This window comes from Equus caballus, chromosome 4 (genome assembly GCF_041296265.1).
Source record: "Equus caballus isolate H_3958 breed thoroughbred chromosome 4, TB-T2T, whole genome shotgun sequence".
Taxonomy (NCBI): domain Eukaryota; kingdom Metazoa; phylum Chordata; class Mammalia; order Perissodactyla; family Equidae; genus Equus; species Equus caballus.
The window spans coordinates 61,130,951-61,197,012 of NC_091687.1; the positions used below are offsets into that span (position 1 = coordinate 61,130,951).

The following is a 66,062-nucleotide window of genomic DNA, read 5'->3' on the forward strand; positions in this document are numbered from 1 at the left end:
TTCATGGGTTTGGATCCTGGGCACAGAGCTACACACTGCTCATGAAGCCACACTGGGGCAGCATCCCACATACAAAATAGGTGAAGATTGGCACAGATGTTGGCTCAGGGCCAATCTTCTTCACCAAAAGAAAGAAAGAAGGAAAGAATATTCATTTCAAAAGCATGCAGTCTCTGCACATGGTAACTGTTTTGTCAGCGTATGAAGAAAAGCAGAGATGTCAGACGAGCTTCCTCTCTGATGGAACATTCACCAGTCTGTGGCTGTTGGACCTTCTCTATCATGGTCTGCCTTCAACCAGTCCTCTTTCACTGTTGGAATAAGGGCAAATGAGCAAAACTCCAACGTGAAATACTTCAGATAGTAACCCGAAATACTCTTCCAACTCTGTGAGTTATTTAGCTTTAATCTGTCTTGAAAACCACAATAGATTTCTGTCTCCTTGGGATGATAGAAAGCAAGAGGATATTCTAAATGACACTTTCAGGCTTATACATCTCTTTCAAAAAACATCTCACAGTTATCTCCACTTCATCCCATCTCCGTCTCCAGCTGCCCCATGAGCGCTTGCGTAGAGTAGGGCCTGAGATGCTTTCGATGATAAATTAGTTGTCAATACTCAGACAAGTCACTTTTTCAAAAGCCTTCTGGAGTAGAAGCATATTCTACTTTCTCTCAAAGACTCTAGAACTACCTATGCATTGGCGTGCACAGAAGAATATTTTTATTCACAAATTCAAAATATATTAATCTGTTGAAAGGAGAATAGATTCTTAAATGGCATTTCAAATAATCCTCGCCTTTGAGATCATCTGTGCTCACAGTCCAGTATTTGTACAAGATGAAATGATTTACAGAATCGAGCCTGGAAAAATTGGAGGGCAACTTCAAAAAGCAAGACCATGTTGCCGAGCTGATCGTTCATCCTGCCAGGGAAACTTCTGTAGTCTCCAAACTGTTAGGAGACACGGCTCTCTCTGTCTAGGCCAGAGGAGTCATCGGACAGGCGGGAGGTATGCTGGCCACACAGCCAGCATGGAGAGCTGCAGCTTTTGGCAGGGCACTTCCACCCCAAAAGCAGACAGAGTCCTGGAAGGACGCTCACGTAAACAGAGCAGGGAGACAGCTTCGACTCAGCAGCATGGCTTGTCCTTTCCCAGATCAAAGCCCTGCGCCAGAGAGACAGCCCCACAGCACAGAGTGTCCTTTCTGGAACATCCAGCTCCGGGGGAGACTTGAGCTGGAGCCACAACCTTGCCACCTGTAGCCAATGGCTTGACATGCGAAGGCTCTCACAGGCTGGGGAGCCTGCAGCTGCTCAAACAACAGATCAACGAAAGATCAGACAACATGGGGAAGAGAATTTTCCACCTTGAGCGATAGAAAGCTCAGATCAGCTAGTCTGAGAAAACATCGCATCCAGCTAATCCTAACTCTATGGAGTGTAGAAAGGGGATGGCAATCGGTACAGGGTCATGGTTAAGAGCACAAGCTCTGAAGCCAAGCTGTTTGCCTTTGATGCTCTACTCTGCCATTTCTTAGCTGTGTGAGCTCAGGCAGGCTACTGGACTTCTCTGTGCCTTGGTTCCCTCACCTGCAAAATGGACCTAATAGTACCTACTCCATAGGATTTAATGATGACTGGCCCATAAGAAAGCTCTAGAAAGGTTGTGGGTACTATTTGAAGTCACACAGTCCTAGGTCTGAATGGCTTCTGCTACTTGGTGTTTTTGTGAACTTGGAGAAATGACAATTTTGGGGCAACTTCCCCTTCTGTAAGATGGATTTTAATATGGTCCTGGCAGTGTTGCCATGGGGATTCATTTTCTATGGCACACAGTAGGCATTCAGTAAACACCGCCTCTGATTATTATCATTTTTCCTGGTTTCCAAAGGAGAAAGCCCACAGGACTGACTAGACTGGAAGAAACACAACCAGTAAAACTTCGGATGCTCTTAAAGCCCCAAAGCTTCATCTACATGCAAAAGAGATACATCCCTGGGGATGACTGGGTCCTGGGGGCTTTAAATACACAACCAGTTTTATTCTGAGAGAGAAAAGGGAAACTGGAAGAGTTCCCAAATTCAACATCTGCAAGCGGAGAGGATGACGAAATGCATTAGTCCTGAGGAGTAACTTTCTCCCATCTTCTCGGAAAACATCTGGGGCATTACCCTCCCCTCCACTCATTCCCCCACCTCCCACCCAAAGCTGACTCTTGGCTGACAGTTTATCAGAGATAAATGGAAACACCTGGGAGCCAGATAAGGCCAACTGAGTGTGACCAGCGGAGGAGCCCTCGGGGACGCATGCCACTCAATATTTCTTTTTCTTCACCAGGCAGGGTGGGAGCATGATCTAGCTTGTGACGGATGGCAAGGCTCCCTTTCACGTTCATTCTTTCCTTCATTCATTCCAAACAACCTCAAGAGGTCGGCTGGCCCAGCTTCCTGCCTGAGGTAGGTCAACACCGAAACCACCAGGTAAGTTAGATGGTTATTGATCCTGCTTTTAACCATTTCTGCAAAAAAGATAGTGGGGAGCTAACCCTATATTTTATTCAAATCTTTAATCACCTTTTCTTTTGTCAAACCAAACCCTCTCCGGCTAAAATTACTTATTGCTAGAGAAATGTGAGACCCAACATAATCCTTTGTACCCTGTGGTTGTTCAAAAAAATATTTGTGTGGCCATTTCCACTTTAATAACCTCCCCAAACCCAAAAACTTTAAATCTGCTTTTCTTCCCATGTCCCTACCTCATCCTAGACTAAACACTGCCTGGCTCCTTTAACCTTTCTTCAAAGGTCCTTTGCCTTCCTTTTAATTAGCTTATTCCTTTTCCCTCAACCCATTCCAGGTTCCACACATCATTTAGAGACCAAAACTTGACACAGAGCTCTAGTACTTGACACAGAGCTCTAGTACTTGACACAGAGCTCTAGTACTTGACAACAGATCTAGCTGCTATTCAAGTGAGATTATTCCAGTGTGTGCTTCAGCACAGCCACTATCTGCATGTATGATCCCCAAGCCAGTTACATGACATTTCTGGGCCTCAATTTCCTCAGCTGTAAAGCTTTTTCAATTATAGAGAAGAAGGACTGAGAACATGACATTAGGGAGACATACCAGCAGCTAATGGAGGCTTTCTAAAAGAATTTAATTCAGAAAGACACATAGGAATTAACTAGGTAAAAGAGAAGAGAAAAGAGCCATCCCACCAGAGGCAATTGTATGTGCAAAGGTCCTGAGGCCTGTATTCCTATGGACCAGTCTGACAGATCCCAGAGGACAAAGGGAAGAGGATTGTGAAATGAGGCTGATGAAGGAAGAAGGGGCTGGGTAACATAGGGCCTTGTAAGCCACTGTAAGGGTGTTAGTCTTTATCCTGAAGGCACTGGGAAGGTGATACAGTTATAAACAGATTCACATATTTTTAAAGAACACTGGCTGCAGAATGGATTGGACACAGAATAGACTTGGGGAGAATGGAAGGCTCTGGAGGTAATCCAGGAGTGGGATTTTCAGAACTTGGACTACAATGGCAGCTGTGCAGATCAAGAGACATGGATAGATTAGGAAATGAGAATCAACAACCCTTACTGAGCCAACGGATATGGCAATGAGGGAGAAGGAGGTGTCAAGGATGGCTGCCAAATGTCTGGCCTGCTCATCTTTGGATGGCAATGCTATTTATTGAGAGGCGGAATGCTGGGGGAGGAACAGGTTCGAGGGAGAGGTCTGAGTTCAGTTTTTGGACATGCACAGTGTGACGTGCTGTGAGATGGCCAAGCTGAGATGTTGAAGACGCCATTAGATTTATGATTGGGAGCTCAGAGAAGCATCTAGGCTGGAGATATAAATTTAAGAGTCATCAGCGTAGAAATAATAATTAAAACCATAAGCAGGGACGAGATCACAGAGGGAGGGTGTGGAATGTGAAGGAGAAGAAGGCAGTGGATCAAGCCTTGAAATTTTCCAATATTTAACCATCGGTGAGAGAAAGAGGAGCCACGAAAAAGCCTGAGGAGAATCCCCAGACGTAGGAAAAAATCAGGAGAGTGTTAGCTCACGGAATCCAAAGGAAGGGGGTATTTTGAGAAGAAAGGACTGTCAACAGCAAGGCTGTTACTTTATCCTTAATGACCTTAATCCAGGTGATATTCCTACTGGACTTTCAGGTTTGTGTGCAGTCCTGGGGTTTTCCACCTTCGAATTTTGTCATTTTTCCTATCACACTATGGCTTATTGTCGGATATTATGACCAAACTTTTAATCCAGTGTGTTTAGTATAGAAACACTGGGTTACATATCATTTATCCAGAAACTTCTGCTATCCGGAATGCAATCAAGAATTAGGAAAAAAGAAGAAACCTGAAAAACTCGATGATTATTACTAAAGTCTGGTTGCTAATATTGTGTATTTACTAATAGGATCCCTTGTTTAGCTTTCACTGAGAACCTTTATTTCATGAGTTCTGAAAGAGTTGATCTTTGGTTTCTCAATCCACCGTAAAGTGGGAAGGCACACAAAGATTGTTACTGTGCCATCCTCGGTCCTTAGAAAGTAGATGAAAATCTACGAAAAGCTGGCAAGAGACCAAAAATGTTATAGCAGTCTGAGTCCATTTATTGAGGCATAAATACACCCTACTCCTTAGTAATCCTTGAGGAAAACATCACAGTGTAACAATACACAATACTCTGGCAATAATGGAGTAATCAAATAACTTGTAAATAAATGCTTGCTACACTAGAAACTGAGCCAGCTCTGGCAGCCTAGTGCTTAAAGTTGGGTGCTCTCACTGATGCGGTGACCAGGGTTTGTCTCCCCAACACAGAACCACACCACCCATCTGTCAGTTGCCATGCTGTGGCAGCGGCTCACACAGAAGAACCGGAAGGACTTACCAGTAGGGTATACAACCATGCACTGGGGCTTTGGGGAGGAAAAAAAAGGAGGAAGATTAGCAACAGATGTTAGCTCAGGGTGACTCTTTTTCTGCAAAATAAATAAATAAATAAAAATAAAATAGGAAAAAAATAGCCTATCATGTGGTTTTTCATATTCTTCTGTCCCTCGTATTTTCTATAAACTGGTAGTTAGAGCTGGAGGCTCAGTGGGACTCCAGTTGGATTCTTCAGTAAGAATTCATCACAGGAGGTGACATGAAGGTCAGGTTATTCTGGGATGTTAGGATTGGTGGATGGTGTCATGTACCGTCAGCCGTATCTTTCGTTAAAAGTTCCTATTGGCCTTTCACTTAATGGTTTTGCAGCCGTTGATTATCATTGCCTGGATTTATTATTTCATGAGGAGCTGAAAAACCCAGATGGCAAACTTTACGGCACAAATAACTTAGCTTTTTCAACACACAAATTGGAAGGAGAAAAGTGGAGGGGGAACCAAGAGATCACAAGAGGCCCAACAACCCAACGCAGGGGGAAGGCTGTGTCCTGCTTATTAGTAAACAGACGTTTCCGGGTCAACTGGGGAAGTTTTAACACTGGCTGGAAATGTGATCCTGTTAAGGAATTGTTATTGTTAGGTGTGATGATGGCATTGTAACGATATATTTTAAAAAGTCCTTATCGAGATAGTACTGAAGTATTTACAGATGAAATGATATGATGTGTGGTATTTGCTTGAAAAGAATCCAGGGGATGGGGCTGTGGGCCATGGAGATGCGGGGAAGTGAGCCTGTGGGGAGATGAAATGAGATCAGCCCCGAGAAGTTAAGGCTGGATGGTGGGAACAGGAAGGTTCATGTGCCATGCTCTCTACTTTCTATAAATGCTTGAAATGTTCTTTTAAAAAGCTTAAAAACAGGAAAAAAAAAAAAAGATTTCTTTTTCACCTTGTTACTTTGGAAGAAAATGTTTCTAAATGGCCGCCTTCAGCAGGGTGGATAAAACTGATTGTTTGGAAAGTGCGATGGTGAATACAAAGGTTAAAAGGAAGAAGAGGCCACGGTGTCACAGGATGTGACTATTGCTACCCCAGATATCAAAACACCAAATTGAAGGCCGAGTCAGGGAAGAACCACTCCACACTGTGATATGCTGGCGCTTCAATGCCTCCGTCAGAAACTGATTGCTGATTAAAGACCCTCCTAGACTTCAGTTCAGGCAGCAAAAGCCTGCGACCCTCAGAGGTCTGACTCAGAGCCCTGGCTGGAGGGGAGGGCTGTGTGCCTCAGTGTCCCCATACTTGAAGCTCAATTCTCTCTCCCTTCTCCCTCCTTTGCTGCATGTTCCTCTGTGCCACAGAAGTCAGCCAGTTGTGGGCTAACTCAGTGGTAGCAATGAGTACTGGGGGAGGCGAGTGGCAGGGCGTGGGAAGCCCAGGAAATACCCAGCAGCCACTTGAAGCCTTCGCCCTTCTTACCTGTATTTTCACTTACGCCGTTCGCTGAGTTCAAGAAGCCCATCACCCACCGAAATCCTACCCATCTTTTAAGAGGCATCGTAAATGCCACCAAATTCACAGATCCTTTCCCAGGCTGCTCATCAGAGCTGTGGGACCCTTCCTCTGATTCTCCCAGTTCTTTGCTTGTAGACCTTTTATAATATGTTTAAGTATCTAGAGCCCCAACTAGGTGTTTCACCCCTCAAGGGCTGGAATGTGTCTCCTTCACCAGTGTCTCCATCACCCAGGCCACGCTCTGTCCCCAGCCTTCCTCTCCTGTGTAGAGTGGCCTCAACATAGACAAGCTCACCCATGACCTTGCAACCATCTTCCACCACTTGTCTGTAACTTCTCATGCCCTCTACCTCCTTCCTGCCACCTCTCCTTTTCCACACTGCCTCTCTCTTCCCCTGAATTAAGAAGTGAGAGCACCAGGGAAAAGAAGGGTCAGTTTTATGCCAGGGTCTCAAGCTGTATCTGAGGATTTCCTGTGCCAGGCCCTTTGGCTGGCAACTCCTGAACTGGATGAGAAATCTCAGCCCCATCCAGGAGTCCTCGAGCTCCCATCACCTCATGTGCCCACCACAGCTTTCTGGATCAACAAACACCCCTTTCAGTCAATAGGAGCTTTGTGAGCTAAACAACAGATGCCACAGGGCTAAAAGGCAAATAAATATGGTTATTCAACGTTCTATTGCACTGTGTATAATTCAGGAAATTCAATTAAGGTTTCCCCAGCAACAGTCACACAACTTCAGGCCTGGCGCACAGGCCTTGTTTTCTGGTGCACAAGGGGTTGACCCTCATGCCTTCTCATGTCAGAGACAATGCAATCTGGCCGACTTACAATTGCCATTGGAAACCTGACTGGGTCCTCCTAAATCCCATGCTTCCAGATTTAAAGCTGTTTTTCAGCAATTGGTACAAAGACTTGGAGAAAAAAGTACTAAGATAACCTCAGACATGTATAGGTAAGGACTGATTAAGCAACATGGGCATAAATCCAGAATCTGGATACATCTGGGGCACAGAATGGCAGAGCAGGACTTTCTTAGACTGTGAATTGTCAGGAGGAGACCTCCAACTGCCTGGAGCAGGGATTATTTAACCTGGGGTCTATGATGTCCCTAAAGAGAGACCAGTGTCATAGCGGTTGGGAGCGGGGATTCTGGTGCCAGACTTTGTAGGTTCAAATCCTGGCTCTTCTTTCTAAGTAGCTCTATGACCTCAGGCAAGGTACTTACCTTTTCTGTGCCTCAGTTTCTTCATCCTTACAGTGGGGATGATGATATCGGTAGACTATAGGGTTATTTGGTTAGTTTGGCTTTGGAGCAGAGAGATTATTGGGCCTCTGGGCAGGATTTACTAATGACAGCACTTAGCTATTTTTCATGACCCCGCTTGTAATTCTGTGCCTGAGCCAAGATCAGAATCGGTACATGTTACATATGTACTGTATTGAGTTGGTTCTTTTTCATTTTCTTCGCAAACCGTATTTCTCTTTCCACTCCTCACTCCTCCGTGAACTGTAATTAAGCCCTCACCCATCTAGAGAGCAAGGCAAGGGTTAGATTTTGTTTTTGAAAAGACTCGCAAGCTTGCACGGCAGCAGGTTTTTCCACATTTTGACAGTTTCAGTTCAGCTCAGAGATGCTGATTTATAAGACTCTGAGCTCATTGGCTTTATCCTCTGTTCTCCTCCAGTCATTTCTCAATCGAGACGCACTGGCTGGAAACATCTGAGAAAGAAATTTACTGAAAGATGCACAGACAGCCTATTCACATTTCATGATTTTCAGGAGCCTTCCCCAGAGGACCCAGTGGTAGCCTAACTTATGCACAACCCCTGGCCAGTGTCCCTGCCCCTCGTCACACCACTCACTGGTGCAGACAACACCCGGGGCCCCTCCAAACTCGGCTTCTTTGACTTTAATGCTAAGTGATGGAGCTAATATAGCACATGCTGGTGCTGTTCTCAAACCTTGCCCAGCCTCACCTGTGACAGCAGGATTAGACAGGGAAATATGGACGGAACGCACCCAATACATTTAATGATTTAATTGTCTGAACACTTAAAAATTCAGGATTGATGCCACTTTAAGTGTGGTTGCTTCTTTCTCATTAACAGGAATGCATTTAAAACAATTCCTTTGAATAAAGACCCAATGGAGGCTCGGACGAATGTCTTTGCGTCCTCCTCTTTCTCCTCTCCCCCAGCCAGCCTCTCTCCCCCGACCAATTTGGTCTCAACATACAAACCTTTAATCTGAAACTGGTGTTTCCCACTAAGCTCTCCATTTGTGTTTGAAGTAATTTGCAATGGCCACTTTCTGCATCTTGTTCTCAGACGTGTCTTGGTCACTTAGTGCAATGTCACAGCCGTGTGTAGTTATTGTAACTCCAGCTGTGAGCTGTTAATAATAAACTTACCCACAGGACAATTGTGCCATATGGTTGATGGTCAATCAAGGCTAAAATATGCATGAGGGAAAAAATGCTCCTGTCAACAGTGAGGGGGTGTGGGTCATTGGTTAGGAAGCTGGCTGGTAAGAACCGAGTTTGGGTTAAGTGTGTATCGCAGGCCTCCTTGCCTCGCTCCCAACTCACGACATTTGTCCTGAGACACAAAGACGTGATAACTAAAATGACACAGCTGGAATCAGAAGACAAGCAGACAAAACACGGTGAAACGTATAATATGGGTTAGGGAATAGGGATTTGTTGAAAAGAAACATAGCTCAGATTCTTTACTAGGAAAAGGAGAGAGATGTGCATTTTGGTCATGGGAAATGAGCTGTGTGCTACAAGACAAATTTTATTTAATGGGAGTTTTGAGGCAATTAAAAACAAACTGATTTGAGGCAAATGAGGGAAGGGCGAGCAGTAATCCACTTGGGTGATTCCAGTTAACTTCCCCCACAGGATCAGAGGGCTTTGGGATGATTTTGGTTTGGTTTTGAATTTTGGACTTTTTGGTGGAAAGGGAGTGGAGGGTGAGGTGGGGAGGCTCTGGGTAAATAGCTGAACCTTGACCTTTGTCCCGAGTCACAGCCGCCCCCATAGAGAAGCAAATGGCAGTGCCAACAAAACGCCTACTTGCCAGTTTCGCTGGAAATGACCAAGAACTAGTGCAGAAGTGTGACCCATAAGTAAAAAGCCAAGCCAATTGTTTCATTCATCTGTGCTTTTTGACTGTTGGCTGGTTCATTTAAATGAAAGTTCTTGATACAACATCTGTCGTGGTCTCTTGATAATACCCCAGGGACCAGACCCTGCACAGTGTCCAATCTCTACACCCAAGCAGTTCTCAGCCAACACTTTCTAACTGAAAACCCAGGTTGAATCAGTTCATGCAGACTTTCCTTTGAATTTAAATACACCTCACCATCTTGGAGGAAAGAGCCTCTTTATTTTTTTCCCCTACGTTCTTTTGTCTTTTTTTTCTCCTGGTCAAGAAGTGAAATGATTCCACTCCTGCTGAGGTTCCTTTTCCATGGAAAGGAAGAAGTGTTTTGCCCCACTAAAAATAGAAGACCTTTTAATGGCTGTTCAAAGGGTGATCGTGCAATAATGGCCTGATTAAAAGCCCAGAGACCTATTTACTTGCTGTGGAGCCTGACTTGATTACTTGATAATTAGAAGTGCCCTGGTAATAATTGGACTGACACACCTGAGAGCTGTCTTCCCTGAGGAAGTGCCCCCCGTGGGGGAAGCATTAGTTGTAATGACAAACTATTGGCTCCTCCTTCCTCCATGGAATCTAGGGAAGACTGTCCTGCCAGGGGCCACACACACACACACACACACACACACACACACACACACACGCACATGCTTCTCCTCTATCCCCATTTGCTGAATTTCCTGTCATTCTGAGGCTGTTTCACTAACTCAGCAGTTCTCGACTGGGGTCGATTTTGCCCCCAACAGACATTTGGCAATGTCTGGAGATGTTTTTGGTTGTCATGACTCGAGGAGGGAGGGGTTGACTCTGGCATCTAGCGGGTGGACGTCAGTGATGTTGCTAAACATCCAGCAATACACAGAACACCCACACCTGCCCACCCACTCACCCACCCACTCCCAAACAATTATCTGACCCAAAATGTCAAGATTGCCAAGGTCGAGAAATACTGCACTAACTTGATCAATTTCATTTGAGGTGACATGGTGCATCTGTGGGTTTAGGTTCAGAATGAAAACAAGACAAAGAGCTACCAAATTCCTCTTTCATCGTCTCCTCTTCACTCCACCAAAAAGCTGTGCCTGAGCTTTGAATAATCCCAATTCTGCCAGGCCAGTTTTCTCTGTGCTGTTATAAAGCAGGGGTCAGCAAACCTAAGGCAGCTGCCACCTGTTTTTGTATAGTCAATGAGCTACGACCGGTTTTTACGTTTTTTAAATGGTTGATAAAAAAAAATAAGATTTTGTGATGTGAAGGTTATATGAAATTTACATTTCAATGCAATACAACTATGCCCATTTGTTTACATATTGTCCATGGATGCTTTTGCAATATGGCAGCAGAATAGTTGTGGCAGACTGTGTGGCCCCCAAAGCCTAAAATATTTACTATCTGGCCCATTACAGAAAAGGTTTGCTCACCCATAGTATAAAACTTGGGACCAATTATGTGCCCTGCACAGCAGACTTGATGATTCCTGGAGGTGCCGGGTCCCACAAGTCAGTGGAATATGTGCACAAATAATATTGTGTTATTTCCACATACGGTACTTTCAGATATCATCAGGTTGGTAAGGGATCACTTAAACACAAGTTGTTTTTCTAATCCTCCCACTGATTATAACTTTCTCATTCCCAATGAACTTTCATTATTGTGGGTTCACAGCTGGACTTTCATCTCAGTCCCTTCCCCAGCTTCAGCCTGAATCGGGGCTAAGAAACTAGCAGGAGAGGGCAGGAGGGTCTGGATCATCCTCAAACAGGATCCTTAGCCATGAGTAATGGAGCAGAAAGCATCAGAGCATGCCAACCACAAATTCTCAGACATCCCCCCTCGCCTGAGACTGTATCCTCTTACTCTTTCAGAAATGTCTGGGTACCCAACAAGAGTGTCCTTACAGGGGCTGGCCCCATGGCCAAGTGGTTAAGTTTGAGCGCTCTGCTTTGGCGGTCCAGGGTTTTGCAGGTTCAGATCCTGGGTGCGGACCTAGCACCACTCATCAAGCCATGCTGAAGTGGCATCCTACATAGCACAACCAGAAGGACCTACAACTAGACTATACAACTATGTACTGGGTGGCTTTGGAGAGAAGAAGAAGAAAAAAAAGAGCATAATCCTGGGCCAGACTGGTGGCATAGAAGTTGGATTCCCGTGCTCTGGGTAGCCCAGGTTCACCACCAGATCCCAGGCACAGACTTTGCACTGCTTATCAAGCCATACTGTGACAGGTGACCCACATATAAAATGGAGGAAGATGGGCACAGATGTTGGCTGGGGGCAAATCTTCCTCAGCAAAAAATGGAGGATTGGCAGTGGATGTTAGCTCAGGGCTAATCTTCCTCAAAAAAAAAAAAAAAAGAAAGAAAAAAGAGTGTCTTCCTGCAGCCCCAGCAAAAATGGGTGTATGGGGTGCTTACACATACTCATGCAGACACAGAGAGGTTAACTGTGACAGGATTCCACAAATACAGGGGTTGTTGCTGTTTAAACTCACCAACTTGATGTTAAAAGGAATGCAATTCAGAAACTCTGCCACTGGTCCTATGCGTGCCAAGAGGGTTAAGCACTAGCCCCCCGCACATATATTCTAGTTTGGAGACATGACATGGACACACACAGGAGACTATGGGAATTCAGAAGAAAGAGAAATCCTTTCTGGATTTGGAGATAATGATGAGAATGATAAAGAGAAGGAGGAGAAGGAGGGCATCATCATTTATTGAGGCGCCAGGAACCATTCTGAGCGCTTTACATAGATCCTCACAGCAACCTGAAATGTTGATGGCATTCAACCCATTTTATAGATGGGAAAACTGAACTCCAAGAAGTTAAGTAACTTGCCTAAGGGCACAGAGCCAGTAAAGTAGAGGAAATAGGATTTAACCACATCTGTCTGCTTTTTTCTCCGTGTTGAGGGAGTACTTCATTTAAGAGGCAGGATGTGAGGGGGACCAGAAGCGTGAGTAAGATGCAGATTGTCAGACTAGAGGGAAGAAAACATTCCAAATAGAATGAAGAGACAGGAATAAAAGAACAGATGCTGGAATGGGTATGCTGTATTAGGGGTGGTTCCGAAATGGAATAGAGGGGTCTCTCAGAAGTACAGAGTTTGCACAGGGCAGATACTACTGGAAAGATTTGATTGGGCCCAAACATTGCCAGATACAATCACTTTTAGAACTAGATCCTGAAAAGCCTTGACGTTTGATGTTGAGTCCATGTGGAAGAAATGAACTATAGTGAAAATGTTACTTTTATGACAGCTTTATTCATAACAGACAAAACTGGAAAGCACCAAGATGTCCTTCAATGGGTAAATGGATAAACAAATTATGGTACATCCAGACAATGGAATCTTATTCAGCAATAAAGAGAAATGAGTTATCAAGCCACCAAAAGACATGGAGGACCCTTAAATGCATCTCGCTAAGTGAAAAAACCTAATCTGAAAAGCCACATACTGTATGATTCCAACTCTACGAGAGTCTAGAAAAGGCAAAACTGTGGAGACAGGAAAAGGTCAGTAGTTGCCAGGGGTTCGGAGACAGGGAGGGAGGAATGAATAGGTGGGGCAGTGACACTATTCTCTATGATACTATAATGGTGAATACATGTCATTATACATTTGTCAAATTCCATAGAATGTACAACACGAAGAGTGAACCCTAAGATAGACTGTGGACATTAGTTAATAATAGTATATCATACTGGCTCATCAGTTGTAACAAATGTACCATACTAATACAAGATGACGAAAAATAGGGGGAGGTTGGGGGTGGAAGGGAGAGGAGCCATGTGGGAACTCTCTTTACTTCTCGTTCAATTTTTTCTGTAAACCTAAAACTACTCAAAAAAAAAAGTATTAACTTAAAAAAAAAAAAGATTATTGGGCTAGACCCAGATTCTAGACCTGGCTTTGTCACTAACCAGCTTTTTGAGCAAATCGCAGCCTCTCTGGGTCTTACAGGCTAAAAGGTCACTATGTGGCCCACCACAGTAGGACACCCTGTGACTCTGAGATAACGCACATTGGCCCAATGTTCTCCCTTCATTGAAGAGTGAAGGATCCAGTGTGCTTGGGCCTCAGGGCCGCGAACGTTAGCCCTGAGAGGGTTTGGACGTGCACAGCAAGGGATCAAGATCCATGACGTCACTTCCCTCTTGCACATGAGATCATTTTACATTCCAGGGCCCCAACCACCAACATGTTTGTGGTTGTGGTTTGTTTAGAAGAGTTACCAAACTCAACTTTTTCCAACATTAAGAAAAGCATGTTTTTCAGTGCTAATTATTTTGCAGCATGATAGAAACTGGCACCCACAAAATGTGTTCACTTGAAAGGAGTCAATGTGAGAATTAGAATGTCTTCCTTCTACACCCAGCTTCTGAGCTGAGGTGCTGAGCTGCCTGACAGAAAGTTGGCTTCTGCCAGCCCCCGGCCGCCAAGTAAATGACAGCGTGACTGGCCATACAGACGTGCTAATATTTACAGGCAGCGGGAGCCTCTGGTGTCATTGAGTCACCACTCGTCTTGTTTTACTGTTGCTTCTCTGCCCGCCTCCCAGAGCTGCCCCGGAGGAGGGTGAGGTCTGAGCTTCTCTCACAGGTCTGGTTTTCCCTTAATCCCTCCACAGTCACAATTACACTTAGCAGGTTTCAGCAGGTACAAGATAAGGAATAACACCATCCTTTCAGAATAGTGCTCATAAAGAAGAGGGCTGTGAATGCCAAGATGAGTAATTTCATTTTATATAAAAACAGATGTTGGAAACACATATTGTTTGTAGACTGTGCCAAACTTTTCTATGCACAAACACACACTTTTTCTTTAAACAGTTGGGTAGAGAAAATAACATCACCAACTTTTACTTGTGTGTGAACTCAGTATATACAAAACTAAAACAGATGTGCATGTTTATAATTTTCAAGATGCACATATGTAAAACATTCGATGGTATATTTATTCACACAGTTGATTTGACTGAAAGACCCTGTATTTACATCTTTTAATTGTGTTATGTGGGACAGTGCTACATGCGTTGTTTATGTATGTGACATTTATGATTGAAAACCAAGTGGTTGGTGGAAGTTAGTTCTTCATGGGTTTTGAAAGCATTCCAGACACAAAAATTAAGAGCCACCAAGCAAGGGATGAGGAGCAGGGGAGAAGCTGAATGTCAAGTGATTCCAAAATACTTAATCAGGGTAAAATACAAAAATTAAAAAATAACAAACCCTTGCTCTATATAAATGGCAAAACTTGACACTATTTTTCCCATTTGGGGGAAAAAAGAAGGTTTCTCCTCCTGTCAACGTGTGATATTTGAAAGAGGAAGAGGCACAGGGTGAGGATGGGGAGGGAGGCAGGCGTCCATGCAGACGCCATCCAACACTTCTCAATGAGGATTCCAGAAGGCCTAGCCTGTAAATGCCTATATTGTCTTATGCTCTGCAGCCAAGGGCAGCTGAACATTTTCCTTGGTCTGTCTACAAAAGATTTTTTCTTGCATCCAAGATTTCAGATTTTAATTCCCGGTCTGTTTGGAAAAATTCTAAAATTGGAAAGGATGTGGTCTGAAGTGTTGAAGTGTTTAGCCACATATGGAATACGCAACTCAGAGCAATGAAGTGGCACATTTATCAGTTCTCAATGTGAGATTCTCAGGTTTGGGGTCCAGTATAGATTTACTTGAGCCGCACTGCCCAGAGGTCACTGAACTTCTTCATCCTCTTGACGTGCGTGCATTTTCTTTATCGCCCTCCTCAGGTGTGTAGGGGCCTGCACCCTTTGGCACAGATTATTCATGCCACTGACAATTCTGCTGTTTCTCCCTGCTCTTTGTTAGTAACACAGGCTTATGAATCCAATAAATATCCATCTAGACTTAAATTATATGTCGGCGGATTCTCTTGTCTTTTCCTCCGCTAGTTTTCCACAGCTTTGGGGCAAATTATCACGGAGCGATACAAGCTTGTGCACAGAATAGTGTCCCCAGGGAAGTGCTGGTAACATTTCTCAGGTCATATCAAGTCATTCTGGAAATATATGATGCTATAGTATAATCTCCCAATGTAGAAAGTATAGGCTGTCTCAGAACTTACCATTGTTCTCTACTTTAAATTCCAATGGACGTGGACACAAACAAGGATAAGAATTTTCTATTTCCCTCTGCGGAGCTGCATGCAGAGGCCGGGTCAGTGTGATGGGCAGAGGGAAGGAAGAAGGAGCGTTACTTTGCCTCTGCCCCTCCCTCCCACCTCGAGCATATTTACTGCAGTAAGATCAGGTTAAACTAGTCATCAGGGGCAGCTTTAAGGAGGTTTAAAACAACTGGGAGAGTTTGTGCGCACAGGGACGGAGGCCTCAGCACCAGCTGGCAGATCCGCTGCCTGCTCCTCAATCTCAGCCCAGAACACACAGCCCCACCCCCAGCCTGGACCGTGACCGAGGCTCCACTGCAGGGTCCAGCATCACCAGGCCGAGGCTGTGTGCTCCCAACATTTAGAAAAGCCAGTAGGCAAGCTCTGATCTCTATGGTAAAGACAAAGGGCACGATGGGAACCCCACAAATAAGGGAGAAGGCGCATCCGGAAGATCATGTTAAAGGAGAAGATTTTGTTAATAGTGCAAAAATAGAATCAGAAGGAAGAGAAGAACGTATGAGGCAGGGGGAGGGGTGGACGCTGCAAGAGAAAAATGTCCCCTCAGCCCCCTTCTCTTGTCCGTCCTCCTCTGTTCCCCGACCCTGGTGGCATTTGCAAAGAAACCAACTCACTTCGGTACTGCAGGCCATGTAGAGAAAGGGGCAAACGGGGAGTTCAGTCCCGCTTCTCCAGCACATACAGACATCACCACCACCACCAGCAGTCACTACTGGCGAAGTTTCTTTTCTCTACATCATTCAGGGGAACAGGAAAGGTTTTACCTGAAAGAAAAGTTTTAAGTCGAGGGAGAAAGACAATCCTATGTATTTTCAGTGGACTAAATTTCAGCTTGCAAACAATGTTTATGATAAGTCCTTCATCCTGAGTAACTAAGGCTTGTGGAATGATGCATCTAACATCTACTGTGGCTTTATCAGGCTGTTAGTCTCTCGCGGTGGGCCTGTAGGTTACAGATAAACTGAGCCCACTCTTACAGGTGTGAACACGTTGCTGGTCTTTGTTTTGGTGGGAACAGTTGAGTCCTCTCTCTCTGCCATCCTGGAAGAAGGATCAGTCAGAGTTCTTTCTGCACCCATTTTATGTGAGTTTCCACTTGAATCCTCATGCCTTTGCCCTCTCATCCGGATTTCAAATAACACCTACTGGAGGCCTGCTTTTTCCTGTCCTTTTTCATCTTGAGCCTCAGCATCTTCTGCTCTCTTTGCTGACCCACCAAACCTCCCCCTGTAGCACCAATCTGCTGTCACTCACATTGTCAGAGATGGCATCAGCAGATGTAGCTGCAGAGTCCCTTGTCCTGCCTATCTCTGAGAGGTCCATTGGGCAAGCTCGCCAGGACCCTGGAGACGCACCTTGGAAAGGGAGAAATGCCGCCTGCCGTGTTCTACTCCCAGAGTTCCACGGTACCCATCAGTCCACATTAAAGGGCCTGAGACTTCGCACCATAAAGGGGCCTCTTAATGTCTGTGAATTGGTGCCGTACAAACTTATTTTAGAATCCCAACTTCTGAGTCATACCTTCTACCTTTTTTCAGAACTGCTGTTCTGAGAAGCACACGTCCGGAAATGTTACTGATCCACATGGTGGGTGCACGCAGGATCCGAGTGCCGTGCCTCAGGAAACAAGCTCCCTCTCCATCCTCCTTGCCTTCTCTTCAGCCCACCAGCATATAGAAGTTCCTGGGAATGCCCAAGATGCAGATGTGGAGTAACCAGCCCTGGAATCCCAGTCCCAGCTACTGTCTGCCTTAAAGTGGGAAAGACTGATGGTTATCCTGCAAAATTCTTTCTCCCTTTCTGCTTTAATAAAAGAAACTCTAATTTTTGGCTGACCATGTAGCCATTCTGAGTAAAGCTACAGTTCTCAACCTCCTTTCCACCTAGGTGTACAACTACAGGAAGTGCTGTGTGCAACATCTAGGAACTGTATTTAAAGGGAAGGAACATGCTCTTCTTTCTCTTTTTTCCCTCTCTGCTTCCGGAATAAGGATGTGATGATAGGAGCTTGAGCAGCCATCTTGGATCATGTGGTAGAAGCCACATGCTCAGCAAGATAGAAGGAGATTAGGTCCCTGATGTTGTAGAGTGAGATGTCAACTCAAGATTGACACATCTGGGTTCCTTTGACCTGAAATAGAAATAAACAGTTTTTAAAAATTATTTAAGCCACTGTTATTTTGGGGTTTCTGCCACCTCAGCAGAATCTAATCCTAACTGCTTTGGCTCCTCTCTTCAGCTAATCCCCTCAGCTCTCTCAAGAGTAAACTAAAAGATTTATTCCTAGAACAGTTTATTTCCTAGAACAACCTTTCAGAAAGCCATCTTGACTGGGAACAAGTTAGCATCAGAAGGACCCCACTGGAGTGTCTCTCCTAATGACCATCTGCACCTCTGTTCAGACTCTCTCCCACCCAAGACCTTTCACAAGGAGAGCAGGAGATGAGAGTTGGCGGGGCAAGCCTCCACACCACAGTGATTAGCACACCAACCGACCCAGCCTGGGTGGTCTAGCCCGAGTGGCCATGTGTTTTCCCACTCTTTGCCCCAAAGAACCATTCCCTGAATTTGCCAAACTGTTGGTCCTCATGTGTTCACTTGGCTGCACTCCCATTCGCTATTAGTGCCTTTCCCACATGAACCATCCAATTTGTTCTTTAGTGTATACGCACCATCTATTCTGACAGGCGTCAGTGTGATATGGTTCAGATTCAGCTTCGCAAACTAACACAGATATTCCAATCCACTACCATGGCTCTGCCAGTCTACTCCATGTTTAAATCCTTAGTGCCAAGGCTAGTCATTGAAACAAAGGCCAAACTTGGGCTATGTCACCCACAGATACTCCCTGAGCTGGGGGAGCTCTAGGCCAATGATCGTTGGCTAAAATTTGGTTCTCTGGGAGAAACTAAGGTATGATCATGGGTGGGCAATCCAATGGGTGTACTTAAAGTTGTGATGAATCTTTTTTCATCTCTGTTTATAAGATACGTGAAGAATAGAGGTTAATTATTTGTATTTCCTGAGGGCAAAACTCTGTGTATACACAAGTGCTTGATTGTAAGCCTTCCTTTTTGTCCACTCCTTTGTTGTAGCAGTTCTCCAATGCCTGGAATTAGATGGAGCTCAGGCACACACTTGTCCTCTGTCATCCGACAGCATGGTGCGTGAGGGGCCTCTGCAGCTCCCGCAGTTCCTGGCTTAGTGCAGCAGGTAAGAAAGAGCAAGCGCTGTGGAGTCAGACAGCCTTGGTCTTGAATCTTGAATAGCTGTGTAACTCTGAACAAATTACTTAATCTTGCTGAGACTCAATTTCCCCATGCAAAAAATAAGGATAATGATACATACCTTTTAGGTAGGGTCGAGGATTAAATTAGATGGTGCATGAAGTTGTTAGCAAATGGGAGCTGTGGCTAAATCACAGAGACACAGGCATTAGGTGTACAAGAAATGTGGAACCAAATGGAGTTGTTGAGAAGCAAAATCCATTCTCCCTAATTTATGAATTCTTCTGTGCATCACCAGGTCCCCATTCTAAGATATTCAGTCATTTGTTATTTATGATCCAAACAGTATTAATCTCACACTATCTACCAGGGACTGGAAGAGAAGCTAGGGACCCTGAGACATGTTGGGCATGGTCCTTGCCCTTGGAATGCTTGGAATCTAGGAGAGGGCAAGCAGGCAAACCAGTAAGTGCTATAGCGTGATAGTGCTGTGCTGGAAGGGTTAGAGAATCCAGTGAGCGCCTAAAGAAAGGAGTTGTCAGCTCTGCCGGGGAGATGGGGATGTGAAGACAGCGAAGTCAGAAAAGGCTTCAAAGAATTGACCTTGAATCGGACCTTGACAAATAAGTCAGTATTTTTCAGGCAGACCATCCTCAGCAAAAGCAGCAGTGTGAGCCAAGGCAACAAGGAGACGTGCGTCAGGCTGGTTTGGGGGGGAAATGGCAAGTAATTTCCCCCTGCTGAGGGTCCACGAGGAGCAGAGAGCAGGGCGAGAGTTGCAGTTGGAAATGGAGCAGAGGCCAGCTGGGGAACTTGGTTCCCATCCTATAAACAGAAAGGAACTCACTCAACAAACGCCATTCAAGCCCCAAAGAGATGGGGAGAGACACCCAGAGAAGGGACTGTGACACGAGAGCAACCAGGTTTCCCAGGATTCAAAGACAATGGAGCAGTTGTGTTCACCTACCTGGGCTGTAGCGCCCTTGTCTTGTGCATCCCCTCCAATCCCCAGCAGCATCCCATGTTGTGGTCCACTCCCTCCCTCAGCAAGCATCGCCCACCTGGTGTTTCTGTTTCCTCAAGAATCAGTTGTCTGCTAGATGATGGTTGATTATCTAACTAATAAATCCCCGTGATCCCGTCAGTACATGTCAGTTTGTTATTTATTCCACGCTGTAGATTTCCATTTAAATGGGGACTTTGTGAGCAATGTTTTAAACCAAATGGATCAAAACCCTAGTGATAGCGTTGCAAGCACCCTGGCAACTCCATGAAGGGGCAATTTTTGCACAAGAAACTGGTGTCTTATCACTAGTTCTGGGCTGTGAAAGCAACTGCTTTCTTGATGTTTGTTGCCAACAAAAAGGTTTTCAGAAAAAAAATGATTGGCCCATACAAAGGCTGAGAAAACATACGGTGATACTTATAAGCACAATTATGGAAGCTTTGACTCTCTCTCTGTGACTGGCATGCGGTGGCTGCTTAATGCATGATGAAAGGGAAGAAGGGAGATAGGAAGGAACGGAAGAAGAGAGGGGACGCGCTCGAATCCATAATCTCTTTTTACATAGCTTGTGGCATGGAACTTGGTGGCTAAAAATAGATATTTTTCTACTCCTAAGGGGGCGAGACAGGGAACGCAGATATCAACTTTATTGTCACTAACTCTTTTATCTTAAGATTTGAAATATTTGAGTGTACCAAAAGCTTCATGGTCTATGCTCTTTATTAGATGCATAGATCTATGTTTATAGAAAATTTTAATGGTTGCAAAGTCAAATTGCAAAAATGATTCATTTTTTTAGAGATCTTGATATATCATGCTGCATTCTAATAAAATTTTCAATACTGACTGTAATGTAGACTATAATACTAATGTTTCCCCTGGGATCCAGCAATCAGACCTCCTTTGGTAAATGTCCTAGGGTTAAGGCTAATGCACCACAGAGCTGTAACTCACTGACATTTCATACTGGCTGGTGCAATGCGAAAAATTCAGTAGCAAATGCAGGCTGGAGAGAAACTCTTCTTTAAGCTTAGAAGTCCAGGCAATTCACAGAATGTTTTCTCCCCACACTCTGAGATCATGTGGTTCTGTCACCTTCGTCACAGATACACGATGATTTAGGAAAGACAACAACAAAGTCATGGAAATAATGGTATTATTGTTTAATGCAGCCTTTAGGCAGTAATATTATAACAAGAAATGAAACTTGAACTCTTTGAACTGAATTTTTCAGGAAGGTGCTTTCAGACTCTTGAAAGGGAAACATCAAAGTTTGAAGGGCAGAAATGAAAAAGGCTCCCCCTCTTACACCAATATGACACAAATTTAATCTGACACACATTTATAGTGAGTTCTGCGCACCAACGAAGATGAAAAGGGAAAAGACACGTGCTTGTCCTCAAGGAACCTATTACGATTATCTTTCAGCTGATTGAGACTTGAGTTTCTGAATTATTGTTCCCTTCTGTCCGCTGCCAACTCCAAAAAGGACTGGGTGGTACATGAGTTTTAAAAGTGCTCTCTTAAGATGCTCAGGCTCTTGAGGAGACTCAAATTGTAACTATTATGAGAAAACATTTTTTCACCAGTTAGGCAAAGACCAAGAAGTTTAAAAACAGAATGTGTTGGTAAAAGTGTAGGGTACCTCACAGGCTCTCTCATACATTTCTGGTGTCAGTGGAAAGAGGTATGACCCTTAGAGAAGGCAACTTGCTAATACTTACCGAACATTTCAATGAATATACAGGTGGATCCAGTATCTCCTCTTCTAGAATGTATTGTCCTTTACAAGTACTTTACGCATATGTGAAATGATGTATGTTAGATACATTTATGGCATCACTGCTGTAACAGCAAGAGATTAAAAGAAACGTAAATGTACATCAATAGGGGATGCGGCAGTAGACATACTCATAAATGAATAATAAGAAGCCATAATGAGGAAGCTCTATATGAGCTCATATGGAATCAGAGCCAGATGTTTTTCTAGGTGAAACAAACAAGGCACGGAAAGAGAATATGGTATGTTCCCATTTATGTTTAAAGAGATGGGGTGTGTGGGTGTATATATATAGAGAGAGAGAGAGGGAGACTTGTGTTACACATAAAATATCTCCAGAAGGGGACACAGAAGCTGGCAATAGTGGTGCCTCTGGGGAGGGTGACAGGGTGGTGGGGTGACTGAGGTGGGAGGAGGATTTACTAATGTTCCATACCTTCCTTCTGTATCTTTTACACCACCTGCATATACTATATTCAAATAATTAAATTTAAAAAGAAGCCTTCTAAAAGGGCACTCTTCTAAACCAGAGATCTCAGAAGGCGAGCACGCTGTTGGATTAGTCATTTCTACAAAGCCCTGCCACTTTTGAAGTTCATTCGAATGGAAGGAACTCGTTCTGGAACACATACCCTAAAACTGGATCCCTCCAGAAGGGTTTGGGGTGGCTTTGTCCAGGGGTTTCAGGACTCATTTCCTGTCTCAGCATTTTGGTGTGCCTATGCCTCGACCATCGCCACTTGGAGTAAAGGCTCTTTTCCTTGGATTTCTGCACCTATCGCTCCCTCAGCTGTGCTTTGTGCTCATGCAGCATCTGAGGGCCCACGCCCTTCCTCACCCGTGCTTTGTCCCAACTCCACACCCTCAAACCCTAGCCATCCACCTGGAGGATCCACAGGCAGTCTACCTCTTGTCCACCTTGGATGTCACCACTTTCTATCTCCTGCTACTGCTGCTGGTGACACATCTCTGTGCCATAGGACACCTCAGCCATCACATTTTTTAACAGCTTTTTTGAGGTATAATTGATATACAAAAAAAACTGCACGTTTAATGTGTATAATTTGGTGAGTGTGGACATATGCATGTCCCCATGGCCCCCATGATCCTATCACCACAGTCGAGGTAATAAACATGTCCATCACCTCCCAAAGTTTCCTTGTGTTCTTCTTCTTTTTTTTTTTTTTTATTGCCATAAGGACACTTAACATGAGATCTACCCTCTTGAATTTTTAAATGCACAATACTTTGTTGTTAACTACAGGCACCATGTTGTACAGAAGATCTCTAGAAGTTACTCATCTTGCATAACTGAAATTTAAACCCACTGAACAAGACCCGTGCCCCCTCCCCCCAGGGCCTGGCAACCACTATTCTATTCTCTGCTTCTGTGAGTCTGACAATTTTCGATACCTCACGTAAGTGCAGTCACACAGCATTTGTTCTTCTGAGACTGGTTTATGTCATTTAGCATAATGTCTTCCAGGTTCTTCCATGTTGTTGCAAGTTCCATCGACAGATGACTGGGTAAAGAAACTGTGGTATACACATTCAATGGAATATTATTCAACCTTAAGAAAGAAGGAACTTGTTTACGTCTTTGTCTCCCCAATTAAAATATGAGCTCTGTGTGAGAGAGCATTCATCCTTGCTTGTCCACAACAGCCATTCAGTAGAGATGTTTAAGAATTGGCCATTGTTTGAAGAGCCCCTTCAGAGTGAGTCCACAAGTCCAACCCATGAGCCCTCGCTGCATGGCGGGGTCCAGGGCATGCCAGCCTTGCCACTGAGCAACCTGCAGGGACTGTGTCTGCCCCATAGCAAAGGAAGACCCTCCTTCTTTCCACAAGGACCTTCCAAGTCCACCCCTCCAGAGTTCACTCTCAGAGTCAGACCTGAGAAGGAGCCCAACACTGTGAAAAACTGGGTGGCTTTTCCAGTCCATGCTCTTCAAAGACCAGGTTACATGCGACACCAGGACAGGGCTCAGCCTGCAGCTGAGGGTGTTTCCCGGAGCCTGGTGTCCCTCTCAGGGGAAGCCTGGCTCCTTTATTCTGACAGAGAAGCTCTGACTCAGGGCAACTGTCCTACAGCACTGTCCCTTGCCCTCCTCTAAATCCCCCTAGGAAATGACTAAACTCAGCAGCCAACAGTCTTGCTCACAAAGCTTATCTTCTAAGAACCTCAGCTCTGTCTTGATTCCATAAAACCCAGCCTGTCTCCTGGTGTTCACGAAAATGAAATTTCCATGGCTGACACTTCAGATCTACATGCAGCTTTCTGCCACACTTGCACCTGGCAGAGAGCCCCCAACTTCTTGTGAGTGGCTGCCATCTATGCCCTGGCACCTGCTTCTCCGTCTGGCCACCTTTAAGCCTTACAGAAACAAGATGCAGTATAAATAAACCTTGTAGGAGCTGGTGTGGGCTCTGGGAGTACTCAGGCTCTGGGATTCAGAGTCTGGCAACACTGAAAAACTTCAGAAGGGGTAGGCTTGGGTGTTTGTTGGCAGGAGGAGTATAGCCTGGAAGGGGGAAGGTTTGTGCTTCTAGGCTCCGAGCAGAGGCACCAAAGAAGACCCCCATGGCCTTGTGGCCCAGTGGTTGGGTTCATGTGCCCCACTTCGGCAGTCCAGTGTTTTGCCAGTTCAGATCCTGGGCGTTGACATGGCACCGCTCATCAGCCATGCTGAGGTGGCATCCCACATGCCACAACTGGAAGGACCTACAACTGAAAAATATACAACCATGTACCAGGGGGCTTTGGAGAGAAAAAGGAAAAATAAAATCTTAAATAAAAAAAAAAAAGATGACTCCAAAGGGAGACAGTGGACCATGTCTCTCAATTTCTCCCTGAGCACAGAGTTGCTCCAACACAGTGAGAACTGAAGGGGGCCTGGTACCTTCTAGAATCTTTGGAAGCTCCAACAGTCAGTGTCCAGTCTGAGGGTGGAGGGCTTAAAAGTCCCCAGGAATCAGCATTCTCAAGTGGCTTTGCAGGAAACACACCAAAAAGACCCCTGAGAGAAGAAACTGAGAAGTGTAGGTGAACCTGTGTGAAACATGCCAGTAAATAAAGTTGGGAGACTGGGATGGGAGGACAGAGGTTCATGCAACTAGGGGCCCCTTGGAACACCAGCAGGAGAGGCCTGAGGAATTTCAGATTGCAAAAGGGAACAGACTGCCGCTCGTGCTTGTAGGAAGCAGAGATACTGGAAAGTGGACAAATAGTCTTTTATCTTTGAGGGTGACAGCTCCCAAGATGTAGAGGATGTTCTGCTTTCATGCTTTCCTTCCCCACAAGTCCAGTCCTGCCGAAGAAGAGATTTGCAGGGACCAGTGGAATGCCAGCCCTTCCCTGTGGTAGCTACTCCTGGAAATAACTTCTCATCTTGCTACAGACGTCTCTCAGGATGTACCCAGAGCCTCTGTCTATTGTGCAAAGAGAATATAATGATTGACAAGAGGAAATAAATCTGCTTACACAAAGCAGAAGCCAAAACCAGAAGGGTGGTTGTGGGTTCCAGGGGGTGAATAAGTCCAAGGCTGTTCTTTTTGGACAGAAGTCATAGATGTTTAAGAGAAAGTGAGAAGTCACTCAAGACCCCTTCACCAGCCTCCACACTGGTCTCTTTGCTCGTCTCTTCTCTGCCCCAGGCAGTCCTCATCCTTGTAGTGGGGTTCATTTTCCGAAAAGCCCGTTTGATTATTAAGAAGCTAAAGAGTTTCCCCAGTCATCACACATGTTCTAAAATTCTTAGCTTGGCTTTTAGAACTGTCTGGGTTGAAGCAGTATTTCCAGGACTACCTCCAGCTAAACTAAGGCAAGCAGGTCGACTCATCTGTTCTCTTAAAAAAGGGCTTTTCCATCTCTGGGCTTGTTGCCTGGCACCCACTCCACATTTATCATCATTAATGACATCTTGCCATCTTTCAAAATCCAACTCAACACCATCTCCTCCAGGAAGACCTTCCTAATTCTTCCAGACTTAGGTGCTCTTTCCTCTGAACTTCTGTAGGCCCTATTATCTCTGTTCCTTGTGTGATTCTTCTCACATTGCTTTGTATTATGGCTGCTTTCCAAATAGGCTGTGCTCTCCTCAGGAGGAAGCTGTTTTGGGGATTCTTCTGTACCTCGAGTTTTCTGGTATCTCACTGGAGTTAGCATTACACTTCACATGTGATATAGGCTCATAGCATTTAGATTAGAGGGGGCCTGCTATGGACTGAATTGTTCCCCCCAAAATTCATATGTTGACGCCCTAACCCTCAATGAGATGGTATTTGGAGAAGGGCCTGTGGGAGATAAATAAGTTTAGATGAGATCGTGAATGTGGGGCATTCACGATTGGATGGGTGCCCTTATGAGAAGAGAGAGAGTTTTTATTTGTTGGTTGGTTGGTTTGTTTTCTGCAGAAGATTGTCACTGAGCTAACATCTGTGCCAATCTTCCTCTATTTTATGTGGGATGCCACCACAGTGTGACTTGATGAGTGGTGCTAGGTCCGCACCCAGGATCCGAGCCTGCGAACCCCAGGGCAATGAAGCAGAGCATGTGAGTTTAACCACTTCACCACTGGGCCAAACCATATTGATTGGTTTTTTATCCATTTGTCCAATCTTTGCATTTTGTTTGCAGAGTTTAACCCATTTACGTTTAAAGTAATTAGTATAGTGAAGGACTTCAGCCATTTTGTTATTTTTTTCTTCATGTCTTATACCTTTCCTGTCTTTCATTTTCTCCATTTTTGCCTTCTTTTGTGTTGATTTTTTTGTAGTGAACCTTTTCTGATTTCCCTTCTCATTTCCTTTTGTGTATATCTGTTAAATGTTTTCTTTATGGTTACCATGGGGATTGCATTTAACATCCTAAATTTGTAACAACCTAGTTTGCATTGATACCAACTTAACTTTAATAGCATACAAAATCTCTGCTCCTCTAAAGCTCCATTCTCCATTTATGTTATTGACGTCACAAATTTCATTTTATATATTGTGTGCCCACTAACATAGATTTATAATTATTCCATATGCACTTGTCTTTTTAAATCATGTAGGAAATAAAAAGCAGGAGTTAGAAAACAAAAAATAAAACCAAAAGGAAACTCTTTAAACTGCTGTCTCTCTCTGCCATTTGAGGACACAGGGAGAAGGCGGCCATCTGCTAGCCAGGAAGAGAGCTCTGACCAGAACCCCAGCCATGCTGGCACCCCAGTCTTGGACTCCCAGCTTCCACAACTGTAGGGAAACAAATTCCTGCTGTTTAAGCCACCCAGGCTATGGTATTTTGTTATGGCAGCCCGAGCTGGCTAGGCCCTAAGTGGTCCCCTGGGCAGCCTTCTTATTTTACACAGTGATCCAAAGGGGACACAGAACAGGGATCAAAATCCAGCCAGTCCCCTGAACCCCAGCCCACAGCTCTAACAAGGATAACAGGCATGCCAAATATTTCAGGATGGAAGAAAAGGCTCAAAGCAATAAGTATATGTTTCTTAAACCTGTCTGTACCTTTAAGCTCTTTTTATCATAGCTTGAAATAACAAACCAAAGATCCAAGGGGACCTCCAGCAAGGTCTGAAATGGAGAATTTAGCTGAAAAGGCTGCCAGGGATGAGGAGAGAAAGGGACAGGCCTACCTATTTGGTTCTAACAATATCATAATTAGTACAGAGTTGTAAATTATGCAAAGGAGAACAGAGGACAGGATTCACAACCTCATGAGATTTCTTGTGCTTGACACAAAACTGTGTGAACTAAAGCATTTCAGAGCTTCACTTCAAACTCTTCCGTGACTAGCACTATGTTTCTGCCATATAGTGTCTTACACCTCACAGAGGGCTTCCACACACATAGTCTCACGGAATCCGTGCAACAACCAGCACAGGTATTAGCATCTCTTGGAGCCAATTACCAGCTTGAGCCTCAGCTTCCATGAGTGACCCGAGAAAAGTCACACAGCTGCTGAGTGTTGGAACTGAGACTTGAATACTGTATGTGTGTGTGTGTGAGAGAGAGACTGAGTTGGAATGAGGTTGATCCCATTTCACTACATAGTCCATTGAACTGCATTCCAAGAAGTCCCACAAACGCTCTCCATTAACCGGTAGCTGAAAAAAACCTACTAACGAGAGTCCTGAGTTTTAGCCCCAGCTCTGTCCCCAGTTCACAGCTGACTTGGGCCAGTCCCTTAGCCTCTCTAGTTCTCAGTTTCTTCAACGTGAAAGGACTGTGTTGAACAATTTGGGCTTTGATTCCCTTTTAATTCAGACAATCTAGATTTTCAAAATTAAGCAATGTTGGATAAAAGATCAGCTCAAGTCACTTCCAAAAACTGCTGATCCCTAGACCAGGTCCCCAGGAGGAAGACATTATGCATAATGCATCTTCCCCAAACTCTTCAAGTGGGGGGGGTGGAGACAAGACCTGCATCTGGTCTGAATGCAAGAGGAACTGAAGCCTATCCTGTCGCTCTAGTTAAAAGACTCAGCTGAAGCCGTGTGCACCAAAGTGGTCAACGTGGCTGCGGAGGTAAATCAAAACCAAGTATGCAGAAGATCAAAAGCTTTACTCTGTGGAGAGCAACAAAAGGCACATTTCCCAGATGCTCTTCCCTATGGAATTTAGGATCTTCTGAGATCCTGCCTAATTTAGACCCCAAACACTAGTAATTTCAGGCTGGTGACAGCCCTAACTCAGTAAATACCCAAATCATAGTAAATCAGAAAACAATGTTTATAGCACTGAAGAGTCCTTTATCATGGCAGCATCTATATTTATTAACTATTTATTACTAATAAAATACAGACAGAGTGAGGTTTAATATGTCATTACATGAGTTTTTATCTTTAACATAGACTATTTTTAATCAAGTTCAAAAAATTTCCTGAGTGGCTCCATGTCTTTAGAGAAACAGAGAACATCCATCAAGAGAAAGACTAAAGCATGGTTTTAACAAGTAAGAAATAAAGTCATTGTCAAGAATAGACAAGGTTTTAAAAAATAATTATTAGGCTATACTAGCATTGGCTTTCAAGTCCCATGTTATGTAATTCTTGTATTCTGTATTAATTCATCTTTGCACATATCATGGAAATTTCAAGGAATCTCAGCCAATAGATTTCTCCTCATCAGCAGATGTAAAAAGGAGGATGGCAGGAAAACTCATTTGTCAGAGGAAATGGAATTTGGGACTAAGACAAATTTCAGCATTAGAGTACCACTTTCATAACTTTTTGCCTTTTCAGTGTGCTAACCATGATATTATTTACTTAACATTTGACTTTTTGTTCATACTAAACAATAAAATCTATGAGATGACAAGTTCAATATGTAAGTTATTTCTTCCCAAACACATTAAACTAAATAAAAACCATTAAAAATATTCATTCCAAGACCCCTTAAAAGTATACATTATACATTTACACAATGAGTGGATCTGTAACTCTCCAAGTTCATTGGCTGCCCTTTGGGTTTAAGTGTTTGTCCACCTATCAAATACTCAGTTAATATCTGCCCTATAGATACAAAATGAATATCACACTGTCCCTGACATGATAGTCACCATATGGTGGGAGGAAAACATTAGAATTAAAAATTACAGTAAAGCAGCTAGTGGCACACTAGAAATATGTATAAGGCACTGAGTGGAACAGAAGAAGAAGCACTTAATTCTGCCAGGAAAGCCTCCTAGAAGAGGTAGCTTGAGTTCTACCACTTGCTAGCTGCAGGTTGTTGAGAAATTACTCACCCTCTCTGAACCAAACAGAGCAAGAAGTATTCAAGGATACAATGTATCTAGAACAGTGGCTCTCAAGCTTTCTGGTTTCAGGGCCCTTTATACTCTGAAAAACTTTTGTGTCCCAAAGAGCTTTGTGGGTTAGATCTATCTATATTTATTGTATTATAAGCTAAAACTGAGAATTTTTAAGTATTTATTTACTTCTCATTAAAATAACGATAATAAATGCATGTTTACAGAGATAACATTTTAAGGAAAATGACATTTCCCAAAACAAAAAAAAATTTACCAAATGAAATAAGCCAGCCACAAAAAGATAAATACTATATGATTCTACTTATGTGAGGGACCTAAAGGAGATTCACAGAGACAGAAAGTAGAATGGTGGTTTCCAGGGCCTGGGGGGAAGGTGGAATGGGGGTTGTCTAATGGGTATAGAATTTTGTTTATGCAAGATGAAAAGAGTTCTAGAGACTGGTTGCACAACAATGTGATGTACTTAACACTGCTGAACCGTACACTTAAAAAAGGTCATGATGGTAAATTTTGTATGTGTATTTTACCAAAATTAAAATTTAAAAAACATTTAAGTTTAGGAATGGCATAGATTTACAGTTTTGCAGTCTAATTTAATAGAACATATCTACTCCTACATTCAATCTGTTGCAATATGTTGTTTTGATTGAAGTGTATGAAGACTATCCAGCATCATGGTCAAGCAGTCATAAAAGGGAAGAGCGTTTTGATAACTTTATCAGGCAATTATGAATCTTCTTTGCTACTACAGCAAAACTCAACTAGTGGTTGTTTCTGAAAGGTTAGTTATAATGTGAAACCAGAAGCTATACAAATTAACTTTTGACACTCTGTTACATTAAAATCCATTTTCTACCTTGCACTTGGAAGGAATCTTTTATCCATGCGTGGTTTTTCCACATGAAGCATTGGCTATTGGGGAAATATTAATTCACTAAATTATACACTGGTCCAAATGTTGGCACATTTAATTTTACAATGTCATAAAATTCCGTGTGTTACTATCACCTCTGATGTCATCACAAAATTCTTTAAGTATTCTGAAGCTATCAAGCTCATGGTGGTGAATACAAGTTTTCCAAAACTTTAATTTTCTACTGAAAGCTCAAGTTTGTTGTTGGCCATAAATAGTATCAGTGATTTCCTTGACACAATAAGCTTACTTTGTTTATTCTTGTAACAAGATCTACTAAATCTGCCAACTCTAAATATCCATAGTGTGTCTGTTATTTTTTTCAAGTAAAAACAGGGCTCCGTGAAAGAAGTGACTATTCAACTCACGACTCAAACTACCAACCAAGTGCTTTTCCTCAAGATAAGCTTGGGACTTCAGAGTGCAGGAGAAGGGCTTTATGCACACGTCCTATTTTGTCACACAGAATATTAAAAAGATGTGTACTTAAGGGTCAAGGTTTAATTGAGAATGTTCTTAAGCAAAACTGGCTTTGTCCCCCTGGAGTATGTGGCAGGGAAGAACACAACGACAATAGCATGGTTTGATGCCAGTGCCTTGACTCTTGCTAGGGGGCCAATAGGCTTACCCGTCATTGCTTTTACACCTTCAGGGTAAATGTCAGCACAGCGAAAAAAGGAAAACAACATCCTACTATTATTATGAAAATACTTTGTTCTTGTGGGGCCCCAGGAAGTGGTCTGGGAACCATGTTTTGAGGCCTCTGATGTGGAGGGCTGCCACTGGAAAAGTGCTGAAAAGATGGCTCTAGAACAGTCTTCCTGGGATTGTGTCTTGGCTTTGTCATTGGCTGTATGATCTTAGGCAAATTACTAAACTTTAGCGAGCCTCAGCTTCTTCCTCTCTGAACAGTGATAGTTTTGGTCCCTATCTCAAAAGAATGATGAGGAAGACATAAGCCAGAGTATGTAATGTGTTTACCTCAGTGCCTGGCCCATTGTAGGCAACAAATGTTAGCTCTCAATGCTGTGTATTGTGTTATGAATGTTGTTATTACCTTCTGCTTCTTTGCAAAATGCTATACATATGAAATGTCCAATAAATGCTAAAAGAGTAATGGTCTTCTCATTTCTCAGGTGATAAGTTTTTGTTTTACAAAAAGAAGCTCTAATTTAACAACAAATCACTAAAGACACCCTCAATAGTTGCTTGTTGACTGGAAAAAGAGTCATGTATAGGAGGAGGTCCTTGCAGACATATCTTTATTTTTGGATACTATACCAGAAATGCTTCAGCTCCTAGGTATAAATGAAGATTATAAAAATAAAGACCAAATGGAGTATTTTAATGCTTGAACAGACTTACTCTGAAAGGGATTCTAGACCTAAGACAATCCTAGCGTGGTACTCTCAATACTAAAGAGAAATTAAAGCAGGTAGGGTGTCGGGCATAGAACAATAAAACAAAAATTATCCAAGCTGGTTACTGGGCATCTCTAGGAGAGTTCTGTGTGGTTTTGTGGTTTTCAAATGTTTTTGAACTATTTTTTTCCCAAGCAATGATAATTTTCTCCCAAGAAAAATTTAATCTAAAGGAGGGAATCCATAGTTGTTATTCATACTATTTCTTAACTTGGGTGAAAGTCATGGCTTTTACAACCAATGACAACAGAAACTTTTACTAAAACAGCATTGAATTTTCAACCTCAACATCTATAAAGACTGCTGAACTTCAAGGAATAAAATCATTGGAAAGTTACTACATTTGTCATATTTCAAGCTGAGTGTGTAAATAATAAAGGTCAAACTCAGAAAACAAGGCTAATAATTCCATGGTGACCAGCCAGACTCCTGTTCCCATCATTTATTCATATGTTGATAGACTTCCCCAGGAAGCCTGGGAAAATAACAGAAGTAACTCAACTTCCCCCAAGAGAAAAGGCTTCATTTTTCCTTGGCAGATTCATTCCTAATCACATAGCAGGGAACCATTATTAACATCTGGATATTCAGAAAGAGCCACTGAATTATTATAAAAATGTTTCAAATCATCGGCCTAAAACTCAAATGATCTACAATGTGTATGATGCTTTTTTTCTCCCTTGAGTCAAGAAGATAAATGAAGAAATTCTTCATATTTCAACTTCCATTACACATTTGTTTTTAATCTGGGAAAATTCATGTCTGCCTACTGTACCTCCATATCAAAGACTGATATGTCAGCATCAGTTTCTGTTCCACTCACCATGGGTTTCTTTTAAGAATACAATTTTTTAGGAGTGAGACTACTGTAAAAATTAATTAGCTCAAGACAGTCATAAGTTAGACACTAATACTGACTTCAATTCTCTTTTAGTGTGGTTATGTGCCGTTAGATTGAATAGTAATTAGGCAGATCTAATGTCTTCCAGTTTAACTAGCCCCTTCCTCATCTAAACAGTTTTTAAAAATTAATTGTCATGGCTTGTTACAAACACTCACACACATTATAATGGTCTTTGCCAAACCTCATCCAGGTTCTCAACATTGGGAGCTACCACTCATTCTGTTGGGTCAACACAGTAGTTTAGTTAGTGGTGATTCATAAATATAAGGCACTCCTCTATCTAAAACCCTCTGGGGGCTTCCCATGCTGTCAGGACATGATATACGTCTTGCCATGGCCCACAAGGCTTTGCTTCCAACCTCATCAAGAGTAGATTAAGCCCAGGGGAAAAATGTTTTGGAATCTCCCAGCAAGGATGGACAGGTAAAAATCTTTGCAAGCAACTTTTATTTAGGCAAGGCCCATTCCAAACCTCTTGCCCTAGAAATGGGTGCTGACTTTCCACCATTCTGTTCTACCTGCCTGCATGACTAGCATCACCCACCCCCACCACCCCACTGCCCTCATCACCTGCTCCAGCCTCCTCTCCCACACACTGCCCATCCCTAGCCTCCTTGAACTAAGGCTCTGCCACAAATCATCTTCATGTCTGTCCTAACTGAATCCTACTCAACCTTCACGTCTCAGGATAAGAGTCAGTCCCTCAAGGAAACTTTGCCCACTTCTTCCTCATACACACTCACAGACTGTTGGCCTCCTCTGTCACACTGACCACATGGTAGATAACTAGCTATTGAGGTAGCTGATTTCTTAAATGTCTGTCTCCCTAGTAAGCCTCATAAATGCAGACACTGGGTCTGTTTGGCTAGTATAGGCTCCCAAGGGCCTAGAAGAGAACCTATATATAGGCCCTCAGAAAGAAGTCCTTCCTTGTCCGGGAAAGTTCTTGTTAAGGTGAAACCCTTCCTAACCAAACTTTACACTGGGGTGAAAGTCAGTGAAGTGAATGTCAAGGGGTATTTCAGTGGGGAAAATATCTTTACAATCTGCTGGATGTAAGGGAGAGAAATTGAAGAGGCTGAGGATTTTTAGGTAGATTGCATATAAGGGAGGACAGGCTCTCCCTTAACAGTGATGTGGCCTAGTTCAACGGTACAGATGTAGGCCCCAAAGCCACTGGTCTAAGTATTTATAGGCTTGAAATCAAATCAATGAACAGTCTGTCAAACGAAATAGCTTCTATCCTCCTATCTTGGAAAATATGCCTTCAAAGTAAACTGGAAGTCTGCGTAATCAGTGAAATAAAGAGACTTTATTCAAGTTTGGTTTTCTGTACCAAAATTATCAACATCTTAAAATTCTTTAGTAGGAAATAATGATTTTCTTCACCTTTTAGATATACACACACATGCATGCACGCACACGCACACAGAGTTTATAGTTAATGTTTAGGAAAGAATGGTTCCCATTGTTTTGAAAAAAATACTAAGATTTATATAGGATGCCCAGAATCCAATTCTACTGAACTTGTGAAACCATCCTGTGTACAAACGGAAGTTCCTGCCTGTAAAGAAATTGCTTCTCTCACTTGTCTTTCCCCTTTCATATCTATCCCAAGAAACAGTCATGCTATGTTCCTCCTTTGTACATTTCCCAACTCGATATTTCATCCTGGGTGTCCCCCAGAGAGTGAAGGGTCTTCAAGTCTCAGTCAGCTGATAACAGTGTCCTGTCTTGTGATGACAGGGAGCATTTTGCAGATTATTCTGGGTTGAGGGTCTGGAAAAGTGAAGAAGGACATTTCCAACATGTAACATGGGTGTACCTTCCTTTACAAAGTGGATGTGACCCAGAGCATTGTGCTCCCATTTCCCTTTGTCTTGTCGTCTCTGTGCAAAGATTGTTCATCCCATTTCTGGCAGTGACTTTAACAGGGAGCTTTAATTTCACCCTTTCTCATCCTCTCTGTCAAGTCATTACCATAATCTTCATTCAAATACTCCGTAAGAAACTTTAATATATGATTTATAACGAAATATAAAAAGATCTATGAATCCCTTTGAAAAATGAAACAGTTTGTTGCAACATGAATAAAATTATTGCACAGTACTTGTTTCATACCATTCTGACTTTCCTGGATGCGATGCAACCACAGCCCCGAGAGGGCATTGCCCCGGCTTCCGTTCGCTTACCTTGAATTGCACTTACTACTTTTTTTGTGCGAAGACAAAAACATACCCAAAAATGAACTTGAAAGAATCAGATCTTCCAGTTACCTGACTGATAATAATGGTTAAGACATGAGTCATTGCTCTGAGTACCAATTTACCTCCGTGATGTGTTCTCTTCCCAACAGGGCACCTGCTACTTCTTTTTCCTTTATAAATTCTCTCCTCTTTAAATTTTTCTAAAGTGGCTTCCCAGGCTGAAACTTGTTGCATAACCAGTAGTCCAGGGAAGAAGGATACAATTCCAAGGTGAAATCTATTAAACACAGACTTATTTTTCAACTTCCCCTCTTGGCTCCGCCCCCTGCAGGCCTAATGCCTAATGATTCCAGGAAGCGAAAGCAATTAAATTTCACTTGGTGTAAAGTTGAAGAAATTGTCCCACCTGAAAAGAATGTTTCTTTGCCACATTCCATAGGTGGCAATAAACAGGCAAATTTCACTGGTTTTGATATACTAGTATGAGCTTTCACAGGGCTCAGGTTGATTTCATTTTAAAAAGTTGAATTTATGGGACAGAGGACTGAAAGGTTTGTACTGACATGTTTAAAACCCTCTTTTAAAAAGTGGCATATTGCATCGTTCCATTTAAGTGTTCACACCGCAGACTGAAACATAATCTGTTTACTGAAAAAACAACTTTTTATTGCCCTGTGAATAATTTCCCATTGAAAAAGAAAATAATGTACAGTATTTTAGTGCTTTGTGAAACATCTGGAAATTTTTCTTCAGTTGCTAAAGCTATTAGGAATTTGCATCCACATTCAAACTACTGATTTTTTAACTTAATGCAGAACGACTTCAAACATACTCTTGAACAAATCTAAAAGCAACAGCTTCCAAAGGGCCACCGAGGGCACTCAGAGACAAAGCAGCGAGCCCACCGCAGGGCCAGTCTGGTTCCACGGAGAGCCCATTAGGGATGTTTTGCTCCTTTAGCATCACTTTTCTGAACGTGGTGTAAAGTGGATTGTATTAGTTAGAGTTATGCCAGCTGCTCTAACAAATAAACCCTAAATCTCAGTGGCTTAACATAGTGGAAGATTTTTTTCTTGCTCACCTAATAGTCTAACGTGGGTGTGCGAGTAGGCAGGCAGCTTCCACGTGGAGTTGCGGGGGACCCTAACTGCTTCCATCGACAGGGAGCTTGGCAGCAAGGAGAAAGAGCATGGAGACTAGAAGGGGTGCCCGTTAGGCTCAATTACATCCCGTGGGCTAGAACTCAATCGCATGACCAAACTAAGCACGAGTGAGGCGAGAACTGCAGACCAGTCCCAGGAAGGAAAAGAAAAGGGTTTGGCTAACAGCTAGCCAGTCCGTAGATCCCAGTCAGCGTGTTACAAGATTAAGATGTTTTTCCAAATTCCAACATTTTCAGTGCTCAGCATTCACTTTCCAACCCCTATAGTGGGCTCTATGGAAATCCCTCCACTACTGATCCGGGAGGTTTCCAGTGTGACTAATGGTGTAGGAAAGCCATTTGACTCTAGACGCTGTTTCCTGATCTCCACACCAAAGCCTGTACCTTTATTTGTGAAAGTCGTGAACTAGGACTAATTATGGAGACAGGACCCGGTATGGAGACAGCACATTAACAAGTTCAAGCTCTGGAAAAGAGGGCTAGCTTTGGAGTCAAAAATCCTTTTTGCATTTCATTCTATTTCACTTCTCTCCCAAATCTGTTATTTCTCCATAAGGGAACTTCAGGCAAATTTAAGGCCTACGTACTGTTTCCACAGATGTTTAAGTGCCAACATGTAGGCACAGTACTCAGACCTAAGAGGGATGCAGCGATATGAGCCAGTTTCCCTAAGAACATGTCCTCCCAGAAAAGATAAATTAAAATATAAATAAGTGAGGGTCTTCTGTGGTTTCTTTCCTCCCCACTCTGTGCCTCTTTCTTCTACCCAGCTCATGTGAGCAGCTCTTCTCTGTGCTACCACCAGATACAATCCTACTTCATCATCTTATTATAATTGAACATTTACCCGTCAGCCTCCTCCATTATACTATAAATTCCATGAGGAAAGGAAACCTCTATATCTTGTTTATCTCCAGCACATACTGCAGTCTCTGGCTCCTAAGAGGCGCTCGCTAAATATTCGTGGAATGGGATTGAATTGAATGCAAGTTAGAAAAAGACAAATTCCATAAGACAATAAAAGAACCAAAGAGCTACTGGTGTTCAGAAGAGAGAACCATGCATCTGGCTCAAGGAGGGCAGGGAGAGGGGAAAAGATGTCCTGAAGCATTTGAAGTGGACTTTAAAGGAAAGGTAGAGTTTCAACGAGCAGAATTTCAGTGATGGCCTTGCAGGCAGAGAAACAGCATGGGTAAATGCTCAGAGGTGGATAAACAAAGGGGCAGTTGAGGAATAGCTAGCAATCTTGTTTATCATGTGCTTAGAGTGTGTGAAGAGGGGGTAAGAGACAAGAATAGAAAGGGGGGTGGTAGCTGTTCTGGAAAGGACTTTGATTCTTAGGCTGGCAACTTTCAATTTAATTCTGTGGGCAGCAGGGAGCTGGGGGAGGACTGGGTACCAGGAGGAACAGTCTGCCAAGTGGGTTGGGAATGGAATGAATGAGTGTGAGGCAGGAAGAGGAGAGAGCTCTTGCAAGGCCTGATAACAATGCAGGTGACTGGCAACAGGATCCTAACCGAGGCAATCAACAGTGAGGAGGGACAGGACAGGAGGAGTTTAAGGCATAAGGCAGAGGAAAAGCCCACAGCTCTTGGTAACTGGTCAGATTTTAAGGACGATGACCAGGGAGGAGTGCTAGAGGAATGACAATATGGCACCACCACTGACAGGAAGAGGAACTTTGAGAGGAAGAACTGATTTGGTGATTAAGGGGAAGATGGAAACTTGGGTTTGAGACATTTTGAGCTTGAAGTGCTTGGGAGAGGCAGGGCAGGGTGCTTGGAAGGTGGGACATCCAAACGGAACTAACAGGGAGCTGGAAATGCAGAGCTGTTAGGGAAGGATGGGGCTGGGCAGTAAGCAGGGCCACTTGGCCCAAGCCTTGTGTTCATGAAACTTCTCAAACCAAGACTTTTGACATTGCCTCTAAATGAGTTTATGTATACAGCCCTTGAATTTGCATCTGTTGAAAATTTGATAAATGTAAACTTTCAAAATATATCACAATTTTGCAACCCTATTGGGGTATTTATTCACTGTCCTAATATACATGGAAACTTTAAAAAAGTAGAAGTGTATTTTAGTAGCTGTGGCAAGGGGTCCACTCATAATCTGCATTTACCTCCAATTGTAGCAATCTTTCCACTGAACTATAATTGCTGCATCCCTACCCATTTACCCACTGCCTGAGGGGTGGGATGGGGTTAGAATCCCAGTAGCTAGCCTGACCTCTGGCAGAGAGAAGGCAACTCAATAACTCAATATTTTGGGAGTGATAGTGAGGAAGAGGAAAGTCATCTTGAAGTAATAAGTACATACATCAAAGTAGAGAAAGACTGTATGGAAGAAAGAAGTATCTTCCTTTCAAAAACGGCCACAAGACAATCTTGTAGCATTAGTAATCTTACCCAACATATGGCAGTTGTCAAACGCAAACCAGACGCCATCTTTTGTGTGAGGCTTCCTGACATTATCATGGAAGTTCTGTGCAACTCGTTATCGGGTTATGGGATGAAGAGACGGGGAAGATTGGGGGTTACCAGTGCAGCTCTTTTTAACACCTTGAATCCCATTTTTGAGCACATATGAACTTCTCCCAAGAAGCTCTCTGACCACCTTTTGTATTCCTCTTTCCCTTTGGCTCCTGAGTGAGGATGGATGGAGAGAGATGAAGTCAAGATGTGGGAGATTTAAGCAGATTTGAAGATGACGGAAAACTGATCCTGGCTTTTTTCTTCCCCATTAGTCTGGACAGCTTACTTCAAGAAGAAAGAACAACACACGCCCAATTACTCTAAGAATATACTTCAGATACACCTGTTTGACTTCCCAAGGCCGACTTTGATGACCTTAATTCTACCTACGCTATGGTATTAATTTACACTGAGATCTTTATCTCATTCTGACACCAATTAGCCCATAAGTTTCAGCAGAAGAATCCACAGCAATTTAATACACACCTCGGAAGAAAAGGAAACACTAATCGCAATGAAGATGGTCTCAAAACCAATTGAACAGGTGTGCATTTCCATAAGGGCTGAACAATTCAGCCACGTAGCGGTATTTGCTCCTTTTGCTTGTGAACTGAATTAGTAATCTTCACATGCCTTGTCCCAGTGATTGAAATAAATTACTTTGTTAAATTGCGAAGCAGGTTGACCCATCTGTTGGCCCATGAATGTTCAGATTCTCAGAGGGTTTATTATTCCAAATAATGACTGCCATATGCAGCGGTAAACAGTTCCTTTAAAACTGACTGAAGGATTTGGTGCGACTTTTGAAGGCAATTTATAAAGCTATTCACATTGCCCTAAAGGATCTGCCCTTCAACTAACTTCCAGAAAAGTTGTCTTGATCAGTTAATCCTAGCTGAGACACCTTGTTCTCTTTGGAAAGGAAAGAGGAGGGGAAGAGGAGAAACATATGTTCCAGGAGGACCTACTATGTGTCAGGCGCCAGCACATATGTCAGCACTGCTCGTTGCAGCCTCACACCAGCACTGCAGTGGAAATTAATCTCCTAGGGAAGAGAGGAAGTCAGAAAGGTTAAGTGGCCCATCCGAAGACAAATGTTAAGTTGTGAACTGGGACTCGAACCCAGTCCACTTGTTCCAAGACACATTGTGTATTTTCCACCAGGGCTGAGCATCTGATGGAAAGTGTTTGCACCGAGAAGTGTAGTGGGAATTCTGTGCACTCACAGTTCAGACCCATGGCAGAAAAGAAAGTAAAAGAATATTGATGCCACTGGACTGATTCTCAAACAGCACTGTTCTGACAATGCTTGTCCCCTTGTGTCTAAAGAATGAGACTCCCTCTTCCCTTCTTGACCTCCAATAAGGGGGAGAGGGTGGGACTTTGAGCTCTCATTGACAAGAATCTAATAGGAATGTTTTAAAGACAAAAACCTGTGGATCCTCCTCTTATATGTGGCTTTGCTTACTTTAGATCATCCTCATTTTCAAACCCCGAGGGAGCATGTGTGCTCTGCTCACACAAGGTCCGTAAACTCCTCCGACCACAGACCAGCCATGATTTGTTCATGATGTTAACGGTGACTCACCGTGGCTAGATTACAGATGTTAAATTGCTGATGGATGGCCCAAAGCCAGCACATGGTCTGCTCCTCTGGTATTCAACTGCAGTATTAATCATGTGTGGAAAGGTATTTTTTTCCCCCTCTGTGAAAAATGAAATGGCTAATATACAGTATGGAATGAATGCCCTGGAACAATTCCTTTCTTAACGGGAGAAGAATAAAGCTATTAAAAGTATAAACTCTTGTATGTGACATGATGACATTGGGATTTTTCCGATGAGCTAAATGAATAAGCTCACTCTCCTTTGATTTATGCCAGTACAAAGAGTCTCAAAGCTTCAAAAGGCAAAGAGTGCATTTGGAGATGCCGACAATTTCTGCTCCCTTTGTTTAAAAGGAGTGAGAGGCTGAGATTGGGCCAAAGGCAGGCGTTTGACAGGCAGAGACCTGAAAAGGTCCTCAGCAGCACAGGGGAGAAGGGGTGCCTTGGGGGGGTGCCAGAACCTTTGGCTGAGGAGGCTTGCCCTCATTTCAACAGCCCCCTGAGGCACCTCCGCGTGGGCCAAAGCCAGGCCCTGCCTCTGTGTTGGTCTCCTCCCAGACATGAGGGAAACAGACCTGTTCCTTTGCTATTAGCTTGAACCCTCAGGAGGGGCTAGAAATTAGGATTGTTCTTCACCTCCACCGAAGAAGGAATCAGAAAAAAACAAAGCCCACATTAAGAGCCTTAGAAAAGACTTAATATATAAAAATTAATTCCTGACAGAGGAGTATGTTTAACATCAGAAAAGATCACTCAGGTAACATCCACTGAGGAAAAAAATTTATTTGAATTATGCATTTTGTTTATTTAAATCAAGAGCAATGTGTGTGTGATCCAAAAAGCGTAAAACAACAGACAAATCCAAATTCGGAAAAACCCAAATTCAGAAATATCCTATAAAATAATCAGCCAGTAGTCTTTAGAAGACCTGAAAGACAAAGAAAGACCGAGGAGCTGTCACTGTCACAGATTGGAAGAGATTAAGGAGAGAGGATAAATAACTACATGCAACGTGACATCACAGATTGGATCCTGCACCAGATAAAGGACATTAGAGGAACAAAGAAAATTGTAGATTAATTAATAGTAGATAGCAGTTAATCTGCCAATTGGTTAGTAACATTCTATCAGTGTTAATTCCCTGGTTTTAGATCATTGTACAATGGTTATATAAGATGTTAACATCTGGAGAAATGTTTTTGCAAGTTTTTTGGTAAGTTTTTTAAAAAGGCACACAGAAAGGCTTGCAATGAAAAGCAGCTGCCCACAGGTCCATTGTTCCTCCACTCTAGCCTGTTCCCCAGAAGAAACCACTTTTAACTCTTCTAGCTGTTTCTTCAGATAGTTACCCATGTATCACTAGATATTGTGCTTAAAATACTATGCCTTGACTTACTAATTTGGGGCAATAACTGCAGTAGTTTCCCCTTATCCATGGGGGATATGTTGCAAGACCCCCAGTGGATGCCTGAAACCACAGATAGTACTGAACCTTATATAGATACTAGGTTTTTCCTATACATATATACCTATGATAAAGTTTAGTTTATAAATTAGGCACCGTAGAGATTAACAACAATAACTAATACTAAAGTAGAAAAATTATAACAATATACTGCAATAAAAGTTAAATGAATGTGATCTCTTGCTCTCCAAATATCTTTTTGTACTGTACTCACCCTTCTTCTTGTGGTGAAATGACCTGACAAAATGCCTACATGATGAGAGGAAGTGAGGTGAATGACGAAGGTACTGCAACGTAGAGTTAGGCTGCTACTGACCTACTGACAATATGTCAGAAGGAGGATCATCTACTTCTGGGCCATGGTTGACAGCAGTAACTGAAACCATAGAAAGTGAAACCACGGATGAGGGGGGGACCACTGCACTTTCTGCCATGATGGATGAGAATTTAGCTCACTATCAGCTCCCACTGATCTTCCTTATTCTTTTTTTGCGGTTTTCATTTTGAAATAATTTTAGACTTTGAAAAAAGTGGGAAAGACCATAAAGTTCCCATATATCCTTCACTCAGCTCCCCCTAATGTTAATATCTTACTTGACCATGGTTCAATCGTCAAAACTAAGAAATTAGCACTGGTACAATACTATTAACTACAGACTTATTGAGATGTCTCTAGTCTTTCCACTACTGTCCTTTTTCTGTCCCAGGATCCCATCCAAGACACCACATTGCATTTAGTTTTCTTCTCTGGTCTGTGACAGTCCCTTGTGTTCCATGTTTGAAGAATACTGGTCAGACATTTTGTAGCATATCCATCAATTTGGGTTTGTCTAATGTTTTCTCAGGGTTAGACTGAGTTATAGATTTTTGGAAGGAAGACCACCAAGGTGATACGCTCTTTGCAACATTTCAGGGATATGATATCAACATATCTTATTGGTGGTGATATTAACCCTGATCACTTGATTAAGTTAGTCTCTGTGAGATTTCTCCAAGGAAAAGTTATTAATTTTCTCTTTTTATTAGAAGCAAGTCACTCAGTCCAGACTACATTCACAGGAAGATGAATTAAACTCCAGTTCCTGGAGGAAGGAATATCAAAGAATTTGCAGACACATGTTAAAACCACCACAGGAACATATATTTCAAAGAAGATACTTTGAGGCTATGCAGATATCCCATTTCTCTTTAAAGTTTCACCCACTATTTTTAGGATTTCTCAATGGATTTTGCACACAGCAATTATTACTGTGGTGTTCTAATGGTGATTTTCTATTTCCCTCATTCTTTCTACATTTATTAATTGAAATTCCTCTCTAAGAAAGAGTTGTCCCTTCTCCCCGTGTATTTATCCATTCAGTCATGTATTTATATCAGTGTGAATTCATGGATATCTCTTTTATTTGGGGGGTTATAATCCATTACTATCATTATTTATTTTGCTGCTCAAATTTTCCAGCTTCAGCCATTGGGAACTCTTTCAGGTTGGTTCTTGTATCCTTTTGATATGCCTTCTTTCTTTCTTTTTCTTTTTTTTAAACCACTTCTATACATTCTGGCACCACAAGATGCTCCAGGTTCGTTTTATATTTTCACTGCTGTAGCCCTAGAATTAGCCATTTTTCCAAGAACACCTGGTTCCTTTTATTGGAGAATGATATTTAGAAACCAAGACATGGAGCTAGATGTGTTCATTGCTGAGGGATGTCACTGCCTTCCAGGCTGTCTTAGTGGACAGAGCTAGGATATATATGTGTATATACTAACCCATGTGTATACCTGTATGTATTTACTTCTGTATCTGTTTATCTGTATACATATAAAAATAAACATGACTTCATATTGATATCTCTGACTCCAATCCAGCACCATTGGCTTCATTCTAGCATTATTCCCATGCTCATCTATCACTTCATTCTTCCACAGGGAGAAACATAGTTGTCATTGTCTACAATTGTTCATCACTGGTATACAGGAATATAATTCACTTTCTATATTGATCTTGTATTCTACAACATTGCTAAACTCACCTTTTATTCCTAGGAGCATCCATAGATTCTTTAGGGTTTTCTACATAGACAATCCTATAATTTGCAAATAGACACAGATTTATTTCTACTTTTCCAAGATGTATGCCTTTTCTTTGTTTTGCTTCTCAATTACACTGAATAAGAATGATGAGGAAGCAGATCCTTGCTTTGTTCCCAATCTTTAGGGGAAAGATGCTTGTCTTTCACTGTTAAGTACGATGTCAGCTGTAGATTCTTCATAGATATCCTTTATCAGTTTGAGGAATTTCTCTTCTATTCTTTTTTTTTTTTTTTAAAGATTGGCACCTGAGCTAACGTCTGTTGCCAATATTCTTTTTTTCCCCCTTGTTCTTCTTCTCCCCAAAGCCCCCCAGTACCTAGTTGTGTATTCTAGTTGTGAGTGACTCTGGTTGTGCTATGTGAGATGCCACCTCAGCATAGCCTGATGAGTGGTACCATGTCTGCACCCAGAATCTGAACTGGTAAAACTCTGGGCCATTGAAATGGAGCGTGCAAACTTAACTACTCAGCCATGGGCCAGGCCCCTCTTCTGTGCTTAATTTGCTAAGAGTATTTATCTTGGATGATTGTTGAATTTGTGAAATGCTTTTTCTGCATCTATTGAAATGATCTTTTCTTCTTTAATCTGTTAATATGATGAACTACATCTATTCCTGGGATGATGCATTCCTGGGATGAACTTCACTTGGTCCTGATGTATTACCCTTTTTATATTTTGTTGGATGCAATTTACTATTTATTTATTTATTTTTGCTGAGGAAGATTTGCCCTGAGCTAACATCTGTGCTAATCTTCTTCTATTTTGTATGTGGGTGACAACCACAGCATGGCTGATGAACGGTGTAGGTCCATGCCCAGGATTGGAACCGCAAAACTGGGCCATAGAAATAGAGAACGCTGAACTTACCCACTACACCATGGGGCCAGACCCACTAATATTTTTGCAAAGGATTTTTACATCTATATTCACGAGAGATATTAGTACATGGTTTTCTTTTCTTGTAATGTCTCTGGTTTTGCTACTAGTAAGGGTAGGATCTTTTACCAAGACCATCTAGCAATGACAATTTGGTCTAGGAACCCTCTACTGTCAGCCTAAAATATCTACATATGAGTAACAGCCATGATTTAACATTTCCCCTGTGCCAGACATTGTGTTATGCCCTTTGTATATATTATCTCACTTAATCCTCACCATCAGCTCATGGGATTGCTGTTGATAGCCATCACTCTCCCTTTTTTTAATGAGAAAACTGCATCTCAGGTCAGGAAGTGGTGGGCACCTGAGATAACAAGTCCCAAAACAATGCCTCAAATCTTTAGCCTCAGCAAAATTTTTATCATTGAGATTAACCATGAGCCCAAATCTTAATTGTGATTTGCTGGTGGTGAAGAAGAAAATTGTTTTGAGTTTGTGTGTGTGTGTGTTTTGGGGAGGAACAGAGGAGAAGGAGAGGGCTAGTAAGTGGATTTCATTTCGTGCCAATATCACTTACTGTGCTGGAAACTTTATATTATCTCATTCAATTTGCACAAAAATTCAGGTAGACAGTATTCCCACTTTACAGAGGAGGAAGCTGAGGCTTAAGGCTTAAGAGATGGAAGCAACCCTCAAGCCCAGGGCTGCTTGATTCTAACACACAAGCTCTTTCAATACGTACAAACATGCTTCCTCTGGACTTCTTGAATGAGAAAAGGAGCCAATGTCTTACATTGCCATTCAAATTTCCTACGTTATCCACCTCTTGATCACTGAAAATTGGGTTCCAAATTTAGAGTGGTGAAAAGTTTGGTGGCCAAATAGAATCCTTCTTCCAAATACCCTATTTTAGTTGTACTCAGAGAAAGATTATAATAGGAGTATCTCACGCCTTTTCATGATTATTTGTTGAAACCTCTAATCAAATTAGACATTGAAAAGTCTTTTCCAAGAATTTTCAACTGTGAAATCCATAAGCTCAAAGACTTCCTCTTATTCACTGTTTGTCTCCAGCACTTAAAATATTGCTTAACATAGAGCAGGCACACAATAATTATTTATTTGGGAAATAAGTGTTTTGAGGTACAATAACCCAGCATTTAGCTCACAAGTAGTACCATCTGTGATGTTTCAATAAAGAGCTTATTCCCTGTGTATGTGTCTTCTATCAATCCTGAGGTCAAAGCCCAGAGAGGGGGTTCTTTCCTCAAACCTTAGGACTAGATGACAGCAGCAGAAGGCACCTCAGCACTAAGTTTGCAGTATAATGCCTGGAAAATATAGATGCTCGATAAAAGTTCATTGAACTAATTATTAATATATTAGTTTTTGAAGAAGAAGGGCTACATTTATTTAAGCTCGCTTTTTGTCAGGCGTTGTGCTTGTTGATCTCATAGAGGCGTCCTACGGCAGATCCTATATTTCCCATTTTACAGAGAAAAAAAGTAAAATATAGAGACATAAGTAACATGTCCAAAGTCATGCAGTTTGTATGTGGCAGAGCTGGGATCAAACCAGAACAGGCTGATTTCTGAACCCTCAGCCTGAATCACCCCACAGCTCTTGGTGAACTTGCCAATCCCATCCCTTCCTCCAGGCCTTTGTTCTTCCTTCCCTCTGGACCTTTGCACGGCTGACTCCTTATCATTCAAGTCTGCCCAGTGCACTTCCTCAGAGAAACCTTCCCTGACCATTCCCCACCCACCATTCTCAATCCCGGGATCCTGTTAGAGTGCCTTCATGGCATTAACCACCATCTAACATTCTCCTATTTGAGATTTGATTATTGTCACATCCCCCAAACAGAACTTGAGCTTCATGAGAGGAGGGACCTGTTTCCGTTTTCTTGGCCACTGTGACCCACAGTCTGGTGCTGAGCCTGGCACACCAAGGCACTCCATAAATACTTGCTGAATTCCTAAATGACGCCTGCAAGCCAGATAGCCGGCGGTGTCTTAAAGAAGACAGTCCTTTGTAGGCCAGACTTAAAAAAAGCACCTGGTGCATGACTGGTGTGTGTCTCTGGACCTATTAGGCTCAATTCCCATATCAGTGCTTCTTTGCCATTTCAGGCAAGAAAACTGTTTTATACATGGGCCAATTGAGCAAATGTTTCCATGAAAAGAGGAAAGCTCAATGACTTAATGTTTGTAGCATGCTTTATAATCTCTCCAACAAAGATACTCTGCTGAATAAAAATAATTTCCTTCCCTCTCCGACTGCAGCCATACATACTCACATTCTACAAGACCAAAATGTCAGTTGCTTCTGGTTTAAAGAGTGCTTCTCAAGCTTCATATATCACACAGGATAAAATCCAAGGGAAAAAATTTATTACAGAAAAGTCTCTCTGGCCTGAGTCCAACATTTGATGGAGAATATTAACAATATTGCTTGGACTTAAGTCTCTCAGTTTCCCCTGACACATGTCTGAATGAGCTTGATGTATGTGACACAGATCTTGCTTTCCACCCTTATAAGTGAGCTTATTGTCAGCATAATTGTTTTACAGATCTCCAACCAGACGAAGACCTCACACATTGCTGCCATGTTTGTTTCTTCAGAAAGTTTGGCGGCTCTGATGACATCACCTTCCTTCCATCCTCTCCAGCTTTGCACTTTCTGGACCAGTCCCTTGGAACTGCTCTGATTTCACTCATTTTGAGGTGCTGTTCTCTCTGTCTAGAATCCTTCTCCCTTTGCCTGTGTCTTACTCTTAATTGTTTTTAAAGACTTGGATCTGTTGTCCCACCTCCGTTGCCTGACATCATCCTTCGGGTTCACTCACTCACTGATACTTTCCAGATTAAGTCAGGTGCCCTTCTCAAATTTCTAGAACTTTATGCAGAACTTTGGTTTAATTACTTATAATTATCCACTAATCAATGAACTCCTAGCATGTCTACTTTTTTCATCTTGTATCCCCAGGACATCACTGTGTTTTGTACATGATACCACCTCCAAAATGATCAGGAACTGAATTTATACTGGTTCCCCCAACCCACTCCATTTTGTATTACATTATCTCAGAGGAAAAGAAAGCATTTTTCTCTGCTCATTCTTTAGAAAGTCGATTTCACTCATAAAATAAGAAGGACAGATTTTCGGTTCCTGGTGTCAATCTCCCAAATATGTCTCATGATCTACAGTCACCTAAACTCATAGTGAGCAGAGGTGATGGTCTTGGGAGCAAAGAACACACTGGCATCAAGAGCATAAAGGCATTCCTCAGACCTTACAGCACTACACATGGGCCAAAAAGGACCAGGATGGGCAAGGATCAAGGAAAGCCTAGTTGACTCATCCTTGCCCATCCTTCTTCTGATCGAAAACTTATACCTCTACACACAAGTCTCTCCTTTAAAGCATCATAAGCATCTCCAATATATAAAGGAAATAACAATCATATCTTTGGCAAGGTGTGACTACTTGGTAAAAGGACTAGTTTTCATTTATGGCTTGCGGAATGAAGTGCTCACATGGCCACATCCCAGATATAGTCTACTACCTTATGATATCACAGCTATAGGGAAAATCGATGTATCTTCTCCTATATGTGCTGCTACTATTTTAGGAAACAGTTCAAGAACTTGTCTAAGTTCTAAGACACTCCACAGCAACATTAATTTGGCCAAAATTTATGTCTGGGGCCATGGCTAAACCCTATAAGGTCAAGAAGAACAGCTATGGCTCTACACATCTGGTACATACCTCATCACGCCCTAAACTCTCTAGGCCATAGGACTAGTCTGGAGGACCATGCATCTCCTACAGCCTCCAAGGGATCTGCAGGATGGGCTTTCTGTCCCAGGACTTCCATTCTCCACTCCAGTATCTACACGTATGTGATAGGCTGAGAGGCAGTGTCAGATTGAGAACCCATGAATTTCTTACCGAACCTAGTTTACCTGCTGAGCCTCAAGAACCTTCAATGGGACTCAGCGGTGAGGTACCCACAACCATGTGCTTTTAATGTAGATTTCTGCTTCAAACTAGCCAGCACTCTAGGTGCTAGAGATGCAGTGGAGAACAAGACATAGATGATCCCAGCTCTCATGGAGCCTACATTCTAGGGGCAGGGATGGGAAGAGACAAACAATAAACAAGGAAGTAAACAAATACACTAGTATCACGTAGTGACAAGTATTATAGTGAAAATGACAAGACGATACAATGAAGAGTGATGAGCAGGGACAATCAAGAGTTGTAGTAGCTCATCAAACAAAGCCTCACTAAGGAGGTGACACTTTAAAGGAGACCTAAAAGATGAGGAGGCAGATTTTTGCGGGCAGAGGGAATGGCAAGTGCAAAAACAAGAGGATGTCATGGAAACAAAAAGGAAGTCAGTACAGCTGGAGAACAGTGACCAAAGGTGAGAGTGGGAGGGTCAGATAAGGGCTGGATCAGGCAGGTCCTTGTGGCATGTTTGGTGAGTCCTCCCCCCACCTTCCCTCCCTCTTTCCCTTTCTCCTTCCTCTCTTTCCTTGTTGTCTACCAAGTGGCTGAACCCCTTTCTGACATTTTAGGAATTTCTCAGCTTCTGAGTCTTTATGGAAGGCATACCACATCCTGCTATAAAACTTGAAAACACTAAAGACTTGCTCTCCAGCCTCTCCTGAAGCTAGGGCCCTGGTGCCTGGTCTACACTCAGCCAATCAGATACACAAGTCCCAGTCTTTAAACTGGGGGCTAGTGATGCAAAAGCATGAATACTGGAGAATCCACCCAGAACTCAGGTGATGCCAGCATCACATCAGAATAGGTTTCCAGGGGCAACAAAGACCACAGCTTCATAACAGGGTCCAGCATCTCATGGCGAGCAGAGTGGTTGGCACGTAAAGGCCTGGAATGCTCTACCATGGCAGAAGCAGTGTCCTTACTAAATGGCTGGTGGCGAGATGCCAGCTGTGGTCCCAGCTCCGCCTCTTCTTCCTCACTCCTGATTGCTTTCTGAGGCTGCTCCTGCAGCTCCCCACAGTTTCCAGGCTTCCCACCCCCGTATCCTTTCAACGACTTGTTTGTGGCTTAAATCACTCAGAGTTCACTTCTTTTGCTTGCAGCCAATAACTCTGACTGACACAACATGGCAAGAACTTTGAATTTTATTCTAAAGACAGTTGGAAGCCACTGGAAGGTTTTAAGCAGGAAAACAACACAGACGAAAGAAGAATGCTTGGAGAGAATCCCTGTTTAATCTTGGTTTGTTGTGGGCCCTTGGGCTTCCTCCTTTGGGCAGTTGGCAAGGTTCCTTTCTTATATGTGTTCTCTGTTAGAAAACATAGCGTCCTAGTCGGGGCCAGTCCACGTGGAGATAGATTACTCTGGTATATATTTGAGCCTTATTTTTGCCTCCATATTGCCTCACTCTTGCTTTTCTTTGTTCCTTTTTTCCTTCTTTTAAAGTTATACTATTTGTTCTAGCTTGCTTCAAATTCTTTAAGGAAAAAGCTTTAATGTGTAACACTGCGCTACCCAATACGGTAGCCGCTAGCCACATACGGCTATTTTGATTTGAATTTTAATCAGTTGAAATTAAATTACTATATGATCCAGCAATCACACTCCTTGATATTTACCCAAAGGAGCTGAAAACTTACATCCACACAAAAATCTGCGCATGGATATTTATAGCAGCTTTATTCATAATTGCCAAACTTGGAAGACACCAAGCTGTCCTTCAATAAGTAAATGGATAAATAAACTGTGGTACAGCTGGACAATGGAATATTATTCAGTGCCAAAGAGAAAAGATATGGAAGCTTAAGTGCATATTACTAAGTGAAAGAAACCAATTTGAAAAGGCTACATATGCTATGGTTCCAACTATACGATATTCTGGAAAAGGCAAAACTATGGAGACAATAAAAAGATCAGTGGTTGCCAGGTGTTGGGGAGTGTGGGGGGATGAATAGGGAGAGAACAGAGAATTTTTAGGACAGTGAAACTACTCTGTATGATACTATAATGGTGAGTACATGTCATTATACATTTGTCCAAACCCATAGAATGCACAACACCAAAAGTCAAACATAATGTAAACTATGGACTTTGGGTGATAATGAGGTGTCTGTGCAGGTTCATCAATTGTAACAAATGTCCTACTGGGTGGGGATGTTGATAACGGCGGCAGCATGCATGAGTGGGGGCAGGGGGTATGTGGGAAATCTCTGTACCTTCTTCTCAATTTTGTTATGAACCTAAAACCGCTCTAAAAAAAGAAGTCTAAAAATATTAATCAAATTAAAAACTCAGTTCCGCAGTCACACTAGCCACATTTCAAGTCTTAATAACCAGATAGAGCTAGTAGCTTCCTCTTGGACAGCACAGATATAAAACATTTCCGGCATCATAGAAAGTTCTGTTGGATAGCAATGATATAAGCTATAGTACAGTACACTATACTATCATTTAACATAATGAATAAGTTTTTTGTTCTGTGTGCCTCTCAGAATTTGTCAATTGAAGGTTGAGGTCCACTTAGGGACCAGCAACGGCAAGGGTTCTAGAATGCTGCATTTAGCACAAAGCACACACGGGAGCTGAAACAAAAAGTTTATCATCTCAGGGGTCATTAAAAACTCTCCCCACATGGTATGAAGGACACTTGTATGGTATGTGCACTAAAAAGAAATACTCAAGTTGCCATCTCTGAAGAGCAGCTCTAAGACAGTGAGAACCATGTCCCAAGCGTGTCTGGGCACCCAGAAAAATACAGGAGAAAAAGAAGAAATCAGAAACGCCCCTTTGGTCTGCAGGAAACAGGGCCTTTTCTGAGGACAAAAGAAAGCAAACATTCCAGTGACCTCTAATTCATACAAGAGTTTACAGTTTGATAACTTAGGAGAGGTAAATGGTTATTACTTTACAATATTGTCCCTTAGAAAGCTGAGGTCTCTATACTAAAATGGAAAAACAAATTCATTCTTTCCCAATGGTTAACAATAAATATTTCCTTTATTAAAATAATGCACACAAAAGTGTTGTTTTCTCCATTGCTTCAAGGTCAGCCAGGCTGAGAACTGATTAGCGAGGGCAAGCAACGTCTCTGACACAGGAGGACGGGCCAGACAGGAGCGAAAGTTTTTCAAAGCAGCAGATTTTCTTCCACCAGCGAGCTTTGGGCAAGAGAAGGGAGCTCCTGGGACAACTATCAACACAGTAGCAGCCTGGTGGTTTTCTTCTCCTCCTCTGGGGAGCTATTTTCTTTGCAAAACTCCTGTAATTTTAATGGGCTGCCATTTGCTCATTAAAGTCATCTGGGAATTTAGTCAGCATACGGACCACAAAATAGGACCCTGTCTAATGTTTAGGATTTTGTCGTTAATAAAGCATTTTATAAGCTCAGTGCGTACCTGTTAACTAATAACTGCTCTTCTCAGGGCCCAGCAGCCTGCCTGTGGTCTACAGATCACTGGCTGCTATAGGTGAGTTCTAGAGAGATCTTTTCCCAAGTTCCCATTTGTCTTTATTATGGCACTCAAGTAGCAGATGATGAGTAATCAGTCACTGTTAAATTCCATCTCTGGAAATTTGACCAGACTTGGCTTCTTATCATTCAAAATCTTCTTGAAGACTGTCTCCTTTGGAAAAGGGAAGCCCTGAGCTGCTGATCCCATGGAGGGATTTATTATCTGCTGGAGAGCAGGAGCAGGGGTGTGTGCGGGGTTATGTGTGTGTGCATGTGTGGTTATCAGACAGAGCAGTTCCTAAACACTGGTCCATGAACCTACTCCATCAGCATCTCCCAAGATAACTGATAAAAACGGGCATACCTGGACCCAGCCCAGACCCACTGAATTATCCTCAAGGGCAAGCCCCAGAATTGTTTGGCAACCATTGCCCCCAGTTTTTTCTGATATACAGCCAGATTTGGGAGGCACTTGGAAAACAGAATACTCACCAGATTGAAAGGCATACGCTGTCCCCATAGGGGAATAATTAGCTTTAAACAGGAAAAACAAAAGTAAAATATAACACAACTCTGTTGCACAGCCGCAGAAGGCATCTCAGAGCCCAACCACATTTAATAAGTGTTGATCACAAAGGTAAAAACGTGGAAGATGCAACACAATCTATCACCATGCTTAGAAAATTCAGAAAAGGCAGCCCTTATTGACAGCCTTTGTTTTCTTGAATTTTATTACAATTTTTGAGCACCTTTGCCTCATGTTACCTTCAGTTCCTACAGCTATGGGAGAGGTGGCTTATATAGCCCTAGGTTCCAAATAAAGCATGACTCAACCCTAAGAAGGGCCCCGAGGGGAAAGGGGAGACTGAGACCCCAAGATGAGGATGCAGAGGGGCAGAAGCGTTCAAGTGACAGCAGGAGTGAGCCGGGGGTCCCAGGGCAAGGACCTACACCATGGGGAGGTAAGGGAACGAACACATAAGAAAGAGTCCACCTGTTGACTACCTTGATTGTGTGCCAATGACGTATTTCTCATGGCTTTGTCTAGCATCTTTTCATCACAAATATAACAAATCTGAAGTCACCATACTATCTTAAAATGCGTTAAAAAGACACCACTGTTTGAAGATTGTGCTTAGGGGGAGCAATGATTCCTTTTACCATCACCCCTAGTTTTGCTTCTCTTTGGGGTGGGAGGCTTGGGGGCACATGCCCCCACAGGTTCCCAAGGGAAGAAAATTGTGATGGACGAAAATGCACTAGTGCTGTCCAAAGCTCAGAAATCAGCCACATAAGTTGCGAAACATCAAGCCTGGTTCTGCTTGTCCTGCAGGAATCATGCTACCAACTGCCATTTACTCGGGGCTGACCCTGCCCAGGCCTGGGCTCAATTTTTTGCAAGCGTCATTGCATTGGTTCTTCATAAATGCCTTATAAGCTAGGAATTCTTATTATCCCCATTTGAAAGATGGAGAAAATGAAGCTTGGGGAGTTAAATAATTTGCCAACGTTATAGCCCCAATATTTTAGTCAACCTGTGCTTCTAGATTCAGACAATACCATCTGGAGCACCACAGGCTGCCAAAAGTTCCTCCCTAGTGATGGGATAGCCAAGAAAGGAGAAGAGACTGTTATCTGCGGCAAAAACAGTCTTCTCACATTAACCAAAAGCTCTCCAACAAAACCCAAGCCAGTTTTGATGGACAAAAAAATAAAATAATACTTGTTTAGAAGAGAAGACATAAGAGCTTTTAGTCAGTAGATTTGTAGATGAGTGTCACAGACCTTCTCTGAGCTGTTCCGTCTCCCCCCAAACCCCAAATCCTGTCCCTCAACAAAGCAAAATCAGAATAAAAACGAAGAAATAAAAATGTCTTTACTTTTCCTCAGCAACAATCAGACTTTCTTCTAGAATTTGTCTTCTCTGAAGGCCAAGCCGTCCCAGGGAGTATCTGAGATCTCGGACCCCTTCACAAAGGGCGATTGCCGATTCAGGTCCCAGCCCCCTGCATTCCTCTGGCAGCTTTTCTGCAGGGAGTGCCACCCACACTTGAGCTTTCTCTCAACTTCTCCCTCCAGGATCCTGCGCCTCAGAAAACATCGACATTCAGCAGGAGGCAAATCTGAGTCTTTTGGGGTTTCTGAGAAGCTAGCTCTGACCCAGCATCACATCAAAGAGGCTGACATTTGCCCTGCAGAGACCTTTCGTGCCCTTTCCAAAGAGCATCCACCCACTTTCTATGATGATTAGTATTGATACTTAGTGAGCAGTGACAATGCACCCCAAACAATGAGAAGCACAAAAGCTCCTTTACCTTCCACCCATCCAGCACCCAATGTCCTGCAGATAAAAACAACAATAGCTGTCATTCACTGCGCCCTTACCATGGTCCGGATCCTGTGCTAACCACTGACATTTAATCTTCACAACAACTTTAATAGGTAGGAAGACATAAGTATCCCCATTTTATAGATGGGAAAACTGACACTCAGAACCTTATCAAGCTAGTGCTAAGAGCAGCAGGCTTCAACGCCCACGCTCTTAACTAGTACAGCACAATTCCTCCTACTGCTTAGGTCCTGGCCGGCATAGAGGAAATTATGGGCTTTGAGTGGCACACATTTCCTACCCAAGTTATCTCCCATTTTGTTTTGGTTGGACTAATAAATGTTTTTTAAGGAGAGTCAACAATATGGAAAAAACTTAAGTGACTCAAGAGTCTCTAAAGATTGTGCTGATAGTATGTCACTTGCAATCCTTTGGCCTGTAGGCAGGCTTTGCAAACACTCTAGAAAGGGAGCTAGACAAGGCAGGAGTGGCAGGAAATACCAAGCACAATGCAGGTCTCTTCTTTCACAGACATGGGCATAACTATTGCAATGAAGCGTCATGGAATAATTGAACAGCATGCAAGGTGGGATTCAAGGGGACTTTTGTTTTCTTCTCTATACTTACTGTCTACAAATGCCTTCCAGCATGACATATTTCCAGGTCCGGGTCAAAACGAGAAAAAGAAAGCATTGGGATGATGGTTATAAAGCTAAATTTTTTCACTTTAAATGGTTATTCTTTATTCTAAGATTGTTTCTTTCTTTTTTTAGTATTATGATATCCTTTCTTCTAAGAAGTGATGATAGAAAAGTTCATTTTCTTTCTCTCTTTTTTTAAATTGTCTTTATTTAACTGAACAAAGAGTTGGCCACCTTATGTCAGTTTTTCAAAAGGACCTTTAAAAATATTTTACTCATTCAAGAAAGTCTTGGAATAACCGTTTCTGATTTTTCTAATCTTTCTGCTTAGCATGAATTGTTTTGTAAAACCTAATAGAAAGTTATTTTGAAAGAAATGAACCATAAATTTTTAGGGGAACCACATATACAAACATATCCTCCTTTATATAACTTTAAAAATTTTTTTAATTCATTCATTTCTGATTCTTTGTATTGCTTACCATCACTGACAGTAGAGTGTAGAAAAGCAAGAAGGTTTTTTGGCAACGTTTAGAGATTTCAGTGACAGGGAATAATTAGACGCATCAGTGAGTAAAGTGAAATTTAACAAAATAATAATTTTAAATTATTTTTTATGAAACCATAAGAAATCATTTGTTTGTTGGGCAACAAAATATATTTTTTCTTCATTGCAGAAGTGAAACTTTTAAAAATATATATATAACTCTACCAAAGTTTAGGCTGTGGCAAATAATGCTGCATATCTGATAATAAAAAACTTTTAAAGCAAATTATCTGACCTAATGGAAGATAGCCTGACACTCAAGAAACAAAACCTCTACCGTGAACAGACTCTATTTCAAGAGCAGATTTGAAGGGCAATTTGGCAAAACGTAGTTTAAGTTTAGACTAATTTCACATGCTAATAAGCATCTTCAGATAAAAGCTGCTTTATAATGGTACTAACCAGTTGGCAGATTAACAAGATTCAGACCAAACAGAGCAGGAATTAGTCATGTTTGTTATAAGACCATATGGCTAGAAAGAAACTGGGAAAGTTTCGTTTAGCCTGTCCTAAAGGTTTTTGGGACTAAGAATCCCAGACAAATCAGAGTATCACACAGTCTAGTGGCCTTCATGTAAGGAAATTGTACAAGTCTCATGTGTAATTTCTTGTAACTTCTTTCAGTGTTGAAAAAATTTTGTATCCATCAAAATCAGATGCTAGAGTTTATGTTCTTACTCTTTCCTTCAGTCTTCAGAATCCCTGCACCAAATGGAGAAAATGTGGCAAAGAAGAGAACACAGATTATAGAGCTACACTGTCCAATACAGTAGCCCCTAGCCACGAGTGGCTATTCTCACTTAAAATTCAGTGATATTAGCCACATTTCAAGTACTCAACAGCCACATGTGACTAGTGGCTACCATATTGAATGGCACAGATACAGAATATTTTTATCATCACAATGATTCTATTGGACAGTTCTAAATCTATTGGACAGTCTAGAATTGGACTGCTCTAGAATCAAAGATCCCACTACCACGAACTTAAGCTTCGCTCAGTTTTCTTATCTGCAAGATTAGGAGACTAATAACATCTGTCTCACAGCCGTGTTAGGAGAATCCAATGTATGTAAGAGTTCTTTGTAAGGTATAAAACAAATAAATGTGAGCTATTTTGATGATGATGACAACTAATGACTTCTCTACAGGAAGCCTTCATATAGTTAGAAATGACAAACAATCTCAGTCTTCGCTGAGAGTGTGCACAGTCTCAAGTCATGAGGTTTTTCCTAAAATCATATGTTCTCTCTTTCTTTGAAGTTTCTCCTTCACTCCATGCATGACCAGGGACAAAGAACTAGACAATGTATAAGTGAAAAGGTCTCAGAATCCTCTTTGGACACGAATTGTGTGTGACTACTATGCTTTAAAAAAAAAAAAAAGTCACCTCAGACAGAATTCATGTTTTAGATTCAACTTAGTGTTTCCCAAGCTAATGTCCCCTACCCAAAGAGCCTGTGGGAGTCTAAGCGTTGGGCAGGGCAAGGCAGATGGAGTGAGGGGTCCATGGCAGGGAGTGTGGTGTAAGAGTTATTGCCACTATTACAAAGTGTTCTTAGAAGTTGTATGTTTCCCAGGATAATTCTCTCTAAGCCAATGGACATACAAAGCATTGATTCTATTTGAAATTATATTAATTAAGTCCAATAATATTGTCTGGTGGAACTACAGGCAATTACCATTTTTGTAGGTCAAAAGTAGTCAAACATTGGCAATTGTACATAGCTCAACCAAATGCTTATCTTAATTTGACCTGCAGCATAGGGGCCAAGTGTTCAGGTTTTAGTTGACAGACAGACCTGTGTTCAAATCTCACTCTGCCACTTAATAACTGTGTGTCTCAGGGAAATTAATATAAGAATAACGGGGAAAACAAATGCAATTTGCAGATCGAATCTTTCAAAACACTGGATCTGGGTGGAAAAAAGGTTGAGAACCACCAATCTATTCCTCAAGGTAGGGCTTTTAGCAGACAACTTAGCACCCCTTTCAGGCAATATTAACCAACATGTAGAACAGAGGATAGCAGAGGCAAGTAAGCAAAGGAGATCTCCTTAAAAACAAAGGCTTACTTCTCACAAAGCCCGTGCCCTTCACACCTTAGGCGTGATAAAAGCACCTTCAGGTTTGACTAAGACAGTTGTGCATAAAAATCTACACTGATAGCAGAAACAAACAGCATTAACTGCAAAGGTCAGAAACAGAAGTAAATAAACAAAATATCAGAACTGTCAAGAGACGTTTGATCTTGAGCTTCTCAATGGTCTGACAGTTTTACTATATTGCAATAATGTTTGTATCACTACTTGAGAAAGCAGAAACATGAACTGTACTGCCAGGACATTTCTATTTAAAATAGAAATCCCTGCACTAAAGGTATGGTGCAGATAAACAGCAGCCCAGTGCTCCCCCGACAAGGGGGGCCAGGCAGCTGCATCTAGGACCACCTGCTCTTCATAGCTTTGCATGGGACCTGGGAGAGGACATCAGTAACTGTGTCAGCACCAGAAGAGGAAGACAAAACCAGATTGTTGGGACGAGGACAGAGAGAGAACTGTAGCTAAGACACAGAATCCAAATAACCAGGAGAAGTTAGAGATTTCTCAAGAAATCTGAGAGCAAAAAAGAGCAGAGCAGACAGTCAAAAAGGGGGGTTAGATGAATTCTGAAGACAAAACCCATGTACCTGGGGTGGGTTTTATACAAATGAGTGTGGATGTATGCAGCCAAGCAGGATCCATCTAAAGGAACCAGAAAGGGGTGAACTCCTTTGTCCAGAAAACTCCCATACAGGAGGCCTCACCTCAGATCATGATGAGTAAATTTCAGCTTGTTACTGGAAATGGAGAAAACATGATCTTAATTTTAAACAAGAGCCTAATATTCACTTGGACCAGCAGTAAATATGACATGTGAGGGAAAGGGCATGGGATTCAGATTCAGACAAATCTGAGCCATTTAGCTCAATCGTTTGTTAGCTTTGTGCCCAAGGACACACATCTGAATCTCTGTGAACTTCAGTTTCTTCGTCTTTAAAACAGGAGCATAATACCCTCTTCATGGTGTTGTGGTGAAGACTAGAGTTGGGCTGAGTACCTGGTAGATACTCCATAAACAGGGGATCGCTTCTTTTCTCTGTAGGGGTGAGGACTTACCAGCAACTGGAACAATGGTTTGTAGATTTATTTTCTCTGTTACACTTGAGCTTAATCAGTCATTCCCCTTTCATACCTGCTGGGCATACATCTCTTCCTAAGAAGCCTGCCCTGTTTAAAAAAAGCAATGTGAATCGCAATCTCCATTTGGAGACTTCCTTAGAGTGAATATTGGAGCCTTATGTTTGGTCTTAGTGCTGATAGTCTCCTTTAGCAGAATGTCAACACTGGAAAGATTTCATTGTCAGCTGACAGTGGCAGGCAAAAAGGAATCCTCAAAAAGCAGGAGGAACCTCCCCCACACCTGCCAAAAAACAGAAAGCTGAAGCCGCAGCCCTCTGTCTCCCAGCAGGAGGCCCGGGCTCAGCACCCTCCGGCGGAGCCTTGATGGGTGTCTTCCCGCCCCTGGTCTCTGGAATTATCAGGAACAGACATCTGCGGCCGTGTCTTCAGGGACCACACAGAGGGCAGCCAGAGAACCCTGGGGCTCCCCACGAATTTGCGGAAAGGTCAAGAGTCACTTGCTCCAACCAGTTCACTGAAAGCATCTCAAGGAGATCCAATGGAAAGGTCATCTTAAGATAGTGACAGGGCACAGCTTGAGGGGGAAAAAGAGGAAAGGGCAGAATTTCTTTATTAAGGAGCAAACAGTACATCTGTTTCTGGCTCAGCTTAGACTTTCGAGTCTGATTTTTATTTCAATGGCATTTCCTTGGCTTTTCCAATTCATGTCTAAATTACAAAATGTGTCCATTGTGCACTTCTGGGCTTGCATATATGTGCCATGGAGAACAACGCTGCAAATGCGTTTTCTCACTTCATTAAACATTGTTTAAAATGGCATCCAAATGTCTGCTCTCCCCATCCCGTCTAGAGGGGATTCTGTTACTTTTCCCCCCCAGTGGAAACAGAAGGAACACCTAAGTCACAGGCTGTGATGTTGAATATTTTTCAATTTCGCGTGGCTGACTCTGCAAGCTGATTACACAGACAGCCTGGTCAGCCATGCCACTGCATGGAAGGGCCCGTGTTGTCCTGGGGAGGCCCCACTGGTCTTGCAAATCTCTGATCTCCGCTTCAGCAGCTGAAACTGGCCTCCACCCCTTTCCGCTTCACTGGGTGAGGTGCTGACTCCACCTCCCACAGGCAGGCCAGGACACGTTCTGCTGACTTTAAGAAGATGCCACGTAAATTAGAACTCATGTAACCATATGGTTCAAACCTGCAGGTCATATTTTATACACAAATGACTGTGACAGGCGGTATTTTTGTGCTGACAAGTTGTATTTCATCCATGTTTACTTACAATTCCATGCTATCGTTAAAAGCTAAGCAATAGAACTTTATCATATTTCTACGCAAAAATTTGATCTAGTTTCCTTCTCACTAAAAAAAAGAAGAAAATTCACCCAGGCAGCTTTTACTTCTTCCTTTCCTCTTATTACCCAAGTGTTTGGTGCTATGGTGGCTTCAGATGTTCTGACAACAGGAGTTTGAAAGCGTTCTGGGGTCCCAGCTTCCAGAGTGACCGGCGTTGAGTGTGCTAAACAGCAGTTTTATTTGGGTCCCCCAAACAGAAAGTGCATTAGTTTACCAACCACCCAATGCTATGCAACCTCTGGATGGTTGAACACAGAACCGATTGATTCAAATTTCCGTGACTCTATCTCCTGGAAAGTAATAAATAAGAGAATCTCCAATGCAGTGATGTAGTGATCAGCAAGCCACAAAGCCTCCAGGTTGAGAAAGAAAATAGTAAAAAAGGTGCTAGCTGGATCATTCTAGAGCCTCTGGTCTTAGAAGATTATTAGAATTCTGATTAAACTCACAACCCAGCGAGTCCTAGAGACTCTGTGACAACATTAGGATTGCAAGAACTAAGAGATATGAGCACGAATTTTGAACTCAATCTGAAATATATTTATATGTTCAAAATAGTTTCTCTAAATACGCCTTGTCTCTTGAGAAAATGCCTTGCACTCCCACTCATTCTCTGCTCTGCCTTGGCAATACAAAGTGACCCTATTTTCTGAACCAAAACTAGGCATGTGGTTTGGGAAAGGTAATTTTCTGATTTTTAAATGAATTGATAGAAAATATTCTGACAAAGCTACTGAAGTTATAGACACATTTAGTTACTTATTTACCAAATGACCTTTCTTGAAAATAGTAAAATTTATTTTGAATCAGGACTGCTCTGACCACTCTGGGCACATGGTTGCCAAAACTAAACCCCACCCAGAACATTGGCAGGATCTGCCCTGAAGGTCTGAAGGGCATTTCTAGAAGCTCAGAGAAAGCAGATCACCCCTCTCCAGCCAGGCAGACCTGCTTTTGAATTCTGACTTTACCTCCTAACTTTCTTTAAGCCACTCCATAATGCCTCCAAGCTCAATTTCCTCACTCGTAGACAGGATGGAAGGTAAAGTGCCCAGTGCACTGCTTAAATGCTCATCTCTTCATTCTACCCGCAACTGAAAGAACACCTGTGCCCCCAAACCAAGAGACTGCCCGGCGTGTAGCTGTCTAAGAGTGGGGAAGCTGTGACGGGACTGAAGCTTGATTCTGCCTGCCTCCTTGCTCCTCCATTGGTGCCACCTCTCTTCTTCAGGTGCTTGTCTTTCAAGGCTTCACTGACAGTGGCTTAGGGACTGACCAGTCCCAGGTGCATTTTAATGAAAGATTTCGAAAAATCTTAAAGCCTTTAAAGATTGAAGGGAATAATTTTGTTTTAATGAACATGTGTCATTCTATTTGTAAAATAATATATCATTACTACAAAAACATTTAAAATGCAGAAAAGTACAAAGCAGAAGAATTGCCCATCACCCTGCTATTCAAAGACAGGCACCATTTTGAAGGAGGTAACTGAGAGGATGTGACCACCGGTTGCCCCTCGAGCTGGACCCAGGCAATTGCAGGCTCCTTACCCCTCCCCTGTCCTTGGAATGTATGTTCCCACGTTGGGAGCTGTTCCAATGACATAGCTTGAGAGAACAAGGTATTGTTGAGACCATCTGGATGGTTTACATGACTGAACCCAGTTAAGGTTTCCATATAAACTTTTTTTTTTTGAGGAAGATCAGCCCTGAGCTAACATCTGCTGCCAATCCTCCTCTTTTTGCTGAGGAAGACTGGCCTTGAGCTAACATCCGTGCCCAGCTTCCTCCACTTTTTTATATGTGGGACGCCTACCACGGCGTGGCTTGCCAAATGGTGCCATGTCCGCACCCAGAATCTGAACTGGCGAACCCTGGGCCACCAAAGCGGAACGTGCACACCTAACCGCTGCGTCACCGGGCCAGCCCCTCTATATAAACTTTTAAGATTCTGGTGGGCAGGTATGGAGATCTACTTATCTCACAGCCACCCAAGACAAGCGTCATAGGTAAGTTCCTTTGCTTATTAAAACTGCCACCTACCAATCTGGAGTGGTCAGCTTCTTTCTTCAGTCTCTTCTTGTTCTCCACGTAAGGGAGCCAATTTGCAAACCAATAATTGGTGAGCCAACCAGAAGACTGAAGAAATGAGCCTTGGGAAAGAGGTATCCACACGGGAAATCCTGAGCTGGCCATCAACATCTATATGGGGAGGGGTGGTCTATATGTTGGATGCTTGTGGATTGCTGCATGAGTGTGGGGCTGCTCCCAAAATGCCAGCTGCTTTAACGTGTTTGTTTGAGAAACTGCACGTAGCATACTGCAGCTGAGAAGAGAAATGAATGGCTACCACGGTGGGCTGGCCTCCACTGTGGGCAGTTCAGCCGGCCACTGATGCCCAACTAGAGGCTGAAGCTTGAGTCAGAGAGTTGGAAGAAGAGCTGAAGTTAGAGAAGAATGTGCAGTTGTCCACTGCTCTGCTAGCTTTGTGGCTAGCAGACAAAGTAAAAGAACAGTGTGCCATTTCGCAAAGCTAGGAGGGCACAAGCTGCCACAGATTAAGGTCCAAGTGCTTGTGACAAAGCCTTATTAGGACACTAAGAGGTACAATTCCTGGAAAAATGAGGAGAACAAAGGGAGGACGTTGTGGTGATTGACAATGAAACAGACAGAGTGCCCCATGCCATCCAACCCCTAATACAAAGGAAAGTTTTAAAAAGTAATTACCCTAGACTTCTGATAATAGGGAAATATTCTCCAAAACTCCTGGGAGAAAACTTGTATTCTTTCTCTGTCCCTTAAAGTTGTAAGTCTTATCATGTCTAAAATGTAAACACCCCAGGAGATAACTAAAACACTGCCCCTATTGCCAGAGACTAAAGAAAAAAAGAGGAGGAAAGAGGCTTTCTAAAATACAGCCTGCTTCAGAAGCTCCTTTGCCCAAAAATCTAGCCCACAGCCTCCATAGGATTACTACTAATCTTAGCAAATACTAATCTTAAAATTCTCCTCTGTGAATATTAGTAAAAAGCTTTAGCTGTGTGAATGGATAAATTTAACTTATTTCATTTGCCAGAGACACATTTGAATTCAATTGTTTTATAAACCAGTGAGTTTTATATTGTTGTACCTGATTCATGGCTAAAGTTATAATGAAAGCTGTGGGGTTTCTGCTTGTGTCTGTCTGTATGTTTATGGATGTCTATGGATATACGTTTTATATATGTGATGTTTTTCTACCTCAGGAGGGTATTGCCAAAAATAATTTGTAAAACAGCTCTATTTGATTGGCTTAAAGGAAAGTAAGCTTTAATCTCAATAGTGTACCTATGTACAACTGAAACTTGATTTTATTTTATCCGATTAAAAAGACTAAGTTCTCTCAGATTATTGGTCTGTTCTTGATGGGATTATGAAAGGTTTTTCTTTACCTTTTAAGTAATCTGCCTAGAAAACAAAGATTCTGTGTCTCATCAAAATAATTTCTACGCCTGGCCCCAGGGCCAAGTAGTTAAAGTTCTGCGTTCTCTGCTTTGGCAGCCCAGCTTTGTGGGTTTGGATCCCAGACAGACACGGATCTACTCTACTCACCAGCCACACTGTGGAGATTCCACATACAAAAAAACAGAGGAAGATTGGCACAGATGTTAGCTCAGGGCTAACCTACCTCAGCAAAAAAATAATAATAATAATTTCTTATGCATTGTATTGTCTTTATTAGATCTTTGATTAGGTAAGAAAACGGAGTCTTCTCTGTGAAAAGAGCTAAGTTTTTTTACAACTGTGTAACTTTCTGTATTTACCTTTGAAGTCTTTGTCACTTTGATTAAATAGACAACTAAGTATTATTTCACAGTGAACCAGGATCCGATTTACTCAAGTGTTTTAAAACCTTTTGATATTTTGACAAACATCCCAAAAAATAAAATTCTAAATGAAGTATTGTTGACTTTGAACTCACTTTGGGATTTTTCCAGAGAGCCCTTAGAATATCTTGAAAGATTTGTTCTCGCTCCTTATAAAAGAGAGATAGTAAACTAATTAGGCTTATTTGAGATATTAAATTACATGGCACACATTGTCAAATAAGGAGTGATGCTAGACTTTTTTAGGGTATATTTGCATGAAATTCCTAAAATATGATATGTCTTGGTATAATGTTACCAGTCATGATTCTAATTATTATTTTAATATATATGCCACAGAAATAAAAAAATTCCCTTGTCAATTGCAGTATAATGAACTCTCATTAGATCTTTCACTGTGGCCATTTTCAAGTCTTTTGTCATTTACAGACAGTTATTGTTCTAGTCTGATGCTTTTACAAAAGTGCTTCATCTTCAAGGAGATTCTTAGAAAGACTCTGACAAATACAAGTTTCTGATAAGTAAAGTCAGTTTGTCTTCACATGTAAGAGACAACAGTGGGCCTTTCAAGGGCTTCCCCAAGGCTACCTGCACAGCTCCACAACACGTCATGGGGTGGTAGCCTGAGACCCGTCCCTGTTCTCCTTCCCCACCTCAGTAGAAGGGTCCCGTTACATTGATGATCTAATGTTAATGTGTGAAGAGTAGCCTCTGCTGCAGGACACTCTGCAGACTTCGCTGGAACGTCTGGAGGAAAAGGATGGGTGGTAAACCCACAGAAAATTCAAGGCCCAGGTACCGCCATAAAGTTCTTGGGAGTTGTTTGGTCAGGTAAGATGTGCACTGTCCCACCAGCTCTGATTGATAAGATGCAAGCCCATCCAACTTCGAAGAACATAAAAGAGATGCAAGCCTTTGCAGAGATTTTGGGGGTTTGGAGGACTTTCATTTTCGACTTGGCATCGTGCCTCCATCCCTTATGCCATCTGATAAAGAAAGGGCACATGTGGGACTGGGGATCAGAGCAGCAAGCCACCTTTGACAAGGCAAAAAAATACTAGTGAAACAAACTAAAACTCTGGGCATCTCCCAAGCAGGGTTGCCATTTGAGTTAGATGTGTCTGTGATGCCAGATGGTATGAGTTGAGCACTGTGGCAGAGACAACAAAAGGAAAGAATACCCCTAGGATTTTGGTCCCAGCTCTGCAAGGGGACAGAAATCCTACATACCCCTGGAGAGCAACAGTTCCTAGCAGTGTACACAGCACTTCTCCAGGCAGAGTCTCTCACAGAGGAACAACATATCATGGTAAGAAATTCCCTCCCATCAAGGGGTGAGTTGAGAATACATTCTATCGGCCCCCTCTGCTGTAGCTGAAACTCCCACTTTGACTAAGTGGCATACCTAATTGCAGCAGAGGAGCATCCTGTCTGCCAGTCCACTGTCTCTAGAAATGCCGGTGCTACTAGGCCCTGGAGAGTACGTAGATCCTCCAAATGCTCTTGCCCTGTGGTGGACCCTGGAGCCTGTAGAGAGGGAATGGGGGAAATTCTCACTGATGCCTGGTATACAGACGTCTGGAAACAGGAGGAAACCACAGCAGCCAGTGGGCTCAACTCAGACTGGTTTGGCTGGTGATCACTCATGAGCCCTGGGGGTTAAGTCTTTGCCCTGACAGTTGGGTTAGTCTAAAGGGATTGACCCTATGGTTTGGACAATGGGAAGCCAAGGGGTAGATGATCATGAATAAGCCCTTGTTGGGTCGGGATATGTGAAAAGAGATTAGGGTTAGCCTGCAAGAGCCTGAGGCAGTCCTCATTGTCTTCTATGTCTTGGCTTATAAGGCGCTGACACCCCTTGGCAATCAGGAAGCTGATGTCTGGGTACATAGAAAGATTGGCCACCATAGTGCCCAGGTGGGATGGCATATTGCCAAGGAGGCCAGACTGCCCTTGAAATACAGCCACTTGGTTAATACGGTAACAGTATGTCCTGTGTGTTCTAAAC

At 42.5% G+C, this 66,062-nt stretch overlaps 1 long non-coding RNA gene across 1 annotated transcript; it reads left to right on the top strand.

The window, feature by feature from the left end:
- The first annotated feature begins 2,236 nt into the window (after positions 1–2,236).
- LOC138923772 (uncharacterized) lies at positions 2,237–17,921 on the top strand. Its single transcript, XR_011437883.1, has 2 exons — positions 2,237–2,484; positions 17,297–17,921. It is a non-coding gene; the product is annotated as an uncharacterized lncRNA (long non-coding RNA).
- Positions 17,922–66,062: the final 48,141 nt, after the last annotated feature.